General features: G+C 38.4%; 1 protein-coding gene across 1 annotated transcript; it reads left to right on the forward strand.

Annotated features, from left to right (window-relative positions):
• The first annotated feature begins 24,353 nt into the window (after positions 1–24,353).
• On the forward strand, positions 24,354–48,700 carry LOC133607692 (glutaredoxin domain-containing cysteine-rich protein 2). The gene is made up of 5 exons (XM_061962564.1): positions 24,354–24,610; positions 31,748–31,925; positions 37,980–38,089; positions 44,524–44,727; positions 48,066–48,700. The coding sequence occupies exons 1-5, from the start codon at positions 24,554–24,556 to the stop codon at positions 48,291–48,293; spliced, it is 777 nt and encodes a 258-aa protein (XP_061818548.1). The 5' UTR covers positions 24,354–24,553; the 3' UTR covers positions 48,294–48,700.
• Positions 48,701–72,089: the final 23,389 nt, after the last annotated feature.

A 72,089-nucleotide genomic window follows, 5' to 3' on the forward strand; every position in this document is an offset into this window, starting at 1 on the left:
TGAGAGTCCAGTCCATAGTGGATCTAACATAATAGTGAGAGTCCAGTCCGTAGTTGATCTAACATAATAGTGTGAGAGTCCAGTCCATAGTGGATCTAACATAATAGTGAGAGTCCAGTCCGTAGTTGATCTAACATAATAGTGTGAGAGTCCAGTCCGTAGTTGATCTAACATAATAGTGTGAGAGTCCAGTCCATAGTGGATCTAACATAATAGTGAGAGTCCGGTCCGTAGTTGATCTAGCATAATATTGTGAGAGTCCAGTCCATATTGGATCTAACATAATAGTGTGAGAGTCCAGTCCATAGTGGATCTAACATACTAGTGTGAGAGTCCAGTCCATAGTGGATCTAACATAATAGTGAGAGTCCATTCCGTAGTTGATCTAACATAATAGTGTGAGAGTCCAGTCCATAGTGGATCTAACATAATAGTGAGAGTCCAGTCCATAGTGGGGCCAGCAGGAGATCATCTTGAGTGGAGACAAGTCAGCAGCGCAAAGACGTCCCCAACTGATGCACAGATGAGTGGTCCACCCCGGGTCCCGACTTTGGACAGCTAGCACCTCATCTGTGGTCACCGAATCTGCAGAAAAGAAACGGCAGATCAACTGGTCTAAAAGGGGGGTCTATTTAAAGACTAGAATATACAAATGAGTTTTAAGATGGGACTTAAATGCTTCTATAGAGGTAGCATCTCTAACTGTTACCGGGAGGGCATTCCATAGTACTGGAGCCCGAATAGAAAACGCTCTATAGCCCGCAGACTTTTTTTGGGCTCTGGAAATCACTAATAAGCCGGAGTTCTTTGAACGCAGATTTCTTGCCGGGACATATGGCTTGACTATGACTTGAAATTCCTCACACGGCTCAATGCGCTCCATTTAGGCAAATCATCACAAAAGTTGGTGCCCACCTCTAGTGGGCAGAAGAGCACATGTGTGTAAAATTTGAGCAAGATTGGTTGGGGGGAAAAAAATCATGGCCGCCATCAAGCAAAACGGACAAGACTTAGCAACAAATTGTAAATAAGCCATTCACCATATGGCTAAGGTAGGGGTGTCAAACGTACAGCCCCCGCCAACAGGTTTAATCCGATCGGCAAAATGAGTTTTCTAAGGATAAAAATGAGCTGCAATTTTTTTTATGAAAGAAACTGCTGTTCTAAATGTGTCCACATGGTGTCGCAATAGCAATTCAAGTGTAACCCACGTCCAATATGACACTGTTTAAACATGAGGGTTCAGCTGACTTTAAGCGCCTTCTGGATTGGCTGCCGCTACTCCAATCTGCTGCTTTTGTTGTGGCTGGCAGCAGATGGCGGCAGACTGATGCTGTAGCGACGTGCAATACATTCTCTCATTGTAAACGATCCACTCTTTGGATAAAATAACGAAACGGTAAGATGCAAAGACTTAAGTCAACATGGCCATATCTTTATAGTTAAAGTTCCATGCAGCGCTCGCAATTTGTTGACAGTGCGATGCGCATCCTGAACTCCATTGTAAAAATGTGTGTTTCTACATTTGTTTGAGCTATTTTATTTTATACATACATCTACAATATTCACAATGGTTAAGTTTGTAGTTATTTTTCCTTTAATTTGGCCATTATGGTGTCATTTTGACAATCGTTTTGTTTATATCATAACTACCTCGGCAACCTCAGAAATAGGAGAGCTCACCACAGACTCCCCAGGCACTGCTTGCGCATATGAAGACAAATAGGTGGGATTGAGGAGGTCTTCGAAGTATTCACTCCACCGATTCACAACATCCTGAGTCAAGGTCTGCAGCGCACCATCCCCACCATACACGTTGTTGACAGTGCACTGTTTCCCCCTCCTGAGGTGGCGGATTGTAATCCAGAATCGCTTAGAAGCCGTTTGGAAGTCGCTTTCCATGGATTCCCTGAACTCCTCCCATGTCCGAGTATTTGCCTCCGCGACCGCCAAAGCCGCACACTGCTTGGTCTGTCGGTACATGTCTGCTGTCTCCGGAGTCCCATTCTGTAGACGTTCCCTGCAGACGATAACAATGCGTTTGGGTTTGCCAGGCATCCGCCCCCACCATCGTAGAAAGCTCTGGTCCTGTCATCACACGAGTGTCCAAAACATGAGACCGCAAATCCGATGACAAAACCACAATGGCGATCATCGAACTGCGGCCGAGGGTGTCCTGGAGCCAAGTGCACATACGGACATCCTTATGTTTGAACATTGTGTTTGCTTTGGACAATCTGTGACGAGCACAAAAGTCCAATGACAAAACACCACACAGGTTCAGATCCAGGCGGTTCCTAACAATCACGCCCTTCCAGGTATCACTGTTGTTGCCAATGTGAGCGTTGAAGTCACCCAGCAGAACAAGGTAATCCCCTGAGGGACTCTCCAGTACGTGTGGATACTCTGAGCTGCTGTTTGGTGCATAAGCAAAAATAACAGTCAGGACCCCCCCCCCCCACCCGAAGGCGGAGGGAAGCTACCCTCTCGTCTACTGGGTTAAACTCCAACAGGCATTGGCATTGGCAAGAATTGCCACCCCAGCCCGCCGCATCTCAGTGTGTGCAACGCCAGAGCGAACGAGAGTCCATCCCCTCTCAAGAGGACTGGTTCCAGAGCCCTTGCTGTGCATCGAAGTGAGTCCGACGATATCTATCCAGAATTTCTCCACCTCGTGCACCAGCTCCTTCCCCCCAAGTGAGGTGATGTTCCACTTTCCAAGAGCTAAATTATGTAGCCGAGGATTGGAGTGTGAAGTGCTCTGCCTTCGGCTGCCAACCAGCTCACACTGCACCCGACCTCTATGTCCCCTTCTATGAGTGGTGAGCCCATTGGAGGGGGGACCCACGTTGCTTCTTCGGGTTGTGCCCGAACCTCACGGAGACAGGCCCAGCCACCAGCCGCTCGCCATCGAGCTCCACCTTCGGGTAAATAAATATGCAAATAATACAAATAATGATCGTGTAAACACCTTGTGATTGTTAGAAACTCTCATTCTTGTATATATATATATATATATATATATTTATTTATTCTTTTTTTTTTTTAGTTTATTATTCTTCGGTCAATGGTCAACAAAATAAACAAACAGTTGTACATTCATAGATTGAAAATGAAAATGTTGCAGACCGAAAGGGTTTAGGCTGAAGTTGAACACTTATTGCGCCTAACCCTATAAACAATGTCAAGTACAAGATGAACTTCCGAAAATTATGAAATGTCTTTTGTACAACATATTATAAATACACATTATACACAATATGAACACTTTTCAATTATATACACAGTAAAGGTATGTGAAATATCCTTGTACACGTGTTAAACCTTTGTACCAATTTATATACTATATACAAACTTATTAATTATTTATATCCCACATTTAGTATTTTAATTAACATTGATCATAGTATTAACCAGAGGTGGGACCAAGTCATTGTTTTGCAAGTCACAAGTAAGTCTCAAGTCTTTGCCCTCAAGTCCGAGTCAAGTCCCGAGTCAAGACAGGCAAGCCCCGAGTCAAGTCCAAAGTCAAGACTGGAAAGTCTCAAGTCAAGTCCTAAGTCCTGCATTTTGAGTTTCGAGTCCTTTCAAGTCCTTTTAACCACAGACTAATATATTAACACAGATTGTGTATGCTTTTCAAACGCTGTATTTATTTATTAAAACAAGTGCATTTTAAATTGCAGGAAAGAAAATTGTGCTGACATTGCACTTTATAATAGCACTATTAACCAGTCATTTTAAACATTAACTCATTCCTTTACAGAACAAACACATTGAAAAATAAAGTGCAAATGTAATTATTTGTACAAAAGTGTTAACATTGAAAAAACATGACATATACGTGAACATAACAAAAAAGTTGTACTTTTTATATGTATATTTATATGTGCATTTGCAAAAGACCAAATTAGCCAAGAGTCTGTCAGTCATTTGTGCACGATGGGGGCGTAGTATGATGCCACCATGGCTGAAAACTCGCTCCACTGGAGCACTGGAGGCAGGCACTGCCAAGACTCTCATAGCCACTCGGAACAGTGAAGGAAGAGTCTTCATGTTCAATGCCCAGAACAAAAGGGGGGAGAGAGTTGTTTTGGGTTGGTGCACTACTTGTAAGTGTATCTTGTGTTTTTTATGTTGATTTAATTAAAAAAAGAAAAAAAAAAGAAATACATTTCTTGTGCGGCCCGATACCAATCGATCCACGGACCAGTACCGGGCCGCGGCCCGGTGGTTGGGGACCACTGAGGTAAACAACCAACAGTATGTCAGAAAGCTAGCTAAAACGGTACACATATTCATAATATAGTATACATTTTAACTGACCTTTATTTGACTATTTTTGTCTTTTTTTAGGTGGCTAAAATACGCGGTGCTGCTGACCGCCGTCTAACGTTACGTGTGATATATTGACTAACGTAACCCTGTTTAAAAAAAATCACTGAACAAAAAGTATGAATAAGGTAGTGAACTGCAACAGATTCCCGTGTTTGCAATAACGTTATAACGTTAGCAGTGAGTTTACAGCCTCACTGATTTAACTACACAGCAAATAAAAGTCACGTTACTTAGCCAATAAACGTTATCTTACATTCAAAACTTACCGTTCTTTGTGCAACTTCAAATGCCGGATGAAGTTGGAAGTTGTTGCCTCTCCATCAGTAATTTTCGAACCGCATGTGTTGCATACTGCAAACCGTTTTGTGTTGACCACCTCGTAATTTTTATACCCAAACAAAATTATTTTAGGTATCATTTTTTGTTCACTGGCGTGTGGTTTGGACATGTCTTCTTCATTGGTTGTCCTGCAATTTGATTGGATGAATGCTGTGTGATGAAAACAAAGTAGATCTAATTTGATTGGCTGTTGTACTGAGACCACACCAGCTGACACACGCAGCGCTGATAGACAAGTACACAATGAAAAATACGGAGCGCTCCCGAATAACTTTTTCATCTTTGGGTTTTGGGGAAAGTAGCAAGTCATGTCAAGTCATGTCAATTCAAAAGGCTCAAGTCCAAGTGAAGTCACAAGTCATTGATGTTAAAGTCTAAGTCGAGTTGCAAGTCTTTTTACATTTTGTCAAGTCGAGTCTAAAGTCATCAAATTCATGACTCGAGTCTGACTCGAGTCCAAGTCATGTGACTCGAGTCCACACCTCTGGTATTAACTACTGTGTTGATTCAAGAGTGATATATTTTTTCAAGACATTGGTCTTAAAGTGTTTTTTAAATGTGTGAATGAAACTGGAACATTTTAAGGGATCATCCAAGCTGTTCCACAGTTGAATATTGAAAATCATGTCTTTGTATCTTTTTTTAAACTGATCTACTGATAAAACTTTGATAAGCGTATGAATGGTTGCTAGCATCTCAACCAAAATATTTTGGAGCCAACCCATGGCTTTTACACATGTGAAAAAATTAGGACCTCAACATATTTTGTATAATTTATTACTAACTCTAATCCTGTGCATTCAACCTCACACCAACTAATACAGTGGTTCTTAACATTGTTGGAGGTACCGAACCCCACCAGTTTCATATGCGCATTCACCGAACACTTCTTTAGGGAAAAATAAAATGTTGTTTTTTCAAATTCAAGACAAAGTTATATGTTGTTGGTAACACTTTAATATCGGGAACATATTCTAAGTAACAAAGACTTAATTTAGAGTTATTTGGTTAGGGTTAGGGTTAGGGTTAGAGGGTTAGGACCAGGTTTAGGGTTATATGCCGAATAAGGCATTAATAAGTACTTAATAATGACTAGTTAAGAGCCAATATGTTACTAATTTGCATGTTAATAAGCAAATAATTAATGATGAATATGTACCCCGCCGCTGAGATAGGCTAAAGTGTTACCATGTTTTTTTACTGGTGCACAAAATGAACCGTGCATGAACATCACCTTGTTCAAAGAACAAAACCAACACAGTGCATAAACTCACAACAAATTACACACCTGCAAATCAGTGTGACTTCTGCTGTACGCCGATAGGGAGAAGTTTTTATTTACACGATGAATCGGGTGTGTTTTGACCTCCGCCGAACCCCTGAGCCCGACTCACCGAACCCCGAGGGTTCGATCGAACCCAGGTTAAGAACCACTGAACCACTGAACTCATACTATGGCTCTGATAGTATATTTTCTGCCAGCATAGACGATACTAATAATACACTCAACACCAGCAAGACCAGAGAGATCATCGTCGACTTCAGGAGGAGCAGCACCGACCCTGCCCCCCTCTACATCAACGGCGAGCGTGTAGAGAGGGTCCACACCTTCAGGTACCTTGGAGTCCACATCTCTAATGACTTCTCCTGGACAGTCAACACCACATCAATCATCAAGAAGGCTCAGCAGCGGCTACACTTCCTTAGAGTCCTCGGGAAGTACAACCTGAAGCCTGACCTGCTGCTGACCTTCTACCGCTCGTCCATCGAGAGCCTGCTGACCTACTGTATTACGGTATGGTACGGCAGCTGCACTGCAGCAGACAGGGAGAGGCTGCAAAGAGTGGTCAAGACGGCTCAGAAGATCATCGGCCGCCCTCTCCCCTCTCTGACGGACATCTACACCTCCCGCTGCCTCAACAGAGCCAGTGCCATCATCAAGGACAGCACCCACCCTGGCTCTGACCTGTTCCACCTGCTGCCCTCTGGGAAGCGCTACAGGTGCATTAAAACCAAAACAAACAGGCTAAAGAACAGCTTCTTCCCCAGGGCCATAACCATCCTGAACGGACTGCCCCATTGTCCCTCATAACTGCCTTCTCTTCGGTGCAATAACCCATTCCAACAACCACCCTGTTTTTGTTTTGTTTTTTCATGTATATATTCATTTCACACCATATTCATTGCACTTCTACATTTTTTATATTTTTATATATTTGCACATTGTTTTTTTTGTTTGTTTGTTTTTTGTTTTTTCTAGCATGCACACATCGCACCGTATGGAATGGCCTCAATCTCGTTATCTTGCGTAATGACAATAAAGCTGATTCTGATTCTGATTCTGAATCTGTGGATTATTGTGAGGACAGAAAACTGTCAAATCAGTCTCGTCTAGAATATTCTGTTTCCTTCTCATTGATTTGTAGTGTTCTTCATCTTCATCTTTAAGTGCTTACTTTATTTCAGTGACCTTTTTCATGTTGACCGCATGTTTAACCGCATCAGCAAACTTCCGCTTGGTACATATCAGCGCATATCGGCGCACAGTGACACCTCCACCAATCGCCTCGCTACCACGCCTCATTGCGTTTCATTGTTTTTGTCTGTCTTTGAGTGACGTGTCATCCTCTGAAGACGTTCGCACTCTAGATTGGACACGCTTGCATGATCGCAGGCTGGCTTGTCTTTGAAAGAAAGACGAGGCCGTGCGGTTCGTTGTTTATTTCTAGGGTCTTAAGACTTGTTTACTCTATGGATGATTCATTTGGATCAGGTACTCGCAAAGACAGGGATTTTCAGCCCTGGAATGACTAATCTGGTTAAGAAAAAGTACAAATAAAGGTGATGGAATTTGTTTACTTATGACTGAAGACGTACAAGGGTTTAAAAACGAATGGATAAACAAAAAAAACAGATCATAAGACAAACTGATAGACAGACAAATAGACAGATGACTGGGTAGACGGATAAGGCGCACAAATTGATTGAATGGATGGACAGAAGGACATATAGATAGTAGGATGGATGGTGGATGGAAAGACAGATCCAGAGATGGAAAAATAGACTGACAGATTTATTGGCAAATTAATGAATGGACAGATCATTATACATGTTTGAATGGTAGTTAAATCGATTGATAGATGTCCGAATGGACTGAAAACAGATCAATGGATGGATAAACAGACTGATTAACGAATTGATCAATGGAGAGAAAGATCGTTAGATGTGATTGTCAAAAAAGATCATTAGATGAATAGCTGGACGGATGGACTAATCACAGATCAATGGATGGAGAAATTGGTTAACCAAATGATAATAGACGGATATATCATTGAACGTGTTTGTATGATGGTCGAACGGATCATTAGATGGATAGATGGATCAATGGACTAAAAACAGATCAACGGATTGACATATTGATTAACCGATGAATGAACAGACAGATAATTAAACATGTGACAGTTGAACAAATCATCAGATGAATGGACAGTTAAATCATTTGAAGTGTTTGTTTGATCATTGAGCAGATCATTAGATCAACAGACAGACTAAACAGATCAATGGATGGACAGATTGATTAACCAATTGGTGAATGATCAGACCATTAGAATTGTTTGTATGAAGGTCAAACAGATAATTTGATGTATAGATGGACGAACTGACTAAACAAAGATTGATGGATGGACAGACAGATCATTACACGTGATGGTCAAACAGATTATTAGATGGATTAACAGACAAAATGGACAATGGATGTATGGACAGATTGATTAACAATTGAAGAATGGACAGACAGATCATTAGACATGATTGTATGGCAGTTGAACAAATTCTAGAATGAATAGATAGATGGATGGGCGTGCTAAACACAGATTGATGGCTGAACGAACGGATCGATCATTGAACATGTAATGGTCGAACAGATCATTAGCTGGATAGATGAAGGTACTGACTTAACACAGGTCAATAGATGGGTGGAGAGATCGAATAACCAATTGAAGATCATTAGACATGTGATTGTCGAACAAATTATTAGATGCTAGATGGACAAATAGACTAAACTGGATGACAGATTATGGACATAATAATTATTTACAATTGAGTGGAAACATGCAGACAGATTAGAGACGGATAGGTGGATCATTTGACGTTTGTGTGACGGACAGGTAAATTTGTTACTAACAACGTGCACATCAAGACAAAGTATTATTGTACATACAGGTAAATGGACAGGTGGTTAGATGAAGAAATGGACTGGCGGATAGATCATTACATGCATGGATAGAAAGACAGTGAAATCAATGACGGACAGACTTGTGTCACATCTCTTTTCGTCACTTTTCACCTGCGTCTGCTACAACCTCTTTCTTTCCCCTGTACAGCCACTCGTTATGGTCACTTCTTTGTGTTGCTGTTGTGCAAAACAAAAAGTCCAATCCCCCCCAACTGTACAACGGTTGGGAAACAAAGCATCCGAGTGGAAAACTAACTTTTGGAAATACCTTTTGAGGAGCCGAGGTCATAAATATTACAAATTTGGGCTCATGCAGAAACCTCCTTCTGGGTTATGGTATAATCCATCAATTTACCTCGCTCTCTCATACGGGAGACCTTATCTCGGGAGTTCGCTTGGATGAAATAAACACCCTGGCAGCAGCAGAATGTAAAATGTTTGTGTAACACTCTCTTTCCAATCTCAGTGAAAAATGAATGTTTTTTGGCATGTGAGAAAACAGAAATCACTGCTTTAATTGAAAGAAGCATTATCATTGGTTTTTCTGAAGTCAATATTGTTCACGTCGCATTCAACAATTATGTCGATATATGATAAAGCACACCTTTTATTAAGGTGTCCTCCATTTGTCACGGCTATTGTGCATTTATTGATGTAAGGTAACTCGTCTACTCCTGAACTGTTGCTGTACACAGAAGACGTGTCAAAAGGTGCACCCCTGCTGTATCATTTTTCTGCAAACACACCACATTGTGGCACTGATATTAAACCCCATAAGTCAAATAGACTTAAAATTTCTCACACATCTCAATTGTAAACATTGTAACGTTGGGTTGTTTCGCCGTATCACCATAACATTTGGTGCACACCTTTTACGGACTGACAAGTGCCTACGTGTGTAAATTTTGAGCAATGTTAGTTAAAAAATATGTCTGCCATCACCCAAAAACAGCAGGAATAAATGGTCATCGGTCATTGACTTATTTGTCCAATAATTATAAAGCTTTGGCTTTATAAAGCCTGCTCAGTGGCCTTGTGGTTAGAGTGTCCGCCCTGAGACTGGAAGGTTGTGAGTTCAAACCCCGGCCGAGTCATACCAAAGACTATAAAAATGGGACCCATTACCTCCCTGCTTGGCACTCAGCATCAAGGGTTGGAATTGGGGGTTAAGTCACCAAATGATTCCCGAGCGCGGCGCACGCTGCTGCTCACTGCTCCCCTCACCTCCCAGGGGGTGGAACAAGGGGATGGGTCAAATGCAGAGGATAATTTCACCACACCTAGTGTGTGTGTGACTACCGTTGGGACTTTAACTTGAACTTTTAAGGATATTTCTATCACATGTATGCCAGCATGTCTTCCAAAGCATTTTTCACCACAAACCATAGGCAATCCAAATAATATTACCTCCGACTTTATCGCTGCCACGTTTGATGGAGGTAATAATAAGTCGTGGCTTTCACGTGATAAAGTTAAATTTGATAAAAACAAAATGATGACCAAGCAGAACCAGCAAATTAGATTAGACTGCCATTCAAAGGGAAATCTGTTCCGCAGCAGCAACTCTTTAAAAGGAACATTTCAGCTTCATTATCTTAATTACCGTGTCAATCAAAATGATGGAAAGATAAGCTTGCTATGGCACATTTCGGGCTTATTATTCAGTAATTAGCTGAAGGCTATAGAGCTCACAGGAGGTTTTTTGAGTCCATGTTTTTTTAGGCGAATATTATTGCCACGGCAACCCTGCATCACTGACTTTTATTGGTCAATGGAGATACAGCTGTGGACATTTGTGGCACGCAGAAATGGCTGGTGGCCCCGGGGCCAAATCCGGCCCAGGGGCCATATTTATCAAGCGTCTTAGAATTACTCCTAAAAAGTCTGCTAAGAGTTGACTTATGAGCATACTTGCCAACCCTCCCGGATTTTCCGGGAGACTCCCGAAATTCAGCGCCTCTCCCGAAAACCTCCCGGGACAAATTTTCTCCCGAAAATCTCCCGAAATTCAGGCGGACTCAGGTCCTCCACAATATAAAAAAGCGTACCTGCCCAATCACGTTATAACTATAGAATGATGGAGGGCGAGTTCTTGGTTTCTTATGTGGGTTTATTGTTAGGCAGTTTCATTAACATCCTCCCAGCGTGGCAACAACACACAACAACAGCAGTCACTTTTTTGTATACGTAATGCAGTTCGTCTGCCGTAAACAGCAATGTTGTGACACTCTTAAACAGGACAATACTGCCATCTAGTGCATTTGATGAAAGCAACTTTTGTGCGTGCCACACATCAATGCATCATCAGAGAGGGTGTTCAGCATGGTTAGAAAAATAGTGACAGAGAATAGAACAAGGATGGACAATTCAACCCTTAACTCAACAATGAGTAGATGAGTGTTATGTGTGTGTAAATGTGTAAATAAATGAACACTGGAATTCAAGTATTTATTATATATATATATATATATATATATATATATATATATATATATATATATATATATATATATATATATATATATATAAATAATAAAATAAATATATATATATATATATATATATATATATATAGCTAGAATTCACTGAACGTCAAGTATTTCTTATATGTATATATATATATATATATATATATATATATATATATATATATATATATATATATATATATATATATATAAATAATAAAATAAATATATATATATATATATATATATATATATATAGCTAGAATTCACTGAACGTCAAGTATTTCTTATATGTATATATATATATATATATATATATATATATATATATATATGAAATTCTTGACTTGGTGAATTCTAGCTGTAAATATACTCCTCCCCTTTTAGCCACGCCCCCAACCACGCCCCCACCCCCACCCCGACCACGCCCCCCCACACACACACCTCCCGAAATCGGAGGTCTCAAGGTTGGCAAGTATGCTTATGGGTAAAGAATTTCTTCGCTGAAAGCTGCACTTAAAAGTTAGTTATCAAGCGTCTTACTCACACTTTCAGCGAAGTATAGGACTGAATCTTAAGTGTCACACTCAGAGCTGAATTACGACATTACTATGTGCCGTAAACGGAATTTTAGGTGACGTCATTTCTGTGTCCATAGAAATGAACCAATCACGGAAGGGAATCCCTTGTCTAAGTATAAAGAAATATCTTAGAAATATTTAAGTGGACAATGGGAGTGTATATTTTGACAATAAACTACAAAATAATACAATACAAACAAACAATATTGGCAATGAATCAAAAATAAATGTTTCCTTTTCTTTCCAATTCATTTTCCCAGTGGCGAGATATCGAAGCATTGTGATGACCTTTAGTTCTGCTGTGAAAGCTCTGCTGTGTGATGTTGCTGATGAGATGACGCCCCTTATTAAATCTGTGACAAAAATAATACCCGCTCTGTCTAAACCAGGGGTCGGCAACCCGCGTATGGTTTAGACCCCTGGTCTAAACCATACCGTTTGATCAGCTGCTCGTCATCAAACAAAGCCAGGACATCCTTCCGCTCCCTGAACGTTCGCGCACGTCTCTCTCGCCTCAGTGCCATCACCCGCTGGCAACTCCTAACCACTTAGGACACCTCTGAAGGTCTCTTAAATATCGTGGAGAGTAGGAGTGATTTGTAGACTTAAGAAAGTTGATGAATAGCTTTTATTCTTAAGTTTGAGAGTAGGACTAAATTTTGCAAATTCTCAGGACTTAAGTGTAAAATGGACGCTTGATAAATACGGCCCCTGGTATGACACAATCCCACCCCCGAGTTCCATTCAAAACTTGGAGACAAATATTTTTGCAGCAAATCCCTAAAAACCCTCTAAAAAACCCTGTTTTATTGAGGCACTTGGACCGCCGTAAACACATTAGCAGATCCTTGCATTGACATTTTAACCTTGCTAGCGAACATCGAACACTGGGGTTCAAACTTGTGGTTCCTCAAGGCACCCCATAAAGTCTTCTCCTTTTTGGCAGTTACACATTTTTATTAAAATGTGTTGCTGTAGCTTGTTTACTTCAGATGCAGTCAGTAGTCATTTGTTTAACTTATTTAGTTATAATAGTGGTGTTCCTTGAGGTTCCATTTTAGGTCCTCGCTTTTTCATCAATCGGGCTATTCAAAATTGTGAAAGACTCACATTTTTGCAGCAGATTCTTAAAAACACTAGAGGGCTGTCATAGAGTTTATCTTTGTCTAGCTTTTTTTTGTCAAAGGTCCTTAAAAGCAGAAGAGCGCTTCTGTAACTCTGCCAAAATTGACCAAAATCAACTGTCTACTGTAGAGGACTGCACAAGCCACAATGACATCCTCGGCTCAGATCCCACATCAGGGCAAGAAAAAACTCAACCCAATGGGATACAATGAGAAACCTTGGACGGGGCCACAGATGTGGGGACCCTCACCCCTGGGCGACCGGTACAATGGACGTCGAGTGGATCTAGTTAATTGTGTGAGAGTCCAGTCCATAGTGGATCTAACATAACAGTGAGAGTCCAGTCCATAGTGGGGCCAGCAGGGGATCATCTTGAGTGGAGACAAGTCAGCAGCGCAGAGACGTCCCCAACTGATGCACAGATGAGTGGTCCACCCCCGGGTCCCGACTTTGAACAGATAACGCCTCATCTGTGGTCACCTAATAACCTCTCCATGCAGGATAGGGGGGCAGAGCAGAAAAGAGACGGCAGATCAACTGGTCAAAAAGGGGGGTCTATTTAAAGGCTAGCGTATACAAATGAGTTTTGAGATGGGACTTAAATGCTTCTACTGAGGTAGCATCTCTAATTGTTACTGGTAGGGCATTCCAGAGTACTGGTAGTAAAGAGACATGTGAAATGTGGCCCCCAAAACAATTCAGTTGAATATCCCTGCTCTATGGGTTATGCTTTGGAAGACACGCTAGCATACTTGTAATGCATATCATATAATATCTCAAACTTTTTTCACCAAGTACAATCTCTGAAAACACTTGGCTGTCCAAGTACCACCATAACGACCAACATTAAAATACAGTAGCGTTGTAGGCCTGAGTATTCATTAAAAAACAAAGCAAAGGTGTTATTTAACACATGTATTTAATACTTTTGGCCACTGTAACATTACAGACATTTCGAAACATAACCTTGTGTTTGAATATGGGAAAATAAAACACTGTACTTTTATTAAGTGATTCTTTCGCGTACCACTAAATAGAGCCCGCGTACCACAATTTGTTAATCACATGTTTTAATCAGATTAATTACACTTTTGCATTTTATTTAATCACAGTTCATCACTGTTAATTATTTGCGTGCATAATTTTAAATAACCATCCATCCATTTTCTACCGCTTGTCCCTTTTGGGGTCACAGGGGGTGTTGGAGCTTATTATTTTTTTAATTTTACTTGTATGCATGTTATTTATTTGCTCAAAATTTGCTAACAGCTTTATGTTATGTCCAGTCTGTGTGTATTATATGATATATGATATGTTATCGTCGACAAATGGTCAATGGCGCAAGGACAGTTACTTGCTAAATCTGTGACCTTTGCAACCCTGTGACCTTTGCAACCAACCTTACTTAAATGTTACACTCAAGTGCTTGTTGGTTTCCTATCAATCAATCAGTCAAAGAATATTTGTACATCCCTTAATCACAAATGTCTCAAAGGGCTGCACAAACCACAACGACATCCTCGGATCTGATCCCACATCGGCAATAAAGAACTCAACCCAATGGGAACAATGTGAAACTTTAAAGCTACACAACACATTTTGTGGTAAACACCTTAAAGCAGGGGTGTCAAACGTAAGGCACGAGGGCCGGATCAGGCCCGCAAACAGGTTTTATCCAGCCCGCGGGAGGAGTTTGCTAAGTATAAAAATAAGCCGAAATTTTTGAATGAAAGAAACTGCTGTTCTAAATGTGTCCACTAGATGTCGCAATAGCAATTCGTTGTATCTTTGTAGATTATGCTACATAAAGTATGTACAAATAAAATAAACCACATGATGTTAGTGCACCAGTCAAGGAAAATGAGCAAACTACATAAATAACATCCTGTAATTTGATTTTGATATAATTGTTTTATCTTGATAGATTGAAAATTAACACCAATGAGTTGACTGATCAACATTATCACATAATTTATTCAGGAAGTATAAATAACGACAAATAAAGGTATTAACTATTAACTGCAACTTGTAAGTGTAAAAAAAACCCAACTGTCAATACGTTGTTGTGTTTTCCCGGAATGCAAAGGAAAGTTGGCGTGAATGTAAGAACATATTTTATTTTTACACTAACAAAAAGAACCAAAGGCGCGCGCAAGGCGGAAGTACAAAAACTTGGCCAATGAAACAAAACTTGCACAAAGGCAGAAACTATGAACAATAAACAAAAACTTACTTGGCATGGAACTATGGTAGCATGAAGATAAACAGAGGTAGCAGGGGTGTCAGAAGTAGCATGGCATGATAGGATAGATCAGTGGTTCTCAACCTTTTTTCAGTGATGTACCCCCTGTGAATTTGTTTTTAATTCAAGTACCCCCTAATCAGACCAAAGCATTTTTGGTTGAAAAAAAGAGATAAAGAAGTAAAATACAGCACTATGTCATCAGTTTCTGATTTATTAAATTGTATAACAGTGCAAAATATTGCTCATTTGTAGTGGTCTTTCTTGAACTATGTGGAAAAAAAGATAGGCTTTTATGTATATTTATAAAGGATTTTTGAATTGTTGCTATTTTTAGAATATTTAAAAAAAAATCTCACGTACCCCTTGGCATACCTTCAAGTACCCCCAGGGGTACACGTACCCCCATTTGAGAACCACTGGGATAGATAATGTCACCAGGACGATCAACAGAAACAGACAGGCTTAAATAGCAGTGACATGATTAGTGACAGGTGTGCGAGTGCAAAGCGTGAGACAGGTGCGTGACATGACAGGTGAAAACTAACGGGTTGCTATGGTGACAAAACAAACAAGAGTGCACAAAGAGTCCAAAAACAAAACCGAACAGGACTAAAACAAAAACATGATCAACAGACATGCCACCAACAACATTATGATTTGTACATTTTCTGAATGTGCTTGTTCTCTTTTTAGACAAAGAAAACAATCTGAAGTTGTCTTTATTTTTAAGTTATCGTGCCGGGATTTTACCAGTCCGGCCCACTTGGGAGTAGATTTTTCTCCATGTGGCCCCCGATCTAAAAAATGAGTTTGACGCCCCTGCCTTACAGTTCCAGTAGATTGTTATGTAGAGTGCATTAAGCTGTGTGAGAAATGTCACTTTAATCTGATTTATGAGGTTTAATGACATGGTGAACTTGTCAGGAGAAATAATAATAGCACAGGCAACACAGTAGAGGTGCATGTTTTAAAACATGTTCACCCTTTTGCAAGCAGCTGATACGGAGCGTCAGCTTGAACAAATACATACAATGATACATTTCACTAAAACTAATAATTTAATCTTTCGTTTTTCTCCCGTATAACCTTCGGTCCAAGTGTCTCCAGACATGATTTCAGACACATACGGTCGTTCTCTCACATCCATCTGCAGTCCATCACTCCTCTCTCTGCATCTCTCCTTGGTTGCCCTCGTAGTCTCATCCATCTTATTTTTACTCCCTGCTTCCATCTGTCTTTTCATCTACCCCCCCCCCCCCCCCCCCCTTCCTTTCTCCACCCGCTCATATTCCCCCTTTCTGTCACAAAACCGCCTGAAGGCAGAGCCAGAGTGGGAAAAGTAGAAGTGAAGTTTGGTGCAGAGAGAGTACGGTTTGCTAAAAATTCCCAGCTTTACCAAGCTAATAATACTCCTTCTGGATTGACACTCCCAGAGAACTATTAATACAACGATATGTTTATTATGGCAGTGGTGCAGAACTGCACTGCAGTCTTCCATGTTCCCCTTGAGAATACATCCAAAATAGCACAGCAGGTGTCATTGAAATGAGAGCTTCATCTTTAGTTTTTTCTTTGCCTTTTGCCTTTGTAGGCTTTAGTTCGGTGGTTCTTAACCTTGTTGGAGGTACCGAACCCCACCAGTTTGGGTAAAATATATATGTATATTTTTTTCAAATTCAAGAAAAAGTGGTATGTTTTTTTATTGGTGCACAAAATGAACCATGCATGAACATCACCTTGTTCAAAGAACAAAACCAACACCGTGCATGAACTCACAACAAATTACACACCTTACACACATTACCATGAATTGATTAACATGGACCTCGACTTAAACAAGTTGAAAAACGTATTCGGGTGTTACCCTTTAGTGGTCAATATGTACTGTACTGTGTAAACTGTACTGTGTATTCTCTTCCTTTGCAATCTGCTAGTAAAAGTTTCAATCAATCAATCAAAAAACCTGCAAATCAGATGGAAAATTAGAGGGAATATTGTTTTGGGGTATCCATAATACTCTATAGGGAGAAGTTTTTATTTACACGATGAGTCGGGTATGTCTTGACCTCCGTGGCAGAGGCTCCGCCAAACCCCTGAGGCCGACTCACCCAACCCCTGGGGTTCGATCGAACCCAGGTTAAGAACCACTGCTTTAGTTGTGCATAGTGAATGAACACAAGCAAAGACAAGGATACATTAGCTTTAGATAGATACAGCCTTCTTTCATCTCCGTAATATCGCTAAAATTTGTTCCATTTTGTCCACCAGCGACGCTGACATCATTATTCATGCGTTCGTTATGTCTCGTCTGGATTACTGTAACGCAGGGCCGGCCCGTGGCATAGGCCGTATAGGCAAATGCTAAGGGCGCCGTCCATCAGGGGGCGCCATGCCAGTGCCACAAATGTTGGAGAAAAAAAAAAGAAAAAAAAAAGTTGTTACTATTATTTCTAAATACAAAAAATAATCTCACGTTAATTAAAATGCAAAGTAAAGCCTATTTAATAGAAATATTATTTGTTACAACATTACGCCCCCCCCTCCTCCCCCCGCACGGTGCGCTCCCTCCCTTCCCGTATCATGACTCTTTTTGGACGTCACCACATCAAAAAATCAACACAAGATGTCAAAACGGCCAAAACTGTCAGGTGCCCAGGGAAGAAAAAAGAGAAAAGAAGAGGAGGAGAAACGAGAAAAAGACAGAGGTAGCAGGTAGGTAACGTTAGCCTACATGACATTATTTGTCTGTTACAGAATGTGATAGTAGCTGGCTTTTTAGCATTAAGCTAATGTTACATGATTCGGCAATTGCTAATCAATAAATAGCTAGTTCTGTTTTAACGTCGGGTTAATATTGTGGAGGGGGCTAAATTGTTATGGAAAATAATGTAATGTAACGTTAGGTAATTACAGTACTCCCACCTTACATTCCTCAGGGACATTTGTATTAGATCTCTTAAGCAGGTGTTTTTTGTTTACATTATTGCCTTCTGGTTAGCTAATGTTTGCCCTGCAGGTAATAGTCACTTTTCCACCCCTTTATATATTAGGTATAGTTGTAAGTAAAAAAAAAAGGTCAAAGACAAAGCTATTCGGGTTCTTGTGAGTATATACACTTCACTGCCGATGTGGGGGGGCGCCACCTAAAATCTTGCCTAGGGCGCCAGATTGGTTAGGGCCGGGACTGCTGTAACGTATTATTATATTACCGTATTTTTCGGACTATAAGTCGCAGTTTTTTTTCATAGTTTGGCCGGGCACCAGTGCGACTTATATATGTTTTTTTCCTTCTTTATTATGCATTTTCGGCAGGTGCGACTTATACTCCGGTGCGACTTATACTCCGAAAAATACGGTATATGTCTAGCATTAAAATATTACAGTCGGTACAAAATACGTCTGCTAGACTTTTGACAAGAACAAGAAAGTTTGATCATATTACGCCTATACTGGCTCACCTGCACTGGCTTCCTGTGCACTTAAGATGCGACTTTAAGGTTTTACTACTTACGTATAAAATACTTAACGGTCTAGCTCCATCCTATCTTGCTGATTGTATTGTACCATATGTCCCGGCAAGAAATCTGCGTTCTAAGAACTCCGGCTTATTTGGAATTCCCAGAGCCCCAAAAAACTCTGCAGGCTATAGAGCGTTTTCTATTTAGGCTCCAGTACTCTGGAATGCCCTCCCGGTAACAGTTAGAGATGCTACCTCAGTAGAAGCATTTTTAAGTCCCATCTCAAAACTAATTTGTATACTCTAGCCTTTAAATAGACCCCCCTTTTAGACCAGTTGATCTGCCGTCTCTTTTCTGCTCTCCCCCTCTATTCTGCGTGGAGAGGTTATTAGGTGACCACAGATGAAGCACTAGCTGTTCAAAGTCAGGACCTGGGGTGGACCAGTCATCTGTGCATCAGTTGGAGACGTCTCTGCGCTGCTGACTTGTCTCCACTCAAGATGATCCCCTGCTGGCCCCACTATGGACTGGACTCTCACTATTATGTTAGATCCACTATGGACTGGACTCTCACACTATTACTAGATCCAACTGATGTCCATTGCCTTGATCGCCCAGGGGGCCAGGGGGTCCCCACATCTGCGGTCCCCTCCAAGGTTTCTCATTGTATCCCATTGGGTTGAGTTTTTTCTTGCCCTGATGTGGGATCTGTCGTTGTGGCTTGTGCAACCCTTTGGACACTTGTGATTAAGGGCTATATAAATACAACTTTGATTGATTGATTGATTGATAGATTATTAGTATTGATAGTTTTATACCACAAATCCAGGCATCAAAACAGATGGATAACAAATATCATAAAACAGGGATATTCAACTACATAAATGCATGAAGAGGACCACAGTGTCGAGAGTCCAAGGGTTCTGGGGATGGACATCGAAATATGGATGTTTCGTCAGGAAGTTAAGTTAAAGTTAAAGTACCCATGATTGTCACACACACACTAGGTGTGGCGAAATTATTCTCTGCATTTGACCCATCACCCTTGATCACCCCCTGTGAGGTGAGGGGAGCAGTGAGCAGCAGCGGTGGCCCCCAATTCCAACCCTTGATGCTGTGTGTCAAGCAGGGAGGTAATGGGTCCCATTGTTATAGTCTTTGGTAAATGCATTCTCAGGCAAGTGCCTCCGCAAGCTAAACAACAAAACCAAAAGAGTTGGACAAACAGTATTTTAAACGCTTCTGACCACACAAGTGATCTACAAGACACAAGTATGTGGATAAAATACCGCGGAGGCAAACAACACCAACGGCTTCACTTCACTGCCGAGCAACCAAGAGCACGAGAAGAAGTCGTAAATGGAGCAATACACCAATACCAGAGGTGGAACTGGACTTAAAAGCGTTAGTAGGAACTAGTGTTGTCCCGAAACCAATATTTTGGTACCAGTACCAAAATTATTTCGATACTTTTCGGTAATTTTCTAAATAAAGGGGACCACCAAAAATGGCATTATTGGCTTTATTTTAACAAAAAATCTTAGGGTACATTAAACATATGTTTCTTATTGCAAGTTTGTCCTTAAATAAAATAGTGAACTTACAAGACAATTTGTCTTTTATTAGTAAGTAAACAAACAAAGGCTCCTAATTTAGCTGCTGACGTACGCAGTACCATATTGTGTCATTTTCCATTTTATTATTTTGTCAAAATTATTAAGGACAAGTGGTAGAAAATGAATTATTAATCTACTTGTTCATTTACTGTTAATATCTGCTTACTTTCTCTTTTAACATGTTCTATCTACATTTCTGTTAAAATGTAATAATCACTTATTCTTCTGTTGTTTCATACTATGCATTAGTTTTGGATGATACCACAAATTTGGGTATCAATCTGATACCAAGTCGTTACAGGATCATACATTTAAAGTCCTGAGTTTATAAACATAATATACATTTAAAAAAACAAAAGAAGATGTAATGCCAAAAAATATTGACGTAATCATAGTAGTATCGACTAGATACACTACTGTACTTGGTATCATTATAGTGAATGTTAGGTGTAGATCCACCAATGGCGTTTGTTTAGATTGTGACGCCGGTGGGCTATTGTATCCTCCTACGGTGTGTAGTGAAGCATGTTTAGCTATTCCTCGTCCTGCAGGGATGATATTTGTAAGAAACTTACTTTATTTGTTGCCATGGAGGCGAGGATTAGTGATTTAGAATTAGCTACAACACTGCAGACTGGGGCTGGACTTTAGTCGCTAGCTCGCTAGCCATGTCTTAAAGCACCTCTTCCGGTGGGCGTTTCAGTGTTATAACTTCACCTTTTTCGTCAGTTTTTAAGCCAAAGTCCGTTCTCTCTTTTCTGTACTAACACCGGGATACCGTACAACCCTAGTAGGAACTCTACAAAGCGATGTCAACAATATCCACAAACTATTACATTATCAAAGGTGTACAAAAAGATGTTGCAGATCTCCAAGAACAAATTATCAGAGGCAGAAAAGAGTCTCGTAATGATATGATGGAATCCAGGAAGTTCGGAGAAGAAATTAAGATTCTCAGTGAAGACAACACAGCATTAAAAGGGAAGGTGGAGAATCTGAAAGAAGAGAATGCAACATTGCGCCATCAGTCGAATGCCAAGCAGCAAGACAACAACCATTGGGACAACAGCAGTGTTGTGGAGAATATTAATTTAAAGTTAAAGTACCAATTATTGTCACACACACACTAGGTGTGGCGAAATTATTCTCTGCATTTGTCTCATCACCCTTGATCACCCCCTGGGAGGTGAGGGGAGCAGTGAGCAGCAGCAGTGGCCACGCTCGGGAATCATTTTTGGTGATTTAACCCCCAATTCCAACCCTTGATGCTGAGTGCCAAGCATGGAGGTAATGGGTCCCATTTTTATAGTCTTTGGTATGACTGGGCCGAGCTTTGAGCTCACAACCTACCGATCTCAGGGCAGACACTTTAAGCACTAGGCCACTGAGTAGGTGAATGCAGAAAGCAGAAAATGGAGATAGCAGCACTGCGCCAACAGTTGCATGCCATGCAACAAGATAACACTGAACTGAAGAACTTCAGGGAGGAGATGGCTGCATTGAGGCAACAGCTCAAAGCCAGTCAACAAAATATCACCAATCTGGGGAACGTCAGTACAAAGGTCCTAGTTGTCAAAGACATCAAGCCCTCTACTGGTCAAATTTAGCGCTACATGTACAAGCTCTGATCTGATCTGACTTACTCTCAGACAACAAACAACACAGCCACAAATACAAAAGACTTCACGGAGTCAGCAATTCCAAAACAAAACAAACTAAATATCTTTATGCACAATATCTACTTACAATTGTTTGACCAAGTTTCGTGATGAAGCTTACACGCTGAGATTTCTATCATTGTTGTTTTTTGTCTATAAACAATGTGTCCGTCGCTTAAAAGGTCTGCTAGAAAACAATCACTGGAGCACTTGTTCGGGGTTGAACATTCATACTTTGTTATCCAGTCGTAGTTAAAAGTCTAATATTCGCAATTTGTTTTGATTTTATTTTCAGAGTTGAATGCGTAGTCGTCTTCTACTCACCTCACTGCTGCTTCATCGTGACACATTCCTCGCTGTTGCCCCCTGCAGGTTGGTGGGAGTACTGCATATATGAGGAACCCTAGTTCAAATGGTTTCATCGAGCCTGTTCGGCGGGCCAAATGAAAACGTTCGCCAGTTGAATACAGTAACGTAGTGTATTCTACAAAGCAGATGATACAGCTGGGTAGAACAGAAGGGAAAGCACAAGGAGGAGCAAGGCGGGGCCAAGCGCAAACTGTTTGAAACAGAAATGTAGCGGTACAGTGGAGAAGGAGACGGCACGGAGACAGGGACGTCACTTAGATTGAAGCGTATTTATTATTACAAAGGAATGATGTGTGTAACTAATCCAAATATGTGTGGTGAGACTATGTGAAGCGATTATATGTTGAGTGTTACCGGGAGGTGTTGGAGGTGCGTGTTGAGACAGATGCGGAAGTCCAGAAAGGGCAAGGCAGGCTCGGAGGTTCGGGCACACGCAAGTGGTCAGGGGCTTGAGCGAGGCGTCGTTGTCCGGGCGCAGACGAAAGGTCGAGATTCGGGAAGGCAGCAGGAAGTCCAGAGGGGATGCGGGGAGACGAGACACACAGCTCGAAACCAGGAAATGAAGCGAAGCTGCTGGATGACGACACAGGACAAGACACGATGAGCACAAAGGAGGGGAAACACAAAGAGCAAGGAAGCACATAGGCGAGGAAAGCTGGAGACGTGTGAGGCTTACTGTGCAGGTACAAGTAGTTACGTTCTGGCACTGGAACGCAGGACACGCTGGTTTAAGAAGGCAGTGGAGTCTTCATCAGCGTCAGGTGTGTCGATTGCAGAGTGAGTGCAGCTGCGCGGGGTCGTGTCCAGAGGCACGCTCAGCGGAGCGCACAGCAGAGTGTGTGGCGGCAGGAGTTTGAAAAGTCACAAGAAAATGGCAAAAAAAGGGTAAAAATGTAAGCGATTTCCTTTTATCTGATATTTTATGTAATCTGAGTCCGTCCAGTTGTATTTTATTAGGTAAATAAAATCATGAATTTGAATAGGTTTAAATTGCGGTAAAATATAATAAAAATGTGGTGTATTTGATAATTTTTTTAGGTATTATTATTTATTTATGTGTTATTTCTGTTATTTTTCTTACATTTTGATAATAGCTTGATACAAAAAAAAAAAAATAGAAACGCCAACAACACATTAAAATACTGTAAATGCTCAAATGATCGCCTCTATTCAATTAACATGCTCTGGGGCATCGTTTGGAAAAAGCAAATCTCCTTTGAGGTCTCTCGTTAACAAAGGGTCAAAAAACATTAGCATCGCCAGCTGTGGCTGTAGGCAACCTCACGTTATAGTTTTTAATATTTTTTTAATTAACTCCACAAAGGGCAGTAGCTGCATTTGAATTATACGAGTGAGTGGTCAGCATCCCAGCTCTGCATGCGCTATAAAACACTGCTACTCAACAGTTGGTGAGAAAGTCATTCCGTGTTGCACTTGCCGTGTTGTTGTTTGCTGGTTCTGGTGTTGCTGTGTTGCGCAATGTTCTTGTCGATACACGACCGCGTGGTCCATCAGAGCTACTGCACGTTTCCCTTTCCACGTTCTCATGCACTCCAAAATAAAGCAATAATTCAGGTATTGAATATGATATTTACAATTCAACACCCACACACTCCGCTCCATTCAACTGACATGCTGTCTACTCTTGTGCAACAGCTCCCACACAGATGTACATACACTTCATACACACACACACACACACACACACACACACACACACACACACACACACACACACACACACACACACACACACACACACACAGAATAGCTCTGACACTATAGCTTCTATTTTGGCAGCCATCATTATTATTTAATAATGAGGCGGCCTCTGGTTTCTGCTCCGCCCTTCAGTACACTCGATCCAGGTGTGAATAATTCAACGTGCTTACCTAAAAAGGCGGGCCAATTGTTGAGCTCAGGAGGCTGGACACACACATACACACACGCGCACACACACTATACAATACATGAACACAAGTAGAAGGATTCTTTCCACCCACTTTCTTACTCACTGCTCTTCAGCAGGACTCTCGCTCCCAATTGTGCTCTCTCGCTATTGCAGTCCATCATCGCAGCTCTCAGCGAATGGACTGACTGGCTCTGCTCCCTATCCGCCGCCATGGACGAACCACAACGGAGAAAGGGTCAACGGCATGAAGCCGCCAAGCCTAGAAAGGTACGTTGGTAAGGGAACGCCTACAAATGCCTCACAAGGCCAAGGGTGCGTGTTGATCGATGCAGCGTTCGCATACTTGCCAACCTTGAGACCTCCGATTTCGGGAGGGCGGGGGTTGGGGGCGTGGTTAAAAGGGGAGGAGTATATTTACAGCTAGAATTCACCAAGTCAAGTATTTTTTATATATATATATATATATATATATTAGAGATGCGCGGTTTGCGGACACAACCGCGGAGTTCGCGGATAATCTGCGGGTCGGGCGGGTGACATGACGAAAAAAATAGATTTTAAATAGATCGAGCGGGTGGCGGCTGAACCAATTCGGAAATATATATACATAGTTAAATGTTGTTACCCACATACGAAAAACGAGCAGCACTCTTTGAAACAGGCAATTATTCATCAGGCACTGCAGCACACCACAACACAACAGAAAAAAAAAAAAAAGATGGCAACGCCGGCAGCAAACGTGGTACACGACAAACTAAAAAAGGGAATACTAAAGACCAGGGGAAAAAAGACCAGCTATTTGCCTTGGCCAATAAGTTGCAGGTAATTTATTATTATTATTTATTTTTGGTTAAATAGGGATGACATACATATGTTATTGTATAATTTAAGTTTGTGCGCGTGATTGACAGCCTAAGGCTTATGAGGCACATTTTTTATTTATTATTTTATTTCAACTTAAAAACGTATGAGCCTATGCCTATGCCTACAACATAGGCTATGTGTTTATCTTTATTTTCCTGCCTGTCGTTGACAATGGAGATTGTCTGATATTTTGTCATGGCTGCAGATCAATCAATAAAGGTTCATCTTTGTCGCAAAATTGTTCACTTTCACTGTGCACCCCGCCCTCGTCCCTATTTGAGCATTATAACGTTAACAAGTTAATATTCATTGAAATAAATTCAGAACATTTTTTTTACCTAACGAAAATATAGGCCTAGTCTTTCTAAAACATTTTTTTAACTTCTTAAAAGCCTCGTTCTGCTTGCTGCAACTGCGCACACAAAGTGTGAGGAACGCACTCCTGATCTGAGGGCATTGGCAACAATAGTCAACACTTTCTTAATGGAAATGACAATTATACTATAATAATGATAAATAATATTATCACGCATTAATATTTCTTAGCCACTTATGCGTGGCCAAGAGATATTAATGCGTGGCATGCATTTAATGTCTCTGCTGCATTGGATCAGTCTCCTTTCTTTAACAGGCAAAAGCTTTCTAACCTCACTAATGCCTTGCATCGTCTATATTAGATATATAACAACGGGCGGGTGGCGGACGGGTGTGGATTTGATAATAGTTCGGGTGGATGGCGGGTGGATGACGACTTTTGTGATGCGGTTGCGGATGAAATAATTGCCTATCCGCGCATCTCTAATATATATATATATATATATATATATATATATATATATATATATATATATATATATAAGAAATACTTGACTTTCAGTGAATTCTAGCTATGTATGTGTGTGTGTGTATATATATATATATATATATATATATATATATATATATATATATATATATATATATATATATATATATATATAAAGAAAAGAAATACTTGAATTTCAGTGTTCATTTATTTACACATATACACACACATAACACTCATCTACTCATTGTTGAGTTAAAGGTTGAATTGTCCATCCTTGTTCTATTCTCTGTCACTATTTTTCTAACCATGCTGAACACCCTCTCTGATGATGCATTGCTGTGTGGCACGCACAAAAGTGCTTTCATCAAATGCACTAGAGTCTGGAATCTTCCATCTCTCCCTAGATGGCCCAAAACCGGTCAATCTTTGCTTTCTGAGGAATATCTTCACTGCCAAGCACTTGGTAGTCCACTACTTCTTCCCGGAGGCTATCCAGGTCCAATCGCAGCTGCGGCTTGGAACTTACAAGCGTATTTCTTCATCTTACTCGTCGTCGGCGTCGCCACGGCTGTATCTTCCTCGTTCTTCTGCTTCGTCTCCTTGTTGTGTGCGCAGTTGTGCACTGCACTTTCTAAAAGCCGTAGATGTTATTGTCACATATGCATGTACAGTAGATGGCAGTATTGTCCTGTTTAAGAGTGTCACAACATTGCTGTTTACGGCAGACGAACTGCTTTACGGTAGACGAAAACGTGACTGCTGTTGTTGTGTGTTGTTGCCGCGCTGGGAGGACGTTAATGAAACCGCCTATCAATAAACCCACATAATAAACCAATAACTCGCCCTCGATCATTCTACAGTTATAACGTGATTGGGCAGGCACGCTGTTTATATTGTGGGAAAGCGGACGTGAAAAAACGCTGTCCTCACTCAGGTCTGCATGGAGCTGGAGATGGCGTGGCCTCCAGCTCCGCCTGAATTTTGGGAGATTTTAGGGAGAAAATTTGTCCCAGGAGGTTTTCGGTATAGGCGCTGAATTTCGGGAGTCTCCCGGAAAATCCGGGAGGGTTGGCAAGTATGAGCGTTCGTTCAGTCTTTTGCATCAAATTTAAGCTAAAAAAAAACCCAAAACAACTAATCTTTTTGTTCTTTTAGGACCACCGTAGTTCTGTCTTGCTAGCGTTTGGCACCGCGGGAGACAAAAGCAAGTGTTACGTTATGTTCGCACCTGTACACGTAGACATTTAGGCTTTTTGGGGCCTCCGCCCTAAACCAAACGTCACCGCCCCACATACACACATTCAGTATGTTTACAGGTACTGAGTACTTAATTATTTACTTAAATTGGCCTGCAGCTCGTGTTCTGTTGGCCAGCAGCATTGTTATGGATAAAACAGTAACAGTAGGAATGAAAAAAAAAAGAGCTAACATTTTTGATGTAATGAGAAAAAAAGTTGACAATTTATTTCTAATAACTCAGAGGTGTGTAAACTTTTCCACCAAGGGTCACATACTGAAGTGTCAGGGTGTGTGGGGAGCAATTTGAAATTAATTAATTTTGTAATAAAAAGATAAAAACAGCATTATTTACGTTTTTCTCGTAGAATAATATTTTCCCTAAATATATCATGTCTAAAGAACATTGTACTATTACTATTTTTCCCCATTTATTGTCTTTTGTTTACTTTTCCAATTAATGTTGACGTGACATATAGCAGTTTTGAATCGGCTTCACAATACCTCACATTTTTATTTCCCTTTCGACCTAAAAACTTATTTTTTTACCTTTTGATATAAACTTTGGACATTCTCTTGAATATAAGCACGACTATTGAAAACAGTACAAGCCAAAAGTTTGGACAGTGGGTTTTCTTTATTTTCATGACTATTTACATTGTAGATTGTCCCTGAAGGCATCAAAACTATGAATGAACACATGTGGAGTTACGTACTTAACAAAAAAAGGTGAAATAACTGAAAACATGTTTTATATTCTAGTTTCCTAAAAATAGCCACCCTTTGCTCTGATTACTGTTTTGCACACTCTTGGCATTCTCTCGATGAGCTTCAAGAGGTAGTCACCTGAAAGGGTTTTCACTTCATAGGTGCCATAGTTTTGATGCCTTCAGTGACAATCTACAATGTAAATAGTCATGAAAATAAAGAAAACACATTGAAATGAGAAGGTGTGTCCAAACTTTTGGCCTGTACTGTATATTTAAAGACAAAAGTTAGGGTCAGCTTTGTGTTATAAGGGACAAAGTCGTTTTTCAAAACTTTATTTATACATCCAAAAATGTATGTATGTTCATATCTTCAATTCGTCAATAATGTTTTTTCAATAAGCGTGCGAACCAGTAGCGGCATTAGGCCTTTTTATATAAAAGAGCCAGAATATGAGTTTTAATACTCATACCAGTTGTCATTATGAATTTAAATATGATTATAAATCTGACAAGTTTCCCTCTACTTAACAGTGTAAGGTAGAGATGCTCTGATTCAAGTAGAATAGAATAAAATATAATGGACTTTATTGTCATTATATTTGCATATAATGAGATTAAGGACTCCAACTTAAGGTGCGGTAGTGGGAACAAATATGGGATAAAAATAAATTACACAAGAGGTAATAAAGATAAAACTCAGAATTTAAATAAACAGACTACTATCCAATAAAAATAATAAGCAATCCTGTATAATATACAAAACACTATGCAAATACAAAATACTGTACAATATACAGAACAAGACAAGAGTACCGGAGTAATAAATAACAATCAGTGTCGGATGTACTGCACTCGCAGGGTAATACTGCACAGTAGGGTATTAGGGTAGGATATTGTATAGGGTAAGATGAGTAGGATTATATTAAGTGGATAATAAGATACATAATAATATAATATTACTAATATTATTATAATTAGTGCATCTGTGTTAAACATACTTGGCCAATAACGCTGATTCTGATTCTGATCTACTGGGAGTTAAACCTTGTCTTTAAAAATGAGTCATGACACTGTTTTCAAACTTTGATCAAGGGTGCTTGAAAGCACCACAATTATGTGCGATGAGGTGCAAAAGTGAAACTTAAGCATAACTCTGTCTGATGATGCCGCAAATATATTCATTCAATTTTTTTTCTTCTTTCACCTCATCCTGGTTCCCAAATGTTGGCGTTGTGCGTGAATGCATGAAGGTGTGCATTGATGACATTATGATGTCTGTGAGTGAAAAGGAGCACTGCACCATTTTTGTGAGGTGGTGTAGGTTGTGTTACATATGGAGGTAAATTTGTGTATTGATCACAAAAGCTTTTTTTTGGACACTGAATTTATGAAACCATTTTTTTTTTGCACCAAATTATGCAGACAATTTAATTGAGTAAAGATTTGTAAGCAAAATCAGTGTATACAAATTTGGTGTAAAATAATTCAGTGCAGAAATCTCAAGGGTCTGCAAACTTAACACCTCATTGGCTGATTCTGAGACAGGATCGGTTGCTTCAGCCTTAATTTAGTGGAAGTGGGTCTTGTAAAGCAATGATTATTTCTGCACTGAACTTTTTTTACACTGAATTTTTAAACGCAAATCTTCCCCAAATTTTTTTATTCAATAAAGTTGTTAGCATAATTTGATGTAAAAAATTCCAACAAAGTCAGTGACATTAATTCCACGTCATCAAAAAGCTTTTGTAATAAAGACACAAATAAACCTCCATGGTTACATATCCACATCCCTAGTTTGATTTAAACAACCTTATTATTGAACTATGACAAAAAATAATTGTTTGATCTTAACTTTTACGACAACCGTCTTTTGTAACTGATAGATGTTTTTAAATTCAAGACAAATAAATTGTCAAAAATCTTTACAAAAGCCAAGGACAAGATCATGTGGTTCGCTTAGTGCAGACCTGGGCAAAAAAACGTTCTACATCATTTTTTTTAGACCTTTAACATCAAAACTGTAGCCGCCATTATGATGTGCAGTGCTGTTTTTAAGTCTTCAGCTATAGAAAGTATTTCAATGGTCGAAATCTGCGCTTTTGAGTGTTATACGTTTGAGAGTTATTACGGTAAGCTACGTCACAGCGGCTCAGACGAGGAACAAACCAGAGTGGGCGTTTTTACAACAAATGTCTGCATAAAAGTGATAATAAATCATATTGTAGGCGTTCATTACACTTTGCATTCATATCTCGCTGTTTGTTACATTTTTTGTGTGTTTTGCTTGATTGTAAAAGATGTCTATCGAGGAGCTGGTCTGAGAGGTAAAAAAGTGAGCGATGTTCATATGTTGTTAATATTCAGTGTTTTATTGTTCGTAGTTGATATTTTGAATCCCACTTTCTTTACTTTAATGTACATTTTGGGTGTCTCATTCAGTAAAAAACTGTAAAGTTCCATTCCGTTTTTTTTTAGGTGGTCTGTCATAACTTTTTTAGAATTCTATCGGATGTTGTGACTTTTGGTATTAGTGTTCCTGGAAAAAAGGGACCCAAACACACATACTGTACATCAGATTTTTACGGCTAAATGTGGACGGTATTTTTCGGACTATAAGTCGCAGTTTTTTTCATAGTTTGGTCGGGCTCCAGTGCGACTTATATATGTTTTTTTCCTTCTTTATTATGCATTTTCGGCAGGTGCGACTTATACTCCGAAAAATACGGTACATAGGCTTTATACACACATACACTTTTGCCCTCAGACACATTTTTTCTCTCAATGTCAATCAATCAATCAATGTTTATTTATATAGCCCTAAATCACAAGTGTCTCAAAGGGCTGCACAAGCCACAACGACATCCTCGGTACAGAGCCCACATAAGGGCAAGGAAAAACTCACCCCAGTGGGACGTCGATGTGAATGACTATGAGAAACCTTGGAGAGGACCGCATATGTGGGTAACCCCCCCCACGGGAGACTGAATGCAATGGATGTCGAGTGGGAATGTTAAAAGTAAAGTTTAAGTCCCAACGATCGTCTCACACACACACTAGGTGTGGTGAAATGTGTCCTCTGTATTTAACCCATCCCCATGTTCACCCCCTGGGAGGTGAGGGGAGCAGTGAGCAGCAGCGTGCGCTGCGCTCGGGAATCATTTTGGTGATTTAACCCCCAATTCCAACCCTTGATGCTGAGTGCCAAGCAGGGAGGTAATGAGTCCCATTTTTTATTTTTTTTTAATAGTCTTTGGTATGACTCAGCTGGGGTTTGAACTCATGACCTTCCAGTCCCAGGGCGGACACTCCAACCACAAGACCGCTGAGCTGGTAATGTGGCCCCCGAGTCAAAATATTTGCCCAGCTCTGCCTTAGTGATTGTGGCCCTAAACAACTGCAAGTCGACGCGGCGTTAAAAATCGATGTCCGTACTGGAAGAGAAGCTGCCTCTTTCTGTCCAAAACTACATCCTAACCTTTCAGTGGTGGGACTGAAAACAAATTCACTGTATTTGGCCATTACATGTATTTATGAAGAATGATTGAACGGAATCTCCAAGTTTCTAGTGTCTGCGTGAGTGATGGGAAGAAAAGCTGGGAGTCAAAGGCCGCCACCTGTCTTTTTCACTTTTTTCTTCTATTGGGGTCAATACAGTACATTATGACATGATGCTTTGATCGTTATTAAGCGTATCGGTAAAACCATTGCGTCCTAACTACAAAGCAAACCACGCGCCGCTATGAATCTTATACTAACGTGGTGCCCATCCCGCTCCTAATACACCAGGTGCGGTTCAAGCTGGCGTCGTCTTACAGCGGCCGCGTCCTCAAGCACGTGTACGAGGACGGGCAGGAGCTGGACAGCCCCGAGGAGAAATACCCTCACAGCTTCAAGATGGCACCACCCGGCCACCTGGAGATGGAGCAGCTCTGCGGCTTCGACCGGCCTCTGTCGGAGCAGCAGGGTAGGTTGTTAACTGTTACCGCGACGACGCTTGCTCATGTAATATGGATGGATGCACTTAGCCTGGCTGCTTATGACTTGGCTGGAAGCTGCTGAGGTCACAGCTTGGCATTTTTAAAACATTTTTTTGCATGAAGTCAACTGCAAGAATAGCACTTTTTTTGTCATTGCACTTAAAAAAAATACAACTAAATTAGTTTCCAGTTGAACAGTACACAGTGACAGGGGAATACAGGACCGGAAGAGAGCGTCCCATTGACAGAGCACTCAGGGAAAAAAAGGTTGGAAAGGTAAACATGGGGGTGCTCATAAACTAGTCCCTATGAGGAGGGCTCAGTTTAAGACAGGGGTAGGGAACCTATGTCTCTAGAGCCAGATGTGGCTCTTTTGATGTCTGCATCTGGCTCTCAGATAAATCTTAGCTGACATTGCTTAACACGATAAGTAATGAATAATTCCGCTGGTAATCACAGTGTTAAAAATAACGTTCAGAATATAAAACATTTTTATGCATTTTAATCCATCAATCCGTTTTCTTCCGCACCTGTTCATTAATGGTAGGAAGTATTTTATTTATTATTGGTTAACTTCAGAATAACAATGTTATTAAAAAGAATAAGAGACTCTAAAAATGTTGGTCTTACTTAAAAATGCACGCATTTAGTTGTATTCAGTGTTAAAGGCCTACTGAAATGCGATTTTCTTATTTAAACGGGGATAGCAGGTCCATTCTATGTGTCATACTTGATCATTTCGCGATATTGCCATATTTTTGCTGAAAGGATTTAGTAGAGAACATCGACGATAAAGTTCGCAACCTTTGGTCGCTGATAAAAAAGCCTTGCCTGTACCGGAAGTAGCAGACGAGTAGCGTGACGTCACAGGTTGTGGAGCTCCTCACATCTGCACATTGTTTACAATCATGGCCACCAGCAGCGGGAGCGATTCGGACCGAGAAAGCGACGATTTCCCCATTAATTTGAGCGAGGATGAAAGATTCGTGGATGAGGAAAGTGAGAGTGAAGGACTAGAGGGCAGTGGGAGCGATTCAGATAGGGAAGATGCTGTGAGAGGCGGGTGGGACCTGATATTCAGCTGGGAATGACTAAAACAGTAAATAAACACAAGACATATATATACTCTATTAGCCACAACACAACCAGGCTTATATTTAATATGCCACAAATTAATCCCACATAACAAACACCTCCCCCCTCCTGTCCATATAGCCCGCCAATACAACTCAAACACCTGCACAACACACCCAAAGTACCGTTCACCTCCCCAAAGTTCATACAGCACATATATTTCCCCAAAGTCCCCAAAGTTACGTACGTGACATGCACATAGCGGCACGCACGTACGGGCAAGCGATCAAATGTTTGGAAGCCGCAGCTGCATGCGTACTCACGGTACCGCGTCTGCGCATCCAACTCAAAGTCCTCCTGGTAAGAGTCTCTGTTGTCCCAGTTCTCCACAGGCCAATGGTAAAGCTTGACTGTCATCTTCCGGGAATGTAAACAATGAAACACCGGCTGTGTTTGTGTTGTTGCCGCAGCCGGCCGCAATACACCGCTTCCCACCTACAGCTTTCTTCTTTGCTGTCTCCATTGTTCATTGAACAAATTGCAAAAGATTCACCAACACAGATGTCCAGAATACTGTGGAATTTTGCGATGAAAACAGACGACTTAATAGCTGGCCACCATGCTGTCCCAAAATGTCCTCTACAATCCGTGACGTCATGCGCTGACGTCATCATACCAAGACGTTTTCAGCAGGATATTTCGCGCAAAATTTAAAATTGCACTTAAGTAAGCTAACCCAGCCGTATTGGCATGTGTTGCAATGTTAAGATTTCATCATTGACATATAAACTATCAGATTGCGTGGTCGGTAGTAGTGGGTTTCAGTAGGCCTTTAAAAAAATACTATATGGCTCTCACGGAAATACATTTTAAAATATTTGGCTTTCATGGCTCTCTCAGCCAAAAAGGTTCCCGACCTCTAGTTTAAGATCATAAAAAAACCTCCAGCACATATGAACACATATTACAGCACACAAAAAACTTGAGATTGGCAACAGTGGGGGAGTTGAGGCATTCGGTTTGAAGCTGCCACCATCAGGGGTTCAGCAGCGAATGGTTGAGGTGGGTGTGGAAGTCCATGAGTTCGTGTTCGATCTATAGACCCTGGAGAATGCTCTGCTCAGCGTTCAGAAAACCGAGCGAAACATCACAGGTGTTCTTGAAGAAGGGAGGATCTAATCGCCTCATCTGGCTCTCAAATTGAACATAATTTCGCCTTGCGGAGCGGAAAGCTTCTCCGAGATGTTAATGTAGTGAGTCTTAGTCTGCGTTGTGTAGTTTTTCAAAATAAAAGACACTACACCATGCCGTCTTTTCACTATTTATTGGTAACCTGTGTTTGAAACACAAAACACACACACACAGGTCTCAGCTTTCTGGCGGATTGATTTCTGCTCCTTCCAACTCAAAAGTCCGAAGCAAGAGAAAGTAACAAACATTCATTTATATGAAAATAATAAATTAAATTACATTAACAAAAACGTTTTATCTGAAAAAATAATAATGCACAAATCCACATACCTAGGTTGGAAACACAAAACACACACACACAGGTCTCAGCTTTCTGGCGGACTAATTTCTGCTCCTGTGTGGTGTAAATACCATGCCTAAATGCGACCAAACAATTCACACAGTCGACACTCTACTTCTTAATTAACGAAATTGTGCAGAAAAATAACTTAAAACAACACATCACTTGTACGCACCACATTATTGTGTTAACTTTTAAAGTATTTAGGAACGTTTAGGAAGAATATTCACAACAGAAGGTGAAGAAACACGGGGCAGTGAAGAACTATTACCTTCCAACTCAAAAATCCGAAGCAAGAGGAAGTAAACAACCGAAAAAACAGCAAAGACACTTCCCGCACCGGACATCCGGTTCTTCAAAAATAATAGAAATACTTCAAAATAAAATATAACACCCTGTTTAGTTCATAATATAGCGCAACAACATCACACTATGACATTAACATCGCTAAAAATCGAGTGCCTACAGCTCCATCCATCGCGACAGGCAGCTTTTAGGTTCCTTGGAACGGCTGCCATCGTCTTCCGAATTGGTCGATAAACCAGAGCGATCATCAATGAAATCATCCGATGACCTGTTATCACAGTCTCAAAAAGTCACGTCCTCGACGGAAAGCCCTGTCAGGCACGTGACTCGCCACTTCTCCCAAGAGTCCTTCATGCAAACGTTCCGCCAGGACGGGTAGGTTCCCCCGAACCTGTGCTTCTTGTCGAGAAGGTCTTGCCAATTGAGTTGAGAGACCAGTTTATCAATTACATGTTTAGATTTTCGGAGAACGGTGCAAAAGAGCCAGAGCAGGAGAGAAATGGAGAGGGAGGGAAATGCGACCGGCTTCGTTGAGACCCAAGCAAAAAGAGCGTAATATAAAGTACAATACATGCAGGTACACCTGTCATTATGCCGTAATGACAGAGTGCAGTTTTCCTCCCTATGCACTGATATTTCAAATCCACCAACCTTTAAGTGAGTAACAACCACATTAGGGGGGTTGCTTACAGCCACAGTTGTTAATGCTAATTGGAACCATATTGTTAAAAGAGTGGCAGCATCAATCAGCAATGTTTATTCATATTGTTATTTGCACTATTTGACCATTTTGTTTTGTCTTCAGATTCCTCCCATTAATAATAAATAGTCCTACATCACATATTTTTCTGGGGTAGTAAAATACTACTTTGAAAATGCCTGTAATTATCCTCACAAAACTCTTACATTTGCTACACAATGACTAAAACGTTTTATAGAAATCCGACAACAGGTTGTACACTGCAAAAAGTCAGTGTTCAAAAACAAGAAAAAAAATTACAAAAATTAGGGGTATTTTACTTGAACTAAGCAAAATTATCTGCCAATAGAACAAGAAAATTTGTCCGGTCAAGACTTTAAAAAACAAGTAAAATTGGCTAACTCAATGAATGAACCCCAAAATACCTTAAAATAAGTATTTTACAAGGCGCACCTAAAAACCTCAAATTTTCTCAAAAGCTGACAGTGCGCCTTATAATCTGGTGCGCCTTATATATGGACCAATATTGAGCCACAACAGGTCTCGCAACTACGGGATGCATAACGTAACCCCAGCCTCTACTGTAGCATCTATTCTATGCGCCTTATAATGCGGTGCACCTTATATATGAACAAAGTTTTAAAATAGGCCATTCATTGAAGGTGCGCCTTATAATCTGGTGCACTTTATAGTGCGGAAAATACGGTACACTTTTTTTGATAGAAAAAACAAATATGAGACCTTCTCAATATGTTGAAAAATATTCTTAAATTAAGTAAATGCTAGTGCCATTATCTTGACATAATGATATGCGCTCGGCATTACATTTCTTGCATTATCCCATCGATAAAATTACATCATATATATATATATATATATATATATATATGTGTATATATATATATATATATATATGTGTATATATATATATATATATATATATATATATATATATATATATATATATATATTACAGGCCGGCCCTCGGCCACATTTTTTTTAAATTGTAATTTTTAAGAATTTACCTGAATGTGCATGAACTATTTCTGTTCAAAATTGTTTGAAATGTCACATGTGAAATGTTTAAATATTAACTGTCAGTTTGCTGTACTGTGCCAACTGTACTACTATATGAGTACGTATGTTCTATTGTTTCATTGAAAATAAAACAGCAAAGTCCATTTGGCTGTCAGCTGTTTTAAGTATGAGACACAATTGAAAGTCAAAGTCATGATTTTTTATTTCATGCTTGAAATAAGAGATGATGACTTTGAAAAAGCAGTTTTATACTTGTGAGTGTTGATGACACAGCTTTGCAACAGTTGATATTCTAGTTTCAAGCATGTTTTACTCAATATAGGTCATAACATCTCAGCAACAAGCTGTAATATCTTACTGAGATACTTTAGGACCAAAACACTTAAAACAAGTAAAACACTCTAACATCAAATCTGCTTCATGAGAAGAATTATCTTATCAGACAGAAAATAAGCAAATCTCACCCCTATTTGAGATATTACTTAGATTTCAGTTTTTGCAGTGTACAAATGGGTCAACACAAGTCCGAGAACTAATGTATTACATGCAGGCCCGGCCCTAACCAATCTGGCGCCCTAGGCAAGATTTTAGGTGGCGCCCCCCCACATCGGCAGTGAAGTGTATATACTCACAAGAAACTGAATAGCTTTGTCTTTGACCTTTTTTTTTTTACATACAACTATACCTACGTAATGTTGTAACAAATAATATTTCTAATAAATAGGCTTTACTTTGCATTTTAATTAACGTGGGATTATTTTTTGTATTTAGAAATCATAGTACCAACTTTTTTATTTTTATTTTTTTCTCCAACATTTGTGGCACTGGCGTGGCGCCCCCTGATGGACGGCGCCCTTAGCATTTGCCTATACGGCCTATGCCACGGGCTGGCCCTGATTACATGTGGTGTCCCACAGGAGTTTGTATTGGGTCCGCTACTTTTCATTACAGTGTGTACAGCAACCACATTTCTTTATGTACATTCTTCCAATTGTTCGCTGGAATGCTAAACTGGCTAATATGTTGCCTTTTAAGCAGAGATGCGGCTAAATAGCCGTAAACATAGATTCCAGCATGAATGTCCATACATCATTTTCAGAGGGTGACAGTTGTAGAAGTAAGTGTTAGGTGTTAAACTTCACTTTTCCATATTTCTTTGCACACAGGTGCTTTTTCGTGGCTTTTCACACAGAACAGGACGCAAAAAAAGTCAGGAAAAAGGCGACTTTTACCGGCAGTGTAAATGTGACTTGCTATTTAAAAATTCAATGAGGTCCGCTGCTGCCCTTGACTACTTATGCAGCATATGTGCCGTTTTGGAGAAGGGGGAGCAGGAGATGTGCAGTCCAGTTTCTCACTCTAGCGTGACAAGATGTTTTGTTGTGTGTCCAGGTGTCGACGCTCCAACAGGGCTCATTGCCCAGAGAATAAACGTGTACAGAGGAACGGGAGCCTACAAGGCTGCTGCGGGCCAGAACCACCAAACAGATGGAGACCCCAACGTAAGCTTGCAGCTGAATGGCGTAGTAGACACACATTTATTTAAACGTAAACATAAATTATTTTTTATTGCCGTCTAAATTGCCGTTTAATTTGCACCACACAAAGGTGTGGTGCAAATTAATGCGCCACACCTTGCATCATTTGGTAATTTGACCCAAATATTCAGTCTAAATATACACACAAGTCACATATAACTGTCATCAAGCTTTGCTCAGCAAGCATGAAAGGATTAATTCTGTTTTTGTTTTTTTTTACTTTTTGCTACACACATGGTTGACATACAGTTAGACCTCCATGCAACTATGGAAAGAGATTATGTTTATGCACATTTTACTTTATTCTTGTATAGCTTTTTAAAAAAAAATCATAAATCTATGGAGGCCCAATAGTAAGTTAGAATTATAAACAGTCTAAATTATGAGGTCAAAAAGTTGAATATATGAGATAAAAAGTCAAAATTATGAGATAAGTCAAAATTATGGGCAGCACGGTGGGAGAGGGTTAGTGCGTGTGCCTCACAATACGAAGGTCCTGGGTTCAATCCCAGGACCTTTCTGTGTGGAGTTTGCATGTTCTCCCCGTGACTGCGTGGGTTCCCTCCGGGTACTCCGGCTTCCTCCCACCTCCAAAGACATGCACCTGGGGATAGGTTGATTGGCAACACTAAATTGGCCCTAGTGTGTGAATGTGAGTGTGAATGTTGTCCGTCTATCTGTGTTGGCCCTGCCATGAGGTGGCGACTTGTCCAGGGTGTATCCCGCCTAACGCCCGAATGCAGCTGAGATAGGCTCCAGCTGGGGGCCCCGAGAGGGACAAGCGGTAGAAAATGGATGAATGGAAGTCGAAATTATGAGATAAAAAGTCAAAATTATAAGATAAAAAAAGTCATATTTATGAGATAAATCGAAATTATGATCTTTATATTGTCTCCTAATTTCTATTTTTTTTTTTTTTTTTTTTTTAAATCTACGTATTATGATTTTATCTCATAATTTTGTCTTTTTATCTCAAAATTGTCACTTTTTAGCTAATTATTCTGACTTTATTATTTCATAATTATGGCTTATTATCTTATAATTGCGACATTTTATCGTCATTATCTGGCAGCTCTGCTGCCGCCTGTCTACTTTGTATTGCAGTGCCTGGTTTTCGGGTTACGGGGCGGAGCCACCTTCACACACACCTGATACCAATTTCCTTCTGACTATTTAAGCTCCCCAGTCCATTCACACAATACTTGATGGTTCACCTGTCCAGTCGTGTTCGTCTCCTCTGCTTTGGCTCCACTCATGCTCCTCGTTCCAGTGGCTCTGTCCCGACACTGATGTGTAGTGTTTACTTTTTCCTCTCCACAACTTTTGTGTGCATCCTTAGTTGATTTTCCTCACTCCTTTTTGAGTGGGCTTTTTGCCGATCATGACATTAAGCTTATAATTTATTATCTCATAATTTCAACTTTTTATCTCATTATTACCATAAGTGTATTTTTTCAGTGGTGAAAATGGGCCTCGATAGATTTGATTGTTTAAAAAGCTGTATATGTAAAGAAAAAAGAGCATGAAAATAATCTCCTTCTTACTGAATGCAAACCACGTTTTGTGTTGCAAAAAGTAAAAAAGAAAAACAGAAAATAATTTAATGCTTGCTAAGCAAAGCTTGATGACAGTTAAGTCATGATGAAATACAAAGTCGGGATTAAGAGTCAATATAATATAATGATCATAATTTCGATGTATCTCATAATTTTGACTTTGTTATCACATTATAACTTTCTAATTCATAATTAAATGAATTAATATTTATTTATCATTTAATTCATAATTAGAACTTTTTATCTCATGATTTTGACTTTCTTATCTCATCATTTTCCATGTATGAATTTGGGTTAGTTTTTCAGTGGCAGAAACAAGTGAGTATCCAATCCTAGTCTCGTTAACATCAGGCTACCTTGATAGGCTACTGTCAACAACTTGTGATCTGATTGGCTATCGCAACTGTCTATCAACTGTATGTGTTCTGTTCGATTACACTATGTTGATTCAGAAGGCTACGGCTAAATTCATAAAGCTCTGGCAACAAGCCAGCGGACTTCTAATTGGATAAAAGCTCTAACGTAAAAACAAGCAACATTGAAGCCCGGCATGAAGAGAATATGATGTATACTTTTATATATCTATGGAAAGTAAATTAAAAATAAAATTAACTTTGATTCATTTACGATCATCGGATGAATTTAATAATTAAATTATTCCGCTAATGGTCCTGGGTATGGCTCTACTGATCTGATCTGCATAGCAACGCCACGGCTCAAACGAGTGAGTATCCAATCATATGACGCGTAAATGTCACGTTCAACATGAGGCCAGCTAGAAGGCCTTAATGACAACAACTTGTGATCTGAATGGCTATCACAATTATCTATCAACTGTATGTGTCCGTTCACTTACGGTGCACAGACACCCGCATTGTTGATTCTGAAGGCCCCGGGCAGACTTCGTACAGCATGGCAACATAAGCTAGCTGAATTCTGATTGGATAATAACTCTAACCTAAAAACAACAGCACTGAAAGAGCACAATATGACATGAAGAGAATATGAATAATTTTAGATATTTAGGGAAAGTAAATAAAAAATTACTTTTATCTTTAATTATGATCATGATTTCTGGTTATTTTAGGCCAGCAGAGAAGGTCTTCCTAGCCCTGACGGCACACCACTGAACTTAACCAATGTGAACATGTTAAATTTACACATTAAATAAAACCGAACAAACTACAAATGTATAAAGTAACACACATTTTTGCAATGTAGTTCAGGGTGCGCATCGCGCCGTCAATTGTGAGCGCTGCATAGAACTCCAACTACTACAAAAATGATGGTCATGTTGACTTAAGTCTTTGCATCTGACCATTTCGTTATTTTATCCGTCGAGTGGATCATTTACAATGAAGGTATTGCACATCCATACCGCATCAGTCTGCCGCCATCTGCTGCCAGCCACAACAGCAGCAGCTGATTGCTTGCACCTGCGCTGATTGGACTAGCTGCAGCCAATCCAGAGGGCGCTTAAAGTCAGCTAACACGTCATCTTTAAACTGTCATTATCCGTGGCCCGGATCATGTTTTGTCATTTTCTGTTAGTTTTGGACTCCCTTAGTTCCTGTTTGTGCACCTCTGGGTTTGTTTTAGTTTCCATGGGGATTAATTGGGTTCATCTGCCTCTGGTTAGTGGTCGGCACGCTCACCTGTTGTCGACCACTAATCAGAGAGCTATTTATTCACCTCTCTCGCTTCATTGTTTGCATTTGCAACAGTTACGTCAGTATTCTGGTTTCCGAGTTTATGATTCCTGTGCTAAGTTGTTACCTTAGCTTCTATGATTCCTGTGCTAAATGGTTACCTTAGCTTCTATGATTCCTGTGCTAAGTGGTTACCTTAGCTTCCCGTGCGATCGGCACGCATCCCTTTAGTTTAGTTTTTGTCTGTTTGTATCTACGGTGTTTGATTTATGAGCAATAAATCATCCCCTACTCCGCTGTCGTCTGGCGTTGTCCGTGTGCATCTGGGAGGAACATCCTCGCAGTAAGATGCGACCCCCCGCCGTGACATAAACAGTGTGATGTTTACGATTAAATTGCTATTGCGACATCCAGTGGACACATTTAGAACAGCAGCTTATTTCATTTACAAAATTGCATTTATAGTTGGCCCGCGTAAGATAATATAACAACAACTGTTGGTGTGTCGGTATTGTCACAGTCAGTGCATGACACATTATACATGTATATAAATATATATAATGTATACATGTATGTGTGTGTGTGCATCCGTTGAGTATTGACAGCGCTTCACTTTTTGGAATAAATTCATTTTGTCCTCAAATTTCTACAGACAATACCCCATAATGACAATGTTAGAAATGTTTTTTTTTTTTAAATGTGCAAAAGTATTCAAAGTAAAAACTAAAACAATCACATTGTATTCAAAAAGACTTGAGGCTTTTAATTTGCAAAATTAAAAGAATTAAAAAATAAATTTTTGCCTTGTCATTATGTGGTATTGTCTGTAGAATTTTAGGACACAAATGGAAATATTCCATTTAGGAATAAAGCTGTAACATAACAACATGTGGAAAAACTGAATCGCCGTGAATATTTTCCGGATGCACTGTATATGTAGAGAATATGGAAAGAATCATAATAGTCCCTTTTGTATAAAGTTGTATTTTTTTAGTCCCACATAGACTTGCCTAAAACAGACACAACACAATAACAACATTATCTGCTGTCGGGTTTCTTAAAGAAGCTCACAGAAGAAGGCTATGAATAAGACTTCAAAGAGAAATGCAAAAAGTATTAAAAAGTAGCTTTGGCTGCAAACAATTAACAGTCAAACAAGCAGCAAATTGCCCATGTGACAGGACATGGACACTTCCATGACAGCGGCTTCATTAGAGGGAGGTCAACCACGTCGCCCGCTGGCTTAGTGTCAACCTCATTCCCTCACGCACAGCCACGCTCCGTCTCAGACGCCCCACAGAAAGTTATCGCCTTTATCAGCGAAGGACAGCAATGTGGATTTAAGGATGGTGTTTTCTTGTGGAGGCCGTTCAGAGTTCACAGACTCACATTCCTGCTGAGCACAATATGCTCCTTATCTGATTGCCATTTCTCCATGTTTGGAAAGAAAAATGTATATTGCTGCGTTTATCTGCACCATAGCAGATACAAATGAAATAAATGTTAGCGATAAGTCATAAAAAGGTGTTGTTTTCGGAGTCTGCTGATGCCCACCTGACCTACTAACCCCTCCAAACCTCTAAATGCAAAGTTTCTGTGTAATGCAAGGAACTATATTTGAACACCGCTTCACAAACATTGTGATTTATCCCGGCTAATTAGGTAATTACGAAACAACAATTAATAAATGAAACAAACAAATATATCTGTAACCATTTATTATATATTTATTTATGGAATTAATTTGATAAATTGTATATATTTGTTAATTATTTAAATATTTTCATTACACAAAATCATTAAATAAATGTAATAAATTACTAAAATAATGTTCGTAAATTATGTTTTCGTATTATACATTTATTATATATTTATTTGCTTCCGTTATTACATGTGGAATTAGTTTGATACATTTTATAAATATTTGTTAATAGTTGAATTATTTCAATTAACATTTTCATTAAACTAAATACTTAAATAAATGTGATAAATTACTAATATAATGTTCGTAGATAATGTTTTTGTATCTAAAGTTACAATAAAAATATAATAAATGGATCATGTTATAAATGATTTACATTATACAAATTATTATATATTTATTTTTATATCATTGAATACATTACTCAAAATATGTTTATAGATCAAGTTTATTACCTTGAACTTACAATATAATAAATTGAATTGAAAAAAAAGTTTTCCAATAAACAAAATCACTTTTTATACAATTACTTAATTGTATAAATCACATTTTTAATTTACATCAAATATTACAAATATATTCATAAAAAAAGGATGTATCTCCAGGTTATTTTTTCATCAGAAAAAACTACTTTTCTTTTATTGTCATAAATATTTATATTTTACATTATTATAGCCAAAATAATGATACAACTATTATATAATTTAACATATATATATATATATATATATATATATATATATATATATATGAATAATATTATTATTTAACCAGGATGAAATGTTTAATTGTTTTATTTTAACTACTTTTAACATTTTTTAATATGGTTATATTTACATTACAATTCATTAAAATAAAAAACTACGATGTATATTTTTAAATGTATGTAAATGTATATTAGAAATATAGTATTTAATTAAATATACATTTTTATTCACAATATAAATTAAATATTTAAAATGGTAATCCATCCATCCATCCGCCCATGTCCTAAAGCTTGTCCCTTTTGGGGTCATTTAATTTAATAAATTAAAACCATACCCATTATTATTTGATAACTGTAAATTGTATTGATTTCATATTGCATATTTCTCACTTATTATTTTAATCTATTTTAGAATATTTTTTCTTGTTTTATTTATGGCTATTTACTGAATTTTTGTCTGTCGCGAACAAAGCGGAAAATTAAATTAAAACTGTAACCATAGTATAATAGATATAATATATATAAATACAATAAATATAAATCAAAAGTGTAACCAAAACTATGTTTGCCCTGCAGATTTTTGCTAATTAAAATTAAAAATATGTTCCTTTGTGCTTATTACAAACCAACATGGCGCCACGTGAGTTCCCATTTGACGACGACAATATGCAAGCCACACCACATAGCTCTTCGATTCGCAAACTCGGGTCTGACCAGGAAATCCCTGCTCTGCATTAAATACAAAAATATATAATTTATCCCTGTATTCTGTTCTCCCCCTTCAGTCGTCGGTGTTGGACTTCGGAAAGATCATCATCTACACCAGCAACCTGCGCGTTATACGAGCACCAATGAAGAAGGCTGAAATGGTGCGCCACTACACGGCGCCTCCAGTGGTCTCGGAGGGCTACACGCAGGCTCGTGAGCGCGTGAGCAGGAGGCGACCTAAAGTTCTTAGTACACAGGAAGGGGAGCAGAAACAGGTGGAGGTAACGATCCTTGCCCACGAGTATTCTCAGCAGGGTGCTAGCAGTATTTAGTAGCGTGTTCTTTTCTTGACCGCTCTCTCAATCATGTTCCCTCTAAAGAGATTACACACCGCGTTACATCCCATAATGTCAAACTGCTCACACAGGGCTGCTTATTCTCTCACCCTCACATCCCTTGCAATGTTTTTTGCAGCACTCCCCACCCACTCACAAGTGCAAAAAAAAAAGAAAGTTCATCTCATTTTTTTTCTTCTACAAATTGGCAATCCCTTCCCTCTCTCTTCTTTGTCTCGCCTGCACACAAGTCCGGTAGTTAATCTTCTTTTGTGTTCAGAGCACACGGCACAGTGTTTGCAGATATATATATATATATATATATATAATATATATATTTTTTAGGAAGACAATGTGGACTACACGGGCTACTTATGGTGACATAAATTATGCAGAGGCATCGTCGAGCCTCTGGGCAAGTCGGAAAAAATGTGGCGTGCTCTACAGTGGCCTTCTGTCGCGGTGGTAAAACTGCTGGAAACAGGAATTTATAGCTGATTCGGCAGAAATACATTTGAAAAAAGTACACTGTTATTTCCTTTTTGGGTTACTCAGAAATCATTGATTGATTGATTGAAACTTTTGTTAGTAGATTGCACAGTACAGTACATATTCCGTACAATTGACCACTAAATGGTAGCACCCCAATAAGTTAATCAATTCATGGTAATTCATCAATAGGTCCAATCTGGACATACCTCTTAAAACGGCATCTAATATACCTGTAGTACAGTTGTATAAAATATATGAATAAATATAATTGACAAACATAAAATAACAGCTAAAATAAAGACAATTAAAAATTAATAACAATCGTTTCACACAAATAGAAACTGTGAAAGAATTTAATGGCAGGCGGGTACCTCCAAATTAATTCTGCGAAGGGCAGCGATTTAACCAGGGTGAAATTAGCTTTCTCTTGTTTTTAATTTTACTGTCATTACCTTCTTGTTTTGTGTTGTAATGATTCTCCCTATGGTTCGTGTTTTCAATGCTCCTTTCTTGTTGCTAGGTGCACTGATCTCGACACACCGGTTTCCACGCCTGCTTCTGCCTCCAATCACTCCCTTTTCTTATACCCGTTTCACCCAGCCAGTCTTTGCTGGATCAAGGTTCGATCGAGGCGACAAGTTGCGTTTGTTTCATGCTATGCTAAAATAGCTTTCCCATGCTAGCCTTGTGCTAACTTTCGCTTGGTCACGTTTGTTTTGAGTTTCCCGTGCGCTTCCCAGCAGCACAACGCTGCTTGTATTTTGCCTTACTGGATTTAAAGACTCTTACCTGCACTCTTCCTGTCCTTTCCACATAGTGAGAACACCACCAGAACCCAACATTTTCTTTTCTTTGGTTTACAACCGCATTCCTAATGGAATGGTCTCTCTAGCTGTAAAAACCTGACGCCGGCGCAAATAACAGCTACTTGCTTTCACAAGCTGGCAGCATTGTTTTGCAAAATTACCCCAATATGCAGAGGCAGCAGGTGGCGTGCAGGTAAAACATTTATTTATTAACACAAAAATATAATGCAGCTAGAGAGTGCACAAGACACTTCACTTGTTGTGATAGCAAAAAAACACCCGTCTCAGTAGCGTAGCCACTACACAATGATCTGGACGGTATATAAATCATCCTGACTAGAAACCAGGCACTGGTGTTTCTTGATTGCCAATCAGGGACCAGTGAGGGAGGCAACAATGTGGAAACAAGAAAACAAGAGCCGCTGAACCAGAAATAACACCAAGCAAAGGAAAACAAACACAAGTCCAAAACTGTCATGGAAGATGGTGACACATACTACGTGCTGTCAATCATTGCGGTGTATTTGTCGTCTGTTCATAGTTTTTCTTCAGTGCCTGCTCTGTCAAAGTAAGGAGTATTTATATGATGCTTTTGGCCAATTAAGTGAATCAGAGATAGTTGTACAGTAATGTAAGAGTTATCTAAATGGGACTTCCAGTATATTCTGTTATGATTTATGGCTGATTTATGGACGGCGACCACTCTTAGCAACTGACGTCCCCTCAACTCTTCACGAATCACGCGTCTCGAGATGGAAGAGAGATAAAACATTTAAGTGTCATAACTACTGCACTTAGGGCCGGCCCCTGGCATAAACGCTCTGTGCCGTTGTTTTGTGGCCACACTCAATCGTCTCATGGATGCAATCATATTTTGTGTCGGCAAAACTTTTATTCATCCGTGGCCTATTGTAATATTTTTAGTTCAGTTTAAAAGCGTTACGACCTCGTCCATTCAAAAGCCCGTAGTGATAATTGCTAATTTAGCATTGCTTCCGACGCCCATCATGGTGACAGATTTACAGCTGTATTTACAAAACGGGCCGCATTGTAAAGTTTTTATCATAGAAGAATCTTTTCCCTAAACATATAATGTTTGAAGAACATTGTATTTTTCCCATTTATTGTCTTTTGTTTATTTTCCCAATTAATGTTGACGTGGCATATAGCAGTTTTGAATAGGCTTCACGATACCTCACACATTTCCCTTTTGACCTAAAAACTTACTTTTTAATTTTTTTTTTTAACTTTGTACATTATCTTGAATATAAGCACAACTATTGAATACAGTACAGGCCAAACATTTGGACACACCTTCTCATTCAATGTGTGTTCTTTATTTTCATGACTATTTACATTGTAGATTGTCACTGAAGGCATCAAAACTATGAATGAACACATGTGGAGTTATGTACTTAACAAAAAAAAAGGTGAAATAACTGAAAACATGTTTTATATTCTAGTTTATTCAAAATAGCCATCTTGTGCTCTGATTACTTCTTTGCACACTCTTGGCATTCTCTCGATGAGCTTCAAGAGGTAGTCACCTGAAATGGTTTTCACTTCACAGCTCATCGAGAGAAATCCAAGAGTGTGCAAAGAAGTAATCAGAGCAAAGGGGGGCTATTTTGAAGAAACTAGAATACAAAATATGTTTTCAAGTATTTCACCTTTTTTTGTCAAGTACATAACCCCACATGTGTTCATTCATAGTTTTGATGCCTTCAGTGACAATCGACAATGTAAATAGTCATGAAAATAAAGAAAATGCATTGAATGAGGAGAAGGTGTGTCCAAACTTTTGGCCTGTACTGTATATATCGGATTAAATTGTGGTTGTCAATGTAGTTTTTTTACGTGACTATTTATAGTAAATAGGGCGACAAACAAAATCTTGTTTATGTCTGACTGTACTACTTCTTCTTCTTCTTCAAATTATGGCACTTCTCTTTACCAAAAGTGCTCCCCCGTGTGTTTGTTCTCCAGGAAGCGGCCAGATGCCAGCATTGCGACGGCTCGGGCCTCGCCCCGTGCTCACTGTGTCACGGCAGCAAGCTGTCCATGCTGGCCAACCGCTTCAACGAGTCCATCAGCGAGCTGCGCTGCCAGGTCTGCTACCCTCACGGCCTGGAGAGGTGCCAGTCGTGCCGCGCAAAGTCGCCATGTTTGGACAACCCCAAGGCGACCGGTCGTGTTTGGCCACCGATCCAATGAAAGCCGGTGGTCGTTTAAAGGCACACGCATAGAGGCCATGGTTGAATATGGGAATTATGCAGCAGGTGGAAAATACACGCGGCGAACATAATCCCCATTTTATTTTGCTGCCTTTAATTAAAATGATGCAAACATTTAACAATTGTATTTTTACCTCGCGGGCAAGGATCCTATTCACTGGTTTAATCCGGCCATTCTTATCTGTCTGCACCAGAACATGATGTATTTGTACCGACACACAATATGTCGCATGGAGGATGGAACGAGCTGCAGGAAATATGGTTATTTTTCAAATGTAATAATATGTATAGTAAAATACTACAAATAAGTACAAATAATTTTAAAATAAGTTGACTAATTTGTCTCTTTTTTTTTATTGTTTTGTTTTTAGTCAAATAAATCCCAAGTCATTGCCAACTGAGCTTGTTTGTTTTGAAAGAAATAACCCGGATTTGCTATTCTGCAGTATTTGCTTTGCCTATAACTTTATTTCACTTCCAACAACTTAAAAACTACTTTGTTTAATTCTAAATGATAACATAATTTATTAAAAACACTTTAATCATCAAAAAATGTTTTTAAATTGAAAAGACTAAGGCAGGGGTGTCAAACTTGTTTTCATTAAGGGCCGCATCACAGTTATGGCTGCCTTCACAGGGCCGCTTGTAGCAGTGAATATATATGAACATAAATGTATAATCACATCATGATATTACACAATCATATTCATTACATTACATAATCATATATTTTTTAACACTCAAATTGATGGAGAACTTGCTTTAAAATCCCAAGTCAAGGTGACAAGCAGATTTTTAAGTATTTGTTTTTATTTTCACAAGAAAATATCATGCAACTTATTGTGTTGCATGATCAGATCATGTTCAAGTTCATAAAGACATGCAATTTCTGTAGATCATTTATTCTGTCAAAATGGCAAGAAAAAATACATTTAGTTTGAAATATGAAATATTTTATTGACCCATTATTTCCAGGTTTTGGCCGGGCCACATTAAATGATGTGGCGGGCCAGTACTGGCCCCAGGTCTAGCGTTTGACACTTTGGAACAAGGTGTCATTTTCATAACCTATTTGTTAAAGCTAAAATGAATAACTAAATTACATACTGTAAATAGAAATGAAGTTGGTGTAGTTATGTATACTACTAGCACTACTGCTATGAATATAATATTACAAATGTTCCACTATCACAAAATTGTTGCATGGGCCCAAAGTAATGGGCTGCAGGGAATTACGTTATATTTCAAGTTTAATAACATGAATATTAAAAAATACAAACAATTTGAAAATAAGTTGACTAAATCGAGACTTTTTATCATCATTATTGTTTTCATTAAAACAATAAGCTTGTTTGTTTTGAAAAAACAGCAACTTTGCTGTGTGAGTACAAAACATTAAATTCTACAGTATTTGATTTGCATCTACCTTTATTTTACTTTCAACAACTTCAAAATTAAAAAATAAAATAAAACAAATGATATAGATATATATAATAGATTAAACATACATTTATTTTAAATAATATTTTCAAATTTAATGGTCTTTTAAATCTGTTGCATTTAGAAAGGAATGAGTTGCAGGGAACTACGTTTTTTTTTTATAAGGTGTCATCTTTTTCTGTATGAAAAAGCTAAAAGAAAGAACTAAATTATATATTGGAAATAACTTAGGAGGTTGTTTATACTACTACCGCTAAATAATATTACAAATTATAAAAATATGCAATGTTTATTATTAGTTTACTATGACTTATTTCACTCATGTTAACGGTCCGATTATTGCCAATTATTTAACACTTTTCACAAAATATGTTTTGAATACAAATAAAATAGTTTATTTTTACCTCTTACTGTACTTGATTTCATTTAAAAAACAAACAAACAAAAACACAAATATATATTTTTTAAAGTTATAAAAGAATGAAGAAGATGAACCAGAAAGTCAAAAAACAGAAACAGGAAGTGGAGGGAAGCAATTAATTGAGACACACCTATTAGTTTGGACAGAAAGTAAAGCGTCTTGGAGCAGCAAACTATTTAATATACAACACATCATGTATTTCAACAGCCAACTTGGTTAAATTTCAGCATGAATGCTAACAACTGCTTCCACTGGTAAGTTGTATCCTCATATTACTCTCTCATATTGTTACCTGCTTGGCAGCCATCTTGTCTCTAACCCTCAAATGGTCACTTAAGTTTAAGACATTGTCACATGGAAAATGTTCTTGAGTGTACCTCCATTGCTATGTTTCTTAGGGAAGCCACATTTCCCTCATGTTGGTTTTCTTTTCTTTTCTTTTTTGTACTGTCCAGCTATTCAGACAAATCATATTGTTGATATAGATGCCCATGTTTGCTGTACAGATTTACTTTACAAAAGATAAGTGTGAGATACTTCTCTTGTTGCCTTATTTGTATTTGACTTCATTAAATGGATTTATATAAAAAAAGGAAGAAAAAATAAAGACGGGGGGGATAAAAGCGGTGGCCTAGTGGTTAGAGTGTCCGTCCTGAGATCGGTAGGTTGGTAGTTCAAATCCCGGCCGAGTCATACCAAGACTATAAAAATGGGACCCATTACCTCCCTTCTTGGCACTCAGCATCAAGGGTTGGAATTGGGGGTTAAATCACCAAAATGATTCCCGGGCGCAGCCACCGCTGCTGCCCACTGCTCCCCTCACCTCCCAGGGGGTGATCAAGGGTGATGGGTCAAATGCAGAGAATAATTTCGCCACACCTAGTGTGTGTGTGTGACAATCATTGGTACTTTAACTTTAACTTTAACTTTAATAAGACAGAGAGACAACAAACACAATTAGATGAGGCAATCCCCGAATTAAGGAATTGGGTGTGAATGCTCCAATGCTGAAGTTGAACTGAAATCCTGGAATTTTTTTTAGATTTGGTGAAGTAGAGCACACAATTCCCAAACAGGCTGAATATTTTGAAGTTGGAACAGTTTGAATCAGATGAAAAATGCTGGAGTTGTGGAACTTTGAAGAATGTCCCATTGATTTCAATGGGAATTTCCCTAACATTTTGGACAAAGCGGAGATTTTTGTAGAAAATGGGAAACAACTTGAATGGTCTGAATGAGTTGAAATGGTCGGTGTTGGAATTTTTCAAATCGGTCGAGAAATGTTGAAGTAGCAACATGTTGAATTGAGAAATGGTATTACGGAATTCCTGGAATTTCGGGAAACTCTGGAATTTTCCGGTTCATAAAACAACTATGTTTTTTGTCCTGATTAAGAGGAATGTTTTGACGGTGGAACAGTTGAAATGTGTTGAAAAACGTGGAAGGAGTATTCGCCAGAAAAAAGGGTGATAATAGGGCTTTGGAAAACCAGGAATTCTGGAAAATCCTGGAATTTTTTTGAACTTGAAAAAAAAAGTAGTTTGAATTTCCAGGATGGTGGAATGTGTTAGGTAGAATGGTTTGAATCGGTTGAAAAATGTGGAAATGGTGGATGTTTGAAAAATGGCCATTTTGTTTTGAATGGGAAAAATGTCCCGGAAAACCTGGAATTCTGGGAAATCTGGGAATTTTTGGAATTTGTCAAGAGAAAGCCCGCGATTCCTGAATAGGCTGAACAGATTGAAGTTGGAACGGTTTGAATCGGATGAAAAATGTGGAAGGTAGAGTGCACCAAATTCTGGAGAAGAAGAAGAAGTTGAAGAAGTTTAATAAATAGATGAATTTTGGTGTAGAAAACCATATGGTTGAATGCTTTAGAGCAGGGGTCCCCAAACTTTTTGACTCGGGGACCGCATTGGGTTAAAAAAATTTGGCCGGGGGCCAGGCTGTGTGTATATATATATATATATATATATATATATATATATATATATATATATATATAGGTAAAAGCCAGTAAATTAGAATATTTTGAAAAACTTGATTTATTTCAGTAATTGCATTCAAAAGGTGTAACTTGTACATTATATTTATTCATTGCACACAGACTGATGCATTCAAATGTTTATTTCATTTAATTTTGATGATTTGAAGTGGCAACAAATGAAAATCCAAAATTCCGTGTGTCACAAAATTAGAATATTGTGTAAGGGTTAAATTTTGAAGACACCTGGTGCCACAAACTAATCAGCTGATTAACTCAAAACACCTGCAAAGGGCTTTAAATGGTCTCTCAGTCCAGTTCTGAAGCCTACACAAACATGGGGAAGACTTCAGATTTGACAGCTGTCCAAAAGGCAACCATCGACACATTGCACAAGGAGGGAAAGACACAAAAGGTTATTGCTGAAGAGGCTGGCTGTTCTCAGAGCTCTGTGTCCAAACACATTAATGGAGAGGCAAAGGGAAGGAAAAACTGTGGTCAGAAAAAGTGTACAAGCGATAGGGATCACCGCGCCCTGGTCAAGATTGTGAAAAAAACCCCATTCAAAAATGTGGGGGAGATTCAGAAGGAGTGGACAGCTGCTGGAGTCAGTGCTTCAAGATCCACCACCAAGACACGCTTGAAAGACATGGGTTTCAACTGCCGCATACCTCGTGTCAAGCCACTGTTGACCAAGAAACAGCGCGAAAAGCGTCCACCTGGGCTAAGGAAAAAAAGAGCTGGACTGCTGCTGAGTGGTCCAAAGTCATGTTTTCTGACGAAAGCAAATTTTGCATTTCCTTTGGAAATCGAGGTCCCAGAGTCTGGAGGAAGACAGGAGAGGCACAGGATCCACGTTGCCTGAAGTCTAGTGTAAAGTTTCCACCATCAGTGATGGTTTGGGGTGCCATGTCATCTGCTGGTGTCGGTCCACTCTGTTTCCTGAGATCCAGGGTCAACGCAGCCGTCTACCAGCAAGTTTTAGAGCACTTCATGCTTCCTGCTGCTGACCTGCTCTATGGAGATGGAGATTTCAAGTTCCAACAGGACTTGGCGCCTGCACACAGCGCAAAATCTACCCGTGCCTGGTTTACGGACCATGGTATTTCTGTTCTAAATTGGCCCGCCAACTCCCCTGACCTTAGCCCCATAGAAAATCTGTGGGGTATTGTGAAAAGGAAGATGCAGAATGCCAGACCCAAAAACGCAGAAGAGTTGAAGGCCACTATCAGAGCAACCTGGGCTCTCATAACACCTGAGCAGTGCCAGAAACTCATCGACTCCATGCCACGCCGCATTAACGCAGTAATTGAGGCAAAAGGAGCTCCAACCAAGTATTGAGTATTGTACATGCTCATATTTTTCATTTTCATACTTTTCAGTTGGCCAACATTTCTAAAAATCCCTTTTTTGTATTAGCCTTAAGTAATATTCTAATTTTGTGACACACGGAATTTTGGATTTTCATTTGTTGCCACTTCAAATCATCAAAATTAAATGAAATAAACATTTGAATGCATCAGTCTGTGTGCAATGAATAAATATAATGTACAAGTTACACTTTTTGAATGCAATTACTGAAATAAATCAAGTTTTTCAAAATATTCTAATTTACTGGCTTTTACCTGTATATGTGTGTATGTCTTAATAAGATTATCCAAAAAATAGTGCTCGATACCGTGGTAGAGCGCAATATATGTATGTGTGGGAAAAAATCACAAGACTACTTCATCTCTACAGGCCTGTTTCATGAGGGGTTCCCTCAATCATCAGGAGATTTTAATAGAAGCATTCACATACCATGGTTTATATAGGGCACAGAGTGGGTAGGTACAGGCTGGCGTAGGGGCGTGGTGTTTCCGTCTGTGACGGCATGCTGATACAATTTCGCTGCGCTTGTTGAGGGATGACAGGTCTGGACGGTATATAATAAACAGTTTCTCTTTCAAGCATAGGTTGCATCTGGTAATAAAAGATGTTTTATTTCATCAACATTTAACATTGTCACGTTATCGATGGGAAAATTCATTTTTAGACAATATGATTTGCCTGAGCGGCTAGGAGATTCCAAGAGTAACAAGCGGTAGAAAATGGATTAGAAAGAAAAGACTAAAAAAACCCCCCCAAAAAACAACTTTTTTTTAAACTTGGGAATCCTGTGGGCCGGATTTTGGATGCTGGGGGGCGGGATCCGGCCCACGGGCCGTAGTTTGGAGACCCCTGCTTTAGAGCAATGGTCCCCAACCTTCTTTGCACCATGGTCCGGTTTAATATAGACATTATTTTCATGGCCCAGGTTTCCACTTGTGCCAGATTTAATAAAGCAAAAATAAGTGCATGAAAAATACAACTCACTATAACGCTGAATTAGTGGGAGCCCTGGGCCTGTTTCTTTGCAATGAGATCACATTTATATTTTCTATATTCATTAATGTGCATTGTATCATGTCACAAAGTTCTAACTAATATAACAAAAGGCAACTTCCTAACAGGGGTTTTATTGTACATCTATAAACAAGCATATATTTGTGTCTAGTGGGACAGGCGAAAGTTAAGTCGGAGAAAATACAGTGGTTTATAAGTCATTTAATGTTTCTCTGCGGCCCGGTAGTAAATGTGTCACGGACCGGTACCGGTCCCCGGACCGGTGGTTGGGGGCCACTGCTTTAGAGCATTCACACAACAATAACAACCACAAAAACAACAACAACAGAACAGCATCAGCTATGTACAAATACTATATGAACAAATATGATATGAAAAGTTATAGCAAAGAAGCAGTTAGTGAAGTAAATATTAACACATAAATGACAATCAACATTATTGCACTACAAATGTTTTTCTTCAAGTAATTAATCTTGTATTTTCCTTAGGGTAAAGGTAGTTGAGTTTGATGCAAACACTAGGTTTAGCTCAGCGTGTGGTTCTTCCCCGGGACAACAACGTAACTATATCAATTAAATTATTTCCTTACTGCCTTTTCGTAACATACAATATTTTAAGCAAATGAAGTCAATAGAAAAGAAGCACAAACTACTAATGCCTCTGAATTAAATCATTAGATTTTTTTCCCTTAAAGCCCCTATTTGTCAAGGGACCTATTTCCTGAGTTTGTAAACCATAACAAAATGAAGTTTTATAATACTAAAAAAATACAGATCTAATCACTGTAGTATTGCCCATATGCTGATACTATCTATACTTGATCGGTACTGTCGATATTTGTATCAATCGCCCACCCGTGTTTACGTTTAGGAGCTCAAGCATAGCTTGGCTTTTTGTATCCTCTTCCTGTGTGTAGTTTAACATGATTAGCTATTCCAGTGGTTCTCAACCTTTTTTCAGTGATGTACCCCCATGAACATTTTTTTATTTCAAGTACCCCCTAATCAAAGCAAAGCATTTTTGGTTGAAAAAAAGAGATACAGAAGTAAAATACAGCACTATGTCATCAGTTTCTGATTTATTAAATTGCATAACAGTGCAAAATATTGCTCATTTGTAGTGGTCTTTCTTGAACTATTTGGAAAAAAAGATATACAAATAACTAAAAACTTGTTGAAAAATAAACAAGTGATTCAAATATAAATAAAGATTTCTACAAATAGAAGTAATCATCAACTTAAAGTGCCCTCTTTGGGGATTGTAATAGAGATCCATCTGAATTCATGAACTTAATTGTAAACATTTCTTCACAAAAAATTAATCTTTAACATCAATATTTATGGAACATGTCCACAAAAAAGCTAGCTGTCAACACTGAATATTGCATTGTTGCATTTCTTTTCACAGTTCTTTTTGACAGACATTTTAGGGAGGGTCAAACCATCATGGCATGGGGGAAACTCTGGGTTTATGGTAATGAATGGAATAGCCTACTTGATTTGATGTTCAGTTTGTGAACTTGCATTCATATTTTGTTGAAGTATTATTCAATAAATATATTTATAAAGGATTTTTGAATTGTTTCTATTTTTAGAATATTTAAAAAAAATCTCACGTACCCCTTGGCATACCTTCAAGTACCCCCCGGGGTAAGCATACCCCCATTTGAGAACCACTGAGCTATTCCGCTACTTCTAGTCCTCCAGTGATAATGGTACTTGTAAGAAACATAGTTAGCTCAGTTGTTGGCTTGTTGCTATCAAATTTGCGGTACACAGCTAGAATGTGTCAACATGCATTATCACAGTTAGGGATGTAAACGGTATAATGATAAACTGCGGTAAAATTCCAGACGGTTAGTTATACCATTTGTATTTACCGAAAAAACTTCATTTTTTTTTTTAGGCTTACACCGGTTACTTCCTGGCAACGGAATCAACTACGCATGCGCACTAGCGCCGTTAAGCTTGAAAAAAAAATAGCGGCAAATACACAGACTTTGCTCTGGAGATGTTCCCTCCGAGTAAACGGAGCCAAATTGCTTCGTTTCACTTCACTGCTGTTATTAAGAGACGACAAGTGAAGACAGTATTGAAGACAGATGCATTTGTCCCGAGTTACCATGCAGCAGGCGATGTGTCGTGAACGTTAATTGCCACAACTTGTTTATGAAGTCTTTAGTTTGTTTACTGGATGATCACTCGTCCTTTATTTTAATGCTGACTTTGTCAGTGTTCCAATAACATCAATACTAGCTAAATGTTTTGTCATCTTATCGAATTGAACGCAGGGTGTGTTGTCAGTGAGACACAGAGATTGTGTATTAGATGTGCGAGGTATCACTCCTGTTTATTTTTGTTGGGCAAACTGTTGCGCTGAACCACATGGTTGTTGTTGAAGAACAAAGCTTGTTTATTAGACGTTATCTTCATTAACCAAACTGCTTTGTGTTTTATATTGATATAAAAAAATAAACACCATGTTTTTCGGCATTACTTGTGTTTTTTTTTCATTTCACAACATTGTTACTTTAAAAACCATTCATGTGACATAGCGTTTTGTTAATGTTTCATGGTGTATAGTTAATTCTTATACGACACATTTATGTTCAAAGTCCGAATGTAACTGTCCTGATACAACATGCACATGTACATATGAATCAAAAAGTAAAAGTAGAGATAAAGGGGTTATGTAATGAGAACAAGCTGACACGTTGATACTATTATTGAACAAAACCACAAATATTTATCTTTAAATATATGGATAACGATAGCCTTTTTATTAGACATTCACATTACATGATGGCGTCGCGTTCACACCCCACCCCAACTAACATAATCAATAATCGTGATTAATAATCGTGATTTCAGTAATGATTAAAATAATCTTGATTATTTTGGCCATAACTGTGTAAGACTAGATCTCATACATGGACACTATTTTTATCTATATGGACAAAAAGTGCAGTAACGTCTTATGTCCAAAAGTTGCCATCTTGCACAATTTTCACATTTATTTTTATTTATTTATGTTGCTATTTTGTTTCTGATGTATTACTTTGTTTATAATGCTTGTGTTGATTTCTTACGCATATTCAATTTTCTACTTGAGGTACATACATTCATTTTAAATGTGTTGTAGAGTGGCCGTGCGCGACCCGAGGGTCCCTGGTTCAATCCCCACCTAGTACCAACCTCGTCATGTCCGTTGTGTCCTGAGCAAGACACTTCACCCTTGCTCCTGATGGGTGCTGGTTAGCGCCTTGCATGGAAGCTCCCTCCATCGGTGTGTGAATGTGTGTGTGAATGGGTAAATGTGGAAGTAGTGTCAAATAAGGCTGAAACGACGCGTCGACGTAGTCGACGTCATCGGTTACATAAATACGTCGACGTCGTTTTTATGCTTCGACGCGTCGCATATTTACGTCACACTGCCGTCATGGCGGAGCGCAAAGCAGATGATGCGAGCGGTGCGAGCGAGGGAAAAAAAGCACGCCAAAAGTCGTCAAAAGTGTGGGAGTATTTCAATAAACAAATGTATATAATTCGGCATTATTTCGGCCAGTCGGCTTATAAAATCAGAGCCGATCAGTTTACGTTCGCGCGCAGGTATAACGCGGCGCGCTCCTGTCTCATCTGCTGGTGCGCGAGCCCGGTAATTAGACCGCTGTGTCAAATCAAGGAGTACAAAAGACGCCAGCGCAGAGTGGAAAAAGGTTTAGTTCATTACAGATAACCCAGAGTTGTGCCAAAAGTATGTAAGATTTAATATTTCTCTTCGTGGGTGTGGCGCACCTGTTGCGCTGGTGAGATGGGAGGGGGGGTTGTGTGCATGTAGCGTGCTTAGTCTGGAGGCTAAATACACACAGTGTGTTATGTAACTGTTGTTTAGTGTTGATATTCTTTGCTTAGTTTGATAAATGTTGGAGCAGTTTGCTTCATCAGAAGGGTGAAGTCGCTCAATTTAAAGTGTTGGATTTAACTGTGTTGGTGAGGGCGTAGAAAAAGGGGCATTTTTCTACCAGTAGACAGCGTTTAAGATTGAGTGTTTCACTGCTAAATTAATAATATATTTATATTGAATATGGATTTTAAATATGTATCTAAATAGGTGGTTAATTGGTTAGGTATTTATGTATTTGCATATTGGGTTTTCTGTTGCATTTATCTATTGTGTTTCTGGTGTTAAATGTATTTTATATGTATCTTGGTGCATTTATGTTGAGACAATTTATTTAAAATCTGTTTTAACTTAAAGGGAAAAGATGTGTCCATTTTCTTGCACTTGTTTAATGGTTAAGAGTTTGATAGCTAATTAATAGTTGTAAATTATGGGATTGATAATTGATTGATTTTTTACAGCATGTTAATCTTGTGGTGTTTTGTCCTTAAAGGTTTTTCACCTACTAAAGAAGCTAAAGGCTACTAAAGACAGCTAATGACAGCTAAAGAAACTAAAGTCTATTAACACTGCTAAAGACTGCTAAAAAGACTAAAGAAGAAAAAATAATCTGTTTCTTGGTTGGAAAAACTGTTGCAAACTAAAGGAAAATAAAAGGAAAAAGTAACTACGGTCTGGTCTTTTGAGTGAAATCCAGAAGCCACATTCAGCATTGGTACATCCCTTCAAGTGTGGGATAAGCACAGCGAAAAAAGCAAAACACTTGACAGTTGTTGTATGCACACTGTGTCGAGCGGAAATGGCCTATAATAGCAGCACAACGGCTATGAAGGAACATTTGAAAAGAAAACACCCGACAGCGTTCTTGCCATCACCATCAACTAGTCAATCGTCCGCGTGAGTATACATTGTCATCATTACACAAAATCATGAATGTGTCATTTGTATCTGCGTTGTAAATTCATAAACTAAAACACTGTTTCGCTCTGAGAGGCGCGTTTGGCATGCCTGTTCAGTGTTTACAAAGACGCGCTCCTCTTTAACGCTAATGTTAATTAGTTGTGCAAATACCTTTTACAACATTAACAGTTACATATACTATGTACAAACCAACAATTAACTTTCACTTTAATCATACTATCATTGTTGTGTTATTAAGCAAAATAAGCAATACTTTTACTTTTGTTGAAATGTTTACACTGTTACAGAATATTTCGTTTTGCACTTTTTTGTATTGGATGTTTATCTTTATTTTTGCACATTTTAAAGCAAAATAAGCAATACTTTTACTTTAGAAATGCTTATACTATTGCAGAATATTAAGATTTGCACTGGATGTTTACTTTTATATTTGCACATTAAAAAGCAAATAAGCTACTTTTAATTTTGTTAAATGTTAAAAGTTTTAAATGTTTACATTGTTACAGAATATTTTGTCATGTTGTTGTCAATGTTGACTGAGTGGCCATACTTTTTTTTTTGTATATAAAAGTCATGCCTTTTGAAAAAACTGGCCAACATTTATTTTTTCATCTTCATTTTAAATAAAAAAAATAATCGGTAAAAGGAAAAATAATCTATAGATTAATCGGAAAAAAAAAATCTATAGATTAACCGATTAATCGAAAAAATAATCTATAGATTAATCGATAGAAAAATAATCGTTAGCTGCAGCCTTAGTGTCAAAGCGCTTTGAGTACCTTGAAGGTAGAAAAGCGCTATACAAGTACAACCCATTTATCATTTATTTATTATTTGTTTGTGGTTATTTTAATAAAACGTGGTTAAAAGATTTCAGTAGAAGTAGTCTTTGATTTTTTTTTTAAATACCTCAATAATAATGATAACCGATGATAATTTTGGTCACAATAACCCTGATAAAACATTTTCATACCTTCACATCCCTGATCACAGGATAACAATAGAATGAAAATCGCTATCATCGGCCAAATAAATATGATTTATGTTGTATATCCACGTCAACCCTATACATGTAAAAAACAAAACTATTTAATTATCTGCCCACATTTTGAGGTACATTTTTATATTTTTATTTGTTACATTTGTCATGATCGCTCATGACAATTATTATTTTATTTTATTTCCTGCCCAGCGCTGTTATTTTTGTTTTTATTTCCTGTTTGCGTCCTTTTTTGACACCAGTTCTCCTGTCTTAGTGCTGACTCCCTCACCTGTCCCTGATTAGCAATCAGGACACACCTGTTTGTGGTTGCCAATCAGGATGCATTTTACAGTATGTACTGTCCTCTGGACAGGACTGAATCATTGTGCTTTGTACCGCCACATTGCATTGCTTTCCCGATGCTTTTTGTGATTGTTTAGCCTTTTTTGTGCACTTTCCAAATGTTTCAATTTTTTTTTGTTATTACCCGGTAAATACATTTTACCTTCACTTTGCCTGCTGTCGCTGCATCCTGGGGGCACGACAAAAACAACCGTATCAACATTGCTATAATTAAGCTGGAATAATATAATGCATTTTTTAATACATGGTGAAATATTATTAATGCCCCTAATTTTATCTGACAATGTTTGAAGAAAAACAATATTTCACCTTTCTATAGTATTCTGGAAACATGTGTTTAAAAAAAAAAAAAGGACATTGTAATCCACTATAACATTAGTATATGAATAGTTTTGGGCATTGAACTGTTGTTATTATATATCACAGAATATATTTTTGTCATTTCATCCATAAAATACCCATTCAACACAGGAGAAATAGCACTTTTCAACTCCATATGTCTAGTTTATGATTTATATTGGACTTTACTCTTTTAGTGAATGATAAAAACACAACAGACGTTGATTTATGACGACAGACTATGAATCGATAAGCCATTTGCCAAGAAATGGTGTTCTCTGCTTGATGATCAATACAATAGCTTACAGTATTTTACTCAACCACTCCATAAATACTGACCTGGGACCAGTTTTTGCTCCTGTTACCCACGTTGTTTTACACATTTGTTTGAAAAAAAACCAAGTCAAAAGTATTTCAGTAACGCTATGATTGAACATTTGTATTGATTTACATCTAATTAAACTGATGTCATTTAATGTTCACAAATCTTAATGTTCTCTGCTGCATCTGTCACCAACCATCTGCTCACCTTGCCAGAAAATCTGTCGACATTAAATCTGACGGCAATTACTGTACCTTGAACAAATACATATTTGAACTGAGTGGAGGCTACCTTATTTGAACTATGTAAAAACATTCAGGTTTGTGTCAAATGAATAAAAGTAAAAAAATATAATTTTCAGTTCAATCATCTTTCCTCCTTAAATGGCAAAGCAACACACAACTCGACACATTTGATCTTAACGGCAAAAAAGGCCCAGATGAAAACAAAAGTACCCTTTTTGATCCCATGTTTATTACTTTGTGCATTTTTTTCCCTAAACTACTGGCTTTTAATGATGTATTTTACATATCCTTCCACCTGATGGTGCTACTTTTCCTATTCAAAGCATACAGAACATTATATTTTACTTTGTTTTACTGTTTGTTTGTGTTGAAATGTAGACATACTGGCCTTTTCCATGGTTAAAAATCCATGAATATGAACAATATTTGATATGTAATAGACAGCAGGGATTTTCAAACTGTGGTACCTGTACCACTTGTGGTACACGGGCTACATCTAGTGGTATGCCAAATAAATCACTTGATTAAAGACCAATATTTTTATTTCCGGTATTCAAACACAGTGTTACTGTTCAAACTCTGTGCAATGTTACTACAGTGGCTAGGGATGTCCCGATCCAGGTTTTTGCACTTCCGATCCAATACCGATATTGTTTTTGCACTTCCGATCCGATACTGGCCTATTTGAGCATGTATTAAAGTTATTTAGCCTACTTAGTTGTCAGAATCATGTTGAAAAGGGTTTTAGTACTCTTGATAACAACTAGCCAGCTGAATTAGGTGAGTTTGAATAATACACAATGGTTGGTAACAAGAAACTGACCTGTTTATTCAAGGATAAACACAAAATAGACCAAATTATACATGACAAACAGAAATGGCATCATTGAACTAGGGCTGGGCGATATGGCCTTTTTTCAATATTGCGATATTTTAAGGCCATATCGCGATACACGATATATATCTCGATATTTTGCCTTAGCCTTGAATGAACACTTGATGCATATAATCACAGCAGTATGATGATTCTATGTGTCTACATTAAAACATTCTTCTTCATACTGCATTAATATATGCTACTTTTAAACTTTCATGCAGAGAAGGAAATCACAACTAAAAAAAACACTATTTTTTTCATACGGTGTTGATCTGGAAATGTTTACCTCGGCATTTTTGATGGTGTGGACGTGTGGCACCGAATGGAGATAAGCGTCTCGATAGATGTTACAATATTTGAACAATGATGACGAAAACTGTTTTCTCTGTCGTGTCAGTGTGTCGAAAATTGTTATGCCCTTATTTTTTTATTTGATTTTGTGCGTGGCATAGATTTACCGTGCGCAGAGGACGCTTGAGCAGGCGCGCACCTTAGCGGCTGCGCTAGCATCACAGCTAACGTTAGCCATGCTGCTACCTCTCTGCTCGGGGAGGACGTATACGTATGTGACGTATGTCGTGACAGTATGTGACGTGTGTAAGAAGCCGCGCTCGCTGTCTGTGAGAGGGAGACACAGGAAAGAGTGAGAAGAGCCTGTCGTGTAATGCCAGCAGCTAAAAGCAACTGCATGAGAATTCACAGACTTGTGGATGTGTTGAAGGTGTGCTGGAAAATGCCAAACGGAACTCAGGGAGCAGCAGAAAAGTGGAATGTATTATTTAAATCGGTGCGTTGGAAAACACGAACCGGAGTTTTTTTTAAACTGGATCTGGATCGGCATTTTCTCATGCCCATTTTTGCAAATATCGGCGGCCGATCCGATCCAAATATCGGATCGGGACATCCCTAACAGTGGCCAAAAATATCAAATATACTTTTTAAATAACCCATCTGCCTTGTTTTTAATGAATACTGAGGCCTACTATGCTACTGTATTTTAATGTTGGTCATTATGGTGGTACTTGTTTAAAGTGCAAAAAATACTGATGTATTATATTTTTACAGCTATTTTGGGGAAGGTGACATTTTTAGTCTTTCAAGCGTTTTTTTTTTTGCATATGCATAGTGTATAGTAACTTATGTGAACATACTGGCCTTCAAAATAATCATATCCCTTTTAATGTATATAGTATTTGAGGTATATTGCAGGTGAAGTAGTTTTAAAAGAGTGACTTCTTTCAAGTGGAAAAAAATATCTAATATATTTGCAGCAGTTTTTGGGAAATTGACATTGTTGGTCTTTAAGACCTCATGTGTGATTTTTTTTTTTCTAATCTTAAGAACCTACAACAACAATGCATGGTAACTTGTAAATACACTGGTCTTTAAATGGTTACTATTATGATTAGTAATTGAGGCATATTTTAGGTAGAAGTAGTTTTAAAAGACTAACTTTTTTCAACTGGAAAATTAAATTTGAATAAATATATTTTCAGCAGTTTTTTTAGGAACCTGACATTTTTTGTCATTAGGACCTCAGGTGACAATTTAGGAATAATAGCACAAAAACCAACATTAGGGCTGAAAAAAAAAGTTAAATTTTTTTATTTATTTAAAACAACATTGTCTTATGCTATGTTTTGTATGATGTGTTATGTTATAAAAAGTGTTATGTCCTGTCATTTTTCATAGAATATAGATTTCAACAAGTGATATTACAGTAAGTAATGTAAACATACTTATAGGGTGAATTTTTTTTTTTTAAAACAAAGATGGACTTCTTTAAAGTGGGAACATATTAATACAGAACAGTATATGGTATTTTTACTGCAGTTTTTGGAAAGCTGACATTTTTTGGCAGTAGCTGCAAATGTGTGAGTTTCAATCAAATTAAACTATTTGTTTAGCACTTTTTATACATATAGAATGTAGCACAAAGTGTTTTACTTTAAAAAATAGTGCCTTCCGCCCTTGTTACATAAATGAGAGGTGGACTTCTTGAGGGTTAATTTCAAATCGAGGTAATGGATTTAATATAGGTTTTATTCTGCTACTTCTATTGCCACTTCTCGGGTTGAGGTAACTCATTATTACAAACATAATACAGAACAGTATATGGTATTTTTATAGCAGTTTTTGGAAAGCTGACATTTTTTGGCAGTAGTTGCAAATGTGTGTGTTTTAATCAAATCAAACTATTTGTTTAGCACTTTTTATACATATAGAATGTAGCACAAAATGCTTTACTTTAAAAAAATAGTGCCTCCCGCCCTCGTTACATAAATACGAGGTGGACTTCTTGAGGGTTAATTTCTAATCGAGGTAATGGATTTGAATAAGGTTTTATTCTGCTACTTCTATTACCACTTCTCGGGTTGGGGTAACACATTAAAAAACATTATATCCTCAGGGGAAAAAAAATGCATCAAAATTATCTGCGGTTCTTTGCCAGCATCATACCCAAAAATCGTCTAGCGTTGTTCCCAAGGTACGTGTCAGATCGGAACGCGTTCTATTTTGACTTTCCTCACAAACAATTCAGCTACGCAATCTTCTATTCTACGCCCATCTGCTCCCTAAGCAGATAGCAGCCGCTCTGAGCCGGGGGATAGCTCTTGCTGCTGCTGCTGCTGATGATGATGATGATGATGATGACGATGATGATGCTGAAATGGCGTTTTTAACGCTTGCAAACAGAGACGATTAATCAAAGTCAGCATTCGCGTTGACCTTATATCCTCAAAATGTAGCAGGAGCAGAAAGTCACGCGTGAGATCAGCCACACCTCCATTCCTCCTAGAACATTCCAATCCTCCATCTCAGCTGTTTTAGATTTACTTTCACGCAATCAAAAATCCACTCCATGTAATTTATGGAATAAGTTTGGGTTCCTGAATTGTACTCCTCCTTTCCGAATTTACCTGCATTGAAAACACAAGTTTTCAATGTACATTTATAGGCCACAAACTCAATCATAGCTTGTGATGTTAATGGACCCGTGACAATTAATCGCTTAGTTAAAAGCTTCGATTTATATTATGTTGCTTCGATTAATTGTTTAATCAGTGTAACTAATAAAAATTTATAAAATCGGGACCGCACGCAGTGGTGTGGGTGCCGTGATATGTGTGGTTTAGCAAGCAGTGGAGAGGAAATGGCCCAAAAGAAAGGATGGAAGCTGTCCAAAGTTTGGGATCATTTTAGGACGACAGCTATCGATTATTTTGGTAATCGATTAATCTGTTCAAATAATCGGATACAACACACTGTAACGTCTCAATGTGTATTTTTAGGGAAATAGTTAAAATAATATTTTTTCTGCTTGCCATAACCGTTATTCTTTATTTTCCCCAATAACCACAATCATCAACATTGAAATTGCACTTTTAACAGGTGTGTATTAACTCATGTGCGCTGTATTGCAGTGGCCATGCGCGTATTTAAAGTTCAGTTTGGTCAATTTTTATCAGTTTATAAACTGATTAATCGAAGCAACAGAATATACAGTCCAGGCCAACATTTTGGACACACATTCTCAGTCAAGGCGTTTTTGTAATTTTCAAGACTATTTACTTTGTAGATTGTCACTGAAGGCATCACAACTATGAATGAACACATGTGGAGTTATGTACTTAACAAAAAAAGGTGAAATAGTTGAAAACATGTTTCTTCAAAATAGCCACCCTTTGCTCTGATTACTACTTTGCACTCTCTTGGCAATCTCTCGATGAACTTCAAGAGGTAGTCACCTGAAATGGTTTTCCAACAGTCTTGAAGGAGTTAGCTCATCGAGAGAATGCCAAGAGTCTGCAAAGCAGTAATCAGAGCAAAGGTTGACTATTTTGAAGAAACTAGAATATAAAACAGTTTTTTTTTTTTTAGTTATTTCACCTTTTTTTTGTTAAGTACATAACTCCACATGTGTTCATTCATAGTTTTGATGCCTTGAGTGACAATCGACATTGTAAATAGTCATGAAAATAAAGAAAACGCATTGAATGAGGAGAAGATTTGTCCAAACTTTTGGCCTGTACTGTAAATCAAAGCTTTTTGTAATCGATTAATCCAATTATACGATTAATCGTTACAGCCCTAAATCATTTTAAACTTAAGAAGACAGTCAACTCAGGGCAATGTTTTGCACTGTCAAAGGGAGCTGGCTTTCCACAACAGTACTACAGTTTATCAATGCTGCAGTCATTTACCTGAAAGCGCACACTTTAACGAGCAAGGTAAAACTCTACTTTGGCAGGTAGCCAGCGCCATCTTATATGCTTGACTCGCTTAAGAAAGTAGTATTCAAACACATGAGGGCGTGTGAGAACATGTTAGTGTATGTACAATGTGTGCAGCAATGCTAACAAGTTGTTTGTCCGAGTAGCATATAGCAGTTCTCCAATTGATACATTTTTAAATGTGTAGGTGTTAAATTGGTGCAAGTTGACTAAACAGGAAATAGTGACAAAACAAGAGCACCAGGACAGGAAGTAGTACTAAACACAGGAAAATAACAGAGTTGGATCCTGCGTGTGGGATCATGCAGGATATTTGCTTTTGAACTATATTTCTATTGTCTGTTATGCAGAACACAAATGTCCACTGCAGTGGACGTGCCTCTTAGGAACATATACAGCCAACGTTTTTTCTTAAACTATTTCATTCATTTTTTACAGCACTTAGCCTCGATAGGGCCACAGATAAGCATCTCAATTGACTTTAGATGAGATGCAGGGTACACCCTAAACTGGGTACCAGCCAATCGCAGGGCACATCACATAAAGACACATTTTCACACGCACGTCCATGCCTAGGGACAATTTATAGCACGGGTCTCAAACTCAAGGCCCGGGGGCCAGATCTGGCCCGCTACATTATTAAATATGGTCCTTGAAATAAAGTGCATCTAAAAGCACTTAATCTTTCTAACTAAATGTATTTGCTCCTTCAATTATGAAAGACAAATTGCTCGGACTGCATTCTTTTAACTTTAATATTATATAATCATGGAACAAACAAATTATAATATTATATATTCCAAATTTTTTTTTGTTAAAATAAGAATAAATCCCCATAGATATCTGCTTGTCTAATAATTTCAAAGCACGCTATCATTCAATTTGTACATATAAAAAAAATCAAATGCGTAGGCAATTGTGTAATAACATCATGAAGCGGTTATACATTTATATTCATATACAATATAGTCACTGTTACAATCGGACACCCCTGATTTACAGTCTCTAATTAACATAACATGCCTTTTGACTTTATTTTAGTTGTATTGCTTATACTTGTATGACAGTCACAGGGTTTCTCCAGGTCATTAAAATGCATTAAAAGTAATTAAATGGATTTTGCAAAAATTAAAGCCTTGAATGGCATCCAAAAGCATACAAATTAATGCCACACAAATTAAAAAATTCATACGATTGTAATTGGCAACAAAAAAGACAACAAAACAAACCACCCAACTCAGTTTTTCTGTTTAATATTTACTGAAATGCAATTTTTGCTCACAAATGATAAGTCAATTTTATTTATTATACATTTTTTTTCTATTTAGAATAATTAAGTTATCGACCTTCCAATTAATACTACAGTAATTAATAATATGCGTTTAAAAGGTTTACTTTCCATCGGTATTATTGTATCTTATGAATACATCATTTGAACACAGTTAAGTTATGTATTCATAATTTAACTGTGGTCAAATTATAAGAATAAATACCCATAGGTTTACTTTCCATCAGTATTATTGTATCTTATGAACACATAATTTGAACACAGTTAAATTATGTATTCATAATTTAACTGTGGTCAACTTATAAGAATAAATACCCATAAATACCTGCTTGTCTTATGATTTCAAAGCAAGTTCATCTAATGCTTTTTAAATTGCAATAAAAAGCATTACATTGAATTTGCTGATACCTGCAGAAACACAGAGTTAAGAGCCTCGCAGTCATCAAAGGGTGAGTAGATTTACATTATTTTATTCCTATTTATTCTTTTTTTGTTTGCAGAATGCTAAGTGGTCTGTACTCCTGTTTCGGTGCCCAGTGTTATTCTGTAAATGGATTCATAAATGCCATAGCAAAGTTCGTGCTGTTGTATGTCAACAATTTAAAAGGTATAGATGCTTAAAGGCGCGCCTCCAGTAAAAGTCTCCATTTAGCGAGGACTAATTTGCAGACGAGTCTTTCATTTACTGTGTCAACAGGAAGCTAATTGTTGTTTGTTTTCACTATTTTGGGGAAATGCGAGCGCTTCCTGCCAGCGGGGTGTCACTGGTGGCGGCGGCGGCGGTGGTGATGATGTAGAGGGTTGGAGTGGGGGGGGGGGGGGTTTGAGCGAGACAGACCGAGAGAAAAAGACTGCAAGCAAGGTGGTGTGAGAGTCATTATTGCCGACACTAATGAGGGATTAATTGTGCCACAGCTGGCTGTAATACTAGGGGTGACCTCAGAGGGCGACGTGCCCCACCAGCAATGAGAAAAGACAGTTGTAACAACGTTACACGCTAGAAAGTTTATACATTAAAGGCTTAGTAGAAGGCATAGGGATGTTTAAGCAGAGGCATTATGTCACCTGGTGGGGTTTTAGAAGTATTGCTAGAATTATTACATACATTTATGTGTGTATTTATCTACATTTATTAACATCTGCTTGGTACAATTAATTTGTGTATGTATCTAATTGCATGGCCAATATTGCACCAAGCAGCCTGACTCTATTGTGTCGTGTCAAGTTAAATGTCTGGTTCTATGGTTATCGTCACACTTTTACAATGCATCTTGACTCTTTACTGTGTGGGATAAGTTCCATTTTTAGTTTTATGTTTATCACCCTGTTTTTGTTTTGTTTTTTTTTAAACAGAGAGACCTGACCCTGTTCTGTGTTGCGTTCCATTTCTGGTTCTACGGTTGTCATCCTAGTTTATCATCACACTAAATTCCATTTCTAGTTTTGTGTTTGTCACCATACTGTTATTTGCCAAGCAGTCTAACTTTGTCTATTGTTATCATCACACTTTTCCTGAGCATCTTAACTCCTTCCTGTGTCCTGTTTCTGGTCCTATGGTTTTCATCATACATTTATGGCCTTGCACAAATTTCTGTTTGTGGATCTGTGGTTGTTGTCTCATTTTACAATGGAGCCTTGCACCCTTACTCTTTCTGTGGTTATCATCACACTTTTTATTTGTTTTATTTTTTATTTTTTAACAGAACAACCTGACCCTGGTTCTGTGGTTGTCATTGTACTTTACTGAGCACAATAAGTCTTTGTGGTTCTGAGATTGTCATACTTTGTTTTTTTTTAACAATGCATCCTGATCTTGTCTAAGGTTATCATCACCGTTTTCTTTTCTGGTTGTCGTCATCCATGGTTATCATCACAATTTTACTGTGTCACATTGAGTTTAATTTCTGTATCTAAAACATGTACACTGATTTCTTTTCTTTTTTCTTTTTTTTTTTTTTACTTTTGGGTCCTATTTTTCCAGAAGTTTCTGGGTAAACTAGAATGAAAACAGCGTTTTTGACCACCTGGATAAAGTTGACACGACCTCTCTTTCTAATTCCAGGGCATGGATGCATACAAATTAAGTATGCATGCATATTCGGCATGTGCAAAGCAGATACATAAATATTACAAGTTCGTAACCAAATGCTGAAGTGAACGGGTGGGTCTTGTTATGGCTGATGAAGACACCTATTGAGCTGCAGAGCAGGGTTATGGATGAACCAATTAAAGCGTTCCCAAATGATTGTCCTCAAGCTACAATCATTATCTAACCTAGTGTTCATTTTGCCACTCCATTCCCTTCACTTCTGTCATTTAATTAGCGGTGTTGTGAGCAGTGTAGCATGCATGCACAGACACAACACGCCTGTTTTGGCGTTCCATCCAGTAGTAGCAGCAGCAGCCATGTGTGAGACTCAGACGCTCCCAATGAGACTCCGGTTGGGGTGGGTCAGCTTTACTGGGGCCTTGCGAGACTTTAATGTGCAATTAAAATGGAGTATTTTGGGGGATGTGTGTTGCAGAAGTGTTGCGCCCTCTGAAGGCACGTGCCATGCTGAATTTATAGTTTGCGGCGAGATGACCGCGGGGAGGGGCGCTAGTGCGTTTAAGGACTGGAATTCAATTTGATATTGCAGATGACATATAGGGAAGGGGAGGAAAACAAGATCAAGGGTGGTGCTTTGATGTTGGATAGGCACATGCCTTCCAACTACAACTAAAATGTAGTATTAATAACATTGCAACCTTTATTATATCAAAGTAATACACAAATGTAAACATATTTTAAAAGAAAAATGTTTCCTTAAGAAAGTTGAATATAGAGATACCACCACAAAAGGATGCATTATGATTAAATGTACTTGATATATAGTGGTACCTCACCTTAAAGGGGAACTGCACTTTTTTGGAATCATGCCTATCATTCACAATCCTTATGAGAGACAGGAACACAAATGTCTTTTTTTTAGGATTCTAAAAATAATTAAAAAAACACGATTGTAAGAAGTGGCTAACATTGCAGGGAGTCACCTATGTTGCATTCAAAGCCCTCTAAAACAACTTCAAAAACCTCCAACATTTATATACATGCTATAAGAATGTAGTAACACACATTCATAACAATATGTATGATATTTACTGTATTTTGGTCATTTTAAGCATCAGTGAAACTTCTTTCCTGGGCTCGTTGATTTCAGTGTTCCTAGGAACGTACTTCTTACTTATGTCAACAAACGGAGCAGATGAGGGCTGAGAGAGTTGGGACCGGCATGACTTGGTTATGTTTATGGTTTGAGTTTATTTCGAACATGTATACAGATATAATATAATACATCATACAATCCACACATTCTCATTTCTTTGTGTGCGAAAACGAGTAGGAAGAAGCAAAGCTCATTTAATCCTACCCCTTTTTCATTTAATACCAATTAGTAACATAATAACTGTGATGAGGTGGCGACTTGTCCAGGGTGTACCCTGCCTTCTGCCCGAAAGCAGCTGAGATCCCTGCTCCATCACCCCCCGCGACCCCAAGAGGGACAAGCGGTAGAAAATGGATGGATGGATAGTAACATAACCGTTCATTTTCTGTTTTCATCTTCTAACATAATTTACATCAATGAGTTTTAAACAGTTCTTTGAACAGTTAAGTCAGTTTTATGATTTAGTTATATTTACGTTTTTTTCTTGTGTTAACAAAGCAGAAACAACAATGTGTAACAATATTATTATTATTAGTATTGATCTTTATTGTTCAAACTGCACAACCATCCTACGAATATTACTTCAAATGGTAAATGGGTTGTACTTGTATAGTGATTTTCTACTTTCAAGGTACTCAAAGCGCTTTGACACTATTTCCACATTCACACATTCACACACACTTTCACACCAGGGCTGTAACTATAGGATTTGACAAACACAGAGGTCAAAAAATAGTGGTCGAAGAGAAGCTTTGAAAGGCTGAAATCATGGGTATCCCAGCAACATATTAATAAAAAAAATGTGACTGGAAACACGCACAAATGGGAAATTGATGTGCTGTTTATTATTCACAATCCCTTTTGTAAG

The sequence above is a fragment of the Nerophis lumbriciformis genome, linkage group LG09, assembly GCF_033978685.3.
Source record: "Nerophis lumbriciformis linkage group LG09, RoL_Nlum_v2.1, whole genome shotgun sequence".
In the NCBI taxonomy this organism is placed as follows: domain Eukaryota; kingdom Metazoa; phylum Chordata; class Actinopteri; order Syngnathiformes; family Syngnathidae; genus Nerophis; species Nerophis lumbriciformis.

Excerpts from the sequence above, each read along its gene's own strand:
- LOC133607692 (XM_061962564.1), top strand. The coding sequence starts at position 24,554 with ATGGACGAACCACAACGGAGAAAGGGTCAACGGCATGAAGCCGCCAAG. Across the intron at positions 38,090-44,523 it reads AAACAGATGGAGACCCCAAC|TCGTCGGTGTTGGACTTCGG; the intron begins GTAAGCTTGCAG and ends CTCCCCCTTCAG. Across the intron at positions 44,728-48,065 it reads GGGAGCAGAAACAGGTGGAG|GAAGCGGCCAGATGCCAGCA; the intron begins GTAACGATCCTT and ends TTTGTTCTCCAG.